Genomic DNA, 69,514 nt, shown 5'->3' on the forward strand with positions numbered 1-69,514 from the left:
TGGTTGAACCCCCCCCCCCCCCGAAAAAATTTCTGGCTACGCCCCTGATAGATTAATGTCAAATGTGTTATTTTGCTCCCTCACTCTCTCTGCTTCACAAAATAAATTAAGTCCTTCAGTTACCCTTCATCTCATTCAGTGCACTGATATTCTTTCTGAAAAACTTCTGAAGCATAAGTTTTTTACCGAGCTTACGAATGTGCTATCAACGGCAAAAACGACTGGGTGATAAATGTGACATGAGATGAACATGGGTTTTAACAAAAATGGGTCATACAAATGAAGAAACAAAGTATACGGCTTAACAGCGGAGGTCATCAAAAGGTATTAAAAAAAGCTTTTAAAAGGTTAAAACTTAAAAAGTAAGAACAATAAAAGTCAACAGGTTTTGCAAATACACAAAATCTTTCTTCGAGAGCACACGTTTTCCAGAGTTTTCTGTGACCTTGCGGAGACCTTGTTGCACAGACTCAAGAAAACCAGTGATGTGCCTCCAAAAAACAGAGATGGGACAAAAACTGCTGTTATCCCATACGTGCACCAAGTGTCACATAGGATTAAGAAGGCTGCAGGGTGCGCAGGAGTCAGTGTAGTGTTTACCGCCCACAACAAACTTTGGAGGCCTGTGCAAGCGTGTAAACGTGAACAGTGAAAGGCCTGACATGCTGCAAGAAGCACACCACGCGGTTTTTGTCTTGCGAATGCGGCATCGTGTATAAGATTCCGCTCTCTTGTGGATGTGTTTACATCGGCCAAACTGGCCAATGTATTAACGATCGCTTGCGTGAACACGCCCACAATTTAAAAGTCTGACGGCAACATGGCCTTACACTGTGCAGCTTGCGGTTGTACCCCCTTTCTTGACCAGGCTGTCATAGCTCGAGAAATATATGATGCATCATGTGCAGAACAGCTCGGACCCAGCTGTGTCAGCATGCCCTCTGTGTCACTCACGAAGAAAGAGTTTGCGTTTTTGCAAAACTTTTATTGTTGTTCTCACTTTTTAAGTGTTAACCTTTTCAAGGCCATTTTTAATACCTTTTTACAGCCTCCTTTGTTCAGCCGCATCATTGTTTCTTCATTTGGATGACCCGCTTTTTGTTAAAACCCATGTTCATCTCATGTCGCATTTATCACACAGCCGTTTTTGCCATTGATAACGCATTCATGAGCTCGGTCAAGAACTTCTGTATGGTATCAAGGGTTTTTTCGCTTTGTCGCCCTGTTTCCATGGGCACGTTACCGCCTGTAATCTTTAGCGAAAAAAAAAAGCGTAAGGAAGAAAAAAAATTATTTTTTTTTTTTGATAGTCTTGTTCTGAAGCACTCGATGTTACTACGTGATGAGTGTAGTGCATTAAATGTTAGTTGGAAGTAGCGCTTTATGTGTCGTTTTCACTGTCCCTGTCTTGTGCGCTCACCTGTTTCAACACATCATGTATCCACCGGACATATTTGCTCTGCTTTGTTTTTAGAGGGAAAACAAAAAAGCGACGCAAGCGGCAGTACTTCCAGTGTGATCGAGCAAATTGTGAAAATTAGTGCCTCTGTGCATACTTGTTTTCTTTTTTTTTTTCTACGCGACAAGCACATGCGAATTATAACTAGCTGGCACAGTGAATGCACGTGGAAGCGGTCATGTGCTGTACAACTTCACCACAAAAGATGATAAAAATGCATTGACACTGTCTTTTCCAACAACTATAAACTGAAAACAGGATGGGTACTCACCTTTATCTTTGTGGAACGCCTGCTGCACGTAGTCGGCGGCGAATTTGTGCGCTGCGATGTGGTGCTCCACATATTTTTCCAGTGAAGACAGGCCAACGCCACAAACGTCGCATTTCATGGGAGTATTGACTTTTGCGGCTACTTGACTACACCGACGGCACTTCGTGACACGTGCGCGGAGACAGCGCCGGCGGAGGTGAAGATGACACTAGGACATTAGGGACGAAATTCATGAAGCACGTGACATACTAGGCACTCCGTGGCGACACGGGGAATAGTCAAAACCAACTTAGGGAAAAAAAGTATTCAAGTGACGTCACACGTGAGTGACGTAGCAGTGACGTCATCTATTGTTCGCGAGAGAGCCCTTACTCCGGCGAAACGCATGTAACTGAACTACCGGGCCCGCTGTTTGCATTGTTATCTGCACAACTTCGCAGTAAAGCCAAGGTATATGTAAACTGGTAGCGTAACTTCCGTAGAAGCCCACGTGTCAAGCCGGTGGCTAGTTGTTGCAACAGTCGCCGTCTATGTGAGGAGGGGACAAACAGAATTTAAAAAAAAGAAAAAAGATGACGTCACAACCGGAAGCGGAAATGACGTCACGTTTTAAAGCGATGGGCGCGAAATTATGAAATGTTTTGTCAGGGCGCCGCTTCTTACTTTTTTTTTTTTATAGCTGCACGTTCTTTTTCTTATCACTATGACGGCTCCATAATGGAAGCCTGCAAGATAAAGGGAAGACGAAGAAGACAGATTTGATAAATAAGGTGTATTTTATTGGCGAAATATTGTAGTTGAACAGGATATTACCCAAAGTATATAACACAGAAATCAGAAGTAGCATAACAATTCAACGTGCACACAAACCTTGCACACGTGTTGCTCTTGCATCCGTAGACAGCGCAGCGTTTCTTCGCGTAGCGTGGCGGACTCATCGTCCCGAAGGGCGACAGCACGCCGGCCGTGCGCTGCCAAAACACAGTCACTGAAACGGCTCCCGATGGCTGCGATGGGCTACATTACCTTCTGCCAAGTACCACGACTAGAAAACAGCGCTTGTGCGAGGAAATCACCTACGGACGACAGGCACAAACCTACTGCGCAAAAACGAGCGACGCCATTTGCATCTGAAAATGCGCAAAACCGTTGGCCCATGTTACCAGACTGCCTGCATGTGCCCGCTGTTTCTGAAAATAAACGAAAAAAATTGGCCACTCAACCACATACCCAAGACTAAAGATTGATTAAATTAATCTACTAATTTAATTCGTGACAAATAAAATTAAAACTAATGAAAAATAAACGTTTAATTTATTTTTTGTTTTCATTATTTTCCCCCCCTCACCTAGTAGCGCTTTAATCGTCACGCGGGTGTTGATGTTTGCCGCAATAGGTTTCTGACCACTTTTCGTTCCGACTTTCGCGACCTATTTAGATTGACCTTGGTAAAGCAACAAACGGTGCCTGAACACCATCGGTGCAAATAAATGCGTCATCTAGTGCACAAGAAGTACGAATCTTTACTTTAAGGGAAGGGGTAGAAAAAGGGAGCCCCCAAGTCAATTAAGTGCCCCACTGGCTTCCTCCGCTCGCCTAACGTGACTCAGAAGTGCTGGCCCGAGCTGGCGAGTTGTGCCTCCCACTGCTGCAAACTGCTTACAAGGTTGTTACCCAATTTTTTTTTTAATTCTCTGGCTTAATTTCGTTCAAACTCCCATGGGATGTAGTATAAAGTTGGCAAACCGCCGCACCATGGACAGGCGTCATGGTACAATGCGGTTTATATTTTACTTAGCTCATAACGAAGCTAACACATCATTTCAATCTCTACCGCGCGCGGGGCCCCGATTTGAAAACTGCGCTTTCAACGTCACCAGAGCTTCAGTGCACGTGATCTCTGGCGCTCCCCCGCATGTGCAGCTATTTTTAGGCGGCCGTTTCAAAATGTCGCTAAAATGGTTACAATTAACGACGCTAGCATTAATTATATGATACGTTAGAGCATTTACGATTCAAACCAAACATAAAGCTACAAATTACAGTAAAAAATTCACACACAAAAATGTTGTTCTCAGGGGTCCTTTGACTCTGATTGCCATATTATTTATTAGTGATCCTAATTAGACTAAGTATTTTTTTTTTCATTAGTGGTATCAACATAGCGCCATCTAAAACATCTTCCCTTGTCATAATTTGAACCCATCGACGAGACAACTTTCAAGGTGCGCTCCCAATGGTTGATTCATGCAGTTGAATGCCGGCATATTGTTCGGACAGCAGGCCCTTTTCGGAGGAGTCTAAGTACTTGAAGGGTCACATATGCCGAAAAGCCGTCATGTGGACAAAGAAAGAAAAAAATACAGGAGCCTTTCTCCGACCGCGAAAACGGGGGCAAGCGAAGCTTGCTCAGTGGATGTCTCTAAATAATAAAAGAAAGTGACGCCGCAAACGTACGAAGCATTCCTGCATGTAATAAAGTAACAACAAATAAAGAACATTTCGATCGTTATTTGCACCTCATCTTCGACGAAACTCAGCGTGTAAAGGTCTAACAATGAGACGCGCTTTTTAGGCGTGCTGCGACGCAAAAGGGCGATCAGCAAAATATTGTGCTAGAAAGTGACAGCACGTTTAAATTTGCACCTGAGCAAAGTTGGCCCAAACGCCTCGAAAAGAGCAACGAAACCGAAAGCAAACCGAGAGCATCGATTCACGCGACGCCATACGGTCAATCAGCGAGAGACTGGTCACGTGATTTCGTATTGCACAAAAACGCCCGTGGACGAAGCCGCCGTTTACGAAAAATGTTGACGTGTGTATGCTCGTAAACAAGCGACAACAGTGCGCGATGTTGGCGAGTTCCACTTCCACGCTGTCCGTCGTCGGCATTCGGTGCGAGGATTAGCCTTGAGCAGCCATGAGTCCTCCGAGGCCGGGGGGAGGCGGCGAAGGCTACGTCTTGCTGCGCAGCGACATCGTGTTCAAAACGCTGCAACGGAAAGACTCGGTGCTGTTCGACAAGCTGGTGCGACATGGGTCGCTCACGGACTTCGTGCTGCCCGACTCCGACGACGGCATGACCCTGTTGCATCTCGTCGTCAGCGTGGACGAGTTCTCGGCCGAGTTCCTCGACAAGCTTCTCGACAGCGGGGCAGACCCGAACGCGGCGAGCGCGGACGGTGTAACAGCCCTGCACATCGCCGCTGCCTCGGGAAACGAAGAAGCGCTACGACGACTCCTCGGGCGAGGCGGTGACCCCTGGCGTCGCGACCCCACGGGCAACGACGTGTTTGACATCCTCGTCGCGAACGAACACTGGGACTGTCTCAGGCAAGTGAGGCAGGTGCTCGGGCTACCCGTCGAAGACCGTCGCGACACCGAGGAGGCGGCTAGGCGGGTAAACGGCGAGTCGCCGCATCCCGCTGTAGACTTGAACGACGCTTCCGTTGTTTCGGACGTCGTCGCGGACGTTTCGCCGTGTGTCTCAACCGCGTCAGACGTAAGCACCGAAACAGAGTCTCTTCTGAACACGGCCTTCGTGTTCCCGCACCCTTACCTATCGCCCGTCTACGTGGACGACGAGAGACCTCGGCTTAGAAGGCGTGAGCGAGGAACCGCAGCGGACGATTGTGACGCCGCCCACAGGGACAAGTCTGCGTGGCCGGCAACGTCTGAGTCTTCATTCGAAGACGGCAGCAGGAGCTACAACGGCGACGGCGAAGTCGCCAACCCGACCGACGATTCCTCGTGGGCGTCGTCCAACTTGTCGCAGGAGCTGTTGCGACTGAGCGACGAGGAACTTCGAGAGCAGCTCGCCGCCTGCTGCGGTCACGACGTCGGACCGGTTCTCGACTCGAACCGCAACGTCCACCGGCACGCGCTCGCCCACTACAGGCTGGGACCCCGAGCGCGAGTCCGGCTCGCCTCGCCCGACGCGTCCTACGGACCAGCTTCCAACGGCAACGACAGGGCAGGTCTAGCGCGAACGTGCGACTTCTGCGAGGTCGTCCACAGGGACCCGGACACCGGGTTCGTTCTCAAGGAAGAGCACTACCACTCGTCCTCGGATGCCGACTCGAGCGGCACCACGGGAGCGAGCAGCAGCGGCCCTGAGAACGACACCGTAGTCGTGCCTCCAGAAGTGGCGTGCCTCACGAACGAACAGGTCTTCGCAAAGCTCAGAAGTCTTGGCGACGCGCCGGGACCCGTGACGGACGGTACGCGAGCGGTGTACTTGAATCGGCTCACCAGACTGACGTCGGGCCTCGCGACGCTCCACAAGTCCCGCGACGTCGTGCCCCCGGACATCCACACGCTGGTGCTGAACGCGGCAAACCTGGACGCCTACGCGGAGCTGGAGATCGCCATGATGAGCGACTTCGACGCACCCCGACCCAACAGCTACTGGAGGGAGGGCAACGCGAAGGGCTCCTTCACGTACCTCCTCCTGGACACCAGGGTCACCCGAAACCTGCCCCTGAGGGCCCACGGCTTGACCCTGGCGGAGCGCATGGCAGACTTCCTCAAGGCGGTCTTCTACGTTGGCAAGGGCAAGCGGTCCAGGCCGTTCAGCCACCTCTATGAGGCCCTGCTTGTCCGGAAGGGCATGGACAAGTCATCGCAGAAGAAAGAGGTTGAGAAGACCCGAAAGATCCTGCAGATCTGGGACTCGAGGAACGGCGTAGTCTCCCTGCACGTCTTCCAGAACACTCTGGCCGTCGAGGCGTACACGAGGGAGGCGTGCATGATCGACGCGATCGGCCTGCGCCGGCTGACGAACCAGAAGAAAGGAGACGTGTACGGCGTCATCCGGTCATGGCCAGAGAAGAAGCGACGGAAGCTAGGGGCATACCTCGTGTACAAGGCGCTGAACATATTTCTCAGCGAAGGTGAAAGACACCTGGGACCGCTGGACTTGTGACGTGTGTACTTCGGCAGTATGCCGGATAGTTCAGGCACAGGCTTCAGTGCCACTGCGAGAACACCAGTGCTTTTTGTTAAATTCTCATGCAACTTGAAAACCCGGGCTCAGTTTCAACTTTGGAATGTGTGCAGAACAGTTTCGACCAAGCTTTTGTCATGACGTTGTTTTAGTTGTTTTTTTTTCTTATTGCTTTTATACCATATCCATGCATAGCTGCAGAGAAAGTTTTATTCTTACAAGCTTTTAAAAAATTTTATAGACTCTGTACATTTCGGCTCCCCCTTCCACGCAACTTCGAGAGAGCTTCATCATACCGTCCATTGTGTACTTCTTGTGTCACTTTTGTTGGATTTTTGAAACCGACAATACACACACTGTGATGTAATCTTTTCATTGCTCTTCCTGCATTCACTGGTCGTGTCTTTTTTTTTTCTTTTAGTCTTTTACCGTGGACACCATGCACAACTAACAGCAAAACTTTTATGTGCAATTTCTTTTAACCTCTAACTCGGCAGATAAACATCCCGATCAAATTGGCTGCTAGTCGCATGTATCGTCTTTAGAGAGCTGCTATGAGTGTTATGCGTTGTATTATTTCACTTTTATTTAACGACTTGGACACAAAGTTTGTGCTTTGTATGGTGATTATATTAAAGCATTCCGTTTTACATGTTATGAGTTTGTTGTATTCTTAATGTGAGCTGCTGCTGTGCCCTTAACATGCAGTAAATTTAGAAATAATTCGGAATACACATATAATTACATCTTCCACTGGTCACTCGAGTTGAACCGTAAAAACTGAACAAGAACGCTTAAAGCCACTAACATGAGAAATGGACAAATCTGTCTTAAATGTGGATTGCTCACCAACTACAAAACAATAGACTCAAAAAAGCACAGTACTACAAAATAATAAAAAGACTGGACAGAGCACAGTGTCCTGTGCTTTGTCCAGTGTTCATTAGTGGTATCGACTCGCACTATTTCCTAACCATTAGGCCACCCCGTCAAGTGCCGGTGCAATTTGTTCAAAAACCTTGACAAAACTTAAAAATATATAAAAGGTATAGAACATATAACAGAGTGTATATTAAGGTACGTCATAAATTAAAATTAGACTTGCGTAATTAGTACAAATTTGTATAAACAGCAATTAGTATAAACGCTTCGTGATTGATGTTTGCGGTTCAAGTGAAGAGTTATATTTTAAGGCAAAAAACCTCGCATGCCTCACCAACAACACTGACGATGCAAAGTCATTTGATCAGAGATTACAGCTTGATGGTGTCATCGTGACGTCAAAGATAGCCAAAATTTGTGACATTGCGACCACTGTGACGTCATCGCATGGTCAAAGGTGTACGCTGATACCGGAGGCAGTGCAATACCAGGCAAGGTGAAGAAAGCTTGCAATTTCTTCCGATCTTGGAAGCAGTGCAAAACCACGTTAGGTGCAGAAAGCTTTCGGGGGGAGTTAAGGATCAGTTATTTCAATCAATCAATTAATCAATCAACTGAGAAGAAAAGAATGTAGCGAAGAGTAATGCCACAGTGGGCATTACTCTCAAGCACCATCTAGTGTGCGTGTCCCTACCGTGCACTGCTTGTGGACGCCACTCGTGCTCAGAGTCCATCATTTGAGCCGTTCTTTGAGCTACTGGTCGACTCTTACGCCAGCGTTCAATAAACGCCTTCACAAGAAGATGGCTCACTGTTAATCACTTTTACCAGCACAGTCAGTGCGAGTGCCACTCTCACGTATTGCACGTATTAGACGTGAGAGTGCCACTCTCACGTCTTGCACGTATTAAGGTCGCTTTGCTTTTTTACAGCAGTGTTGTAATGCTCGAGGTTTGCCGTGTGTCGCAGATACAAAATTATCATCATGAACCGGCACGCACTCTCTTCTTCTTCGTCGTCTTCATCCTCTTCTGCTTTGCTCCCAGAACACGTGTGCCGATTTGTCCGGCGTGGGATGCATTAACTCTGAAGGGCAAGAGAACAACTACAGAGAGAGATAATTTTCTATCTACGACACACGGCAAACCTGGAGCGTAACAGCTCAGCTGTAAAATGAATACTAAGTTCATTTGTGTTATTAAAGAGTGCTGACGCAGCAGCTGGCTTGCTAAAGCAGAAAAGTGTTGCAAATGAGTCAATGTCAATATGGGATTTCGCTCTTGAAAGTTAAACACCTCATAACTTTTGTTCAGATTGATTTAGAAGATCCAGTCTTCTCGTTTTACAGACAGTTCTCATCCCCAATTTTAACTCCCTCAGTTTAGGCAAAATAATGCTCCCAAGGAGGCTCATGAAATGTTTTTATATTTTAAGAAGTACACATTGCATGTTTCTCTTCCCAGCTGTTACATCCGAAAACTGTGACGGAAGCTGCATTGATTGATGAAATGTCACCTCTGACAACCGTTGCACCACGTGCCACACTGTGCCATCTTTGGTCACAAGTAACAGCAAAATTATGTGCAGTGTCAACCAGCATTTAGCCAAATGGCTAGCCAAGTGCAAGTGAAAAACCTACATGTAAGCACACGTAGACTTCATAAAGTGCAATGCCCTTGCCCTATTGGGAAAATGGGGGTGAGAAAAGCTTGGCATGTGCGTGCCTGACGTGCTACTTTCCTTTATTTCTTTCTATCGCAATGCGCAATTCTCCCTCCTAACTGTTTCCTTCCTCGATGCCGCGAATGGGACCTTTATCCACGTGCCTAGCAGCGAAACACTTCAGTTGTTACAGGTGCAATAACAACAGTCATGAGTTCTTATGCAGGCAACAATGAAATGTGGGAACGTGAAATGACAAGTGACCTCGATAAAAGATCAGATTGCCCTATCAGAAAGAGCTGATCGCTCACAAGGCCACGGTCAAGAGAACATCAATTATTGGAAAACGATGCATACAAATGAGTATGTGACCAGCGCACCTTGGAGGGCCGCATTTCTGTGCGTTCGCTGGCACCAGGCTTTTCTATTATAAAACCACCACTGAAATCTGCGAGTTTTAAAAGCGTTGCTTAAAAAGTCTGCACACTACCTACACTTTGGCTTTGCCATGGTACCTGTGTTCCTGCCATGTAACCATTAAAGGGACCGACAACTGGCCAGAACGGGTGATTAGATCCTGGTGGAAATGAAAAGGCCGTGAATTATAGTGACAGATTCCAGAATACTTTTCGCGATCTGAGTAGGATTTATATTTTTAAATCGTGTTTAAAAGTAACGAAAACCGGTATGTCGCGCAGCCTAGCGCGAGCGCCATGAACCAGACATATGCAGTCTTAAGCACTTTGTTGTACGTAGTCTAATGCTTTTTACACGCACCAGAACGAGGGCTGAAAATTTGAATATGTATGTTATTCTCAATTCCCGTTTGTTTCTAAGGTAAAAGAAGTAACGCATGAGATGCGGCGCTGCTTTCGTGGCTTCCAGCGAAACGGAGGCTGCGGCGCATGCGCGCGGCGTCCGGCGGCGTTTCCTGCGTAGCTCGACTCTCGTCTGCTCTCGTCGTATCGGACTTTTGAAGAGTAGCACGCGAGTTTGCGCTGCTGCTCGTAAAATGCCATCGACTTACTGTTCTGTGGAGGATTGCTACGACTTCATGAACAGCAATGCTGGTGTATCCTACCACTTGTTTCGTTTTCGAAGGCTTAGCTTGGCTTGGCTTGACTAAAATGTGATAAAGCGACCTGTGTACGGCCATAGTACTTCTATAAGAAGCCCCAGAAAAACGCTATAACTATTGTAAAATAATTTAATAGGCTAGATAGCAGTAGTCGCGGCACCGCAGGCTTTGCAAACGTAACATTGCCTTTTCATACTTAGGGCATAACTTGTCACCACTGCTGGCGTATAATCGCTATCGCGCTCACCTCTCACTGTTTGCAGCATGCGATATTAAGACTGCATAATCGCTGCAGATCGAAAAACTCTGATTACAAATGTTTTACGGCGTTCTCCGCGTTACCACTCCGTGATTAGAAGCTCTGACCGGTAAGCTTCCCATTGCACTCAAGAAAACGGGTACCACAAAAGTTGGTTGTCGGTCCCTTTAAACCAAATGGCAGTTACACAGCGGGTGCTCTGTCATGCCACGTTCTTTTCCTTATACAGTATCACATGCCACACGTTTCCCTGTTTGAAAGGTTATCAGATGATACAATTTCCCGAATTATGTGTTCTTTTTCCACACTCTCCTAGAAAACATAACAGTGTTGTACAGTGCCTTTGACGTAAACCTACTTGTCTAATTGAAGTTTTCACGCGATAGCATTAAAGAGCTCGTTCGCAGAAATTCCGGCGTCGGCGTCATTGGTTGTGAGCGAAAAATCATCATCTTGTCCATGAGCGAAAAATCGAGAAAGCTGCAAATAAATAATAAAAATGTTGGGTCCGAGTGAGAATCGAATCTAGGCCGCCTGCGTGGCAAGCACGTGTTCTACCACACAGCCACGCCTCTGCTTGGGACTGCACTGAAAGTAACTTTCATGCTTCACAAACATACGCGTCCTGTATACCGGTGTCACAGTGCGAGATGTAATATCGCAGTGGTACAAGCGTACATTGCTATCGGGCGTCACACCATGTGAATATCACGACGACTTGGTGGTACAAAGCTAGCAACCCATTACAAAAGGCACACAGATTACTGCTTGTATTCCCTTAAGACCACGCAGTGGGTGCATCGCAACTTCGAAAACGTTTCTCGCGCATAATTGCTCATGGTTTAAAGCATGCTACCCATTACATAAGGCACAAACCTTAGTGCGCGCATTCTGTTACACATACGTAGTGGGTGCACTGATACTTCGAAAAAAATGTCACACGCACAGACGTTCTCTCACACCACCAGGCTCTTGACGCGCTTGTGATGGATTCTGTGTCTACAAGTGACAACCACACCGCGGTGTCTTCCTCATCGGCAAGTTCTGGTGGAGCATCAGTGTCAAGTGGCATACGACTACGAGGGCGGCCACACAAGACGAAGGCAGAGAAGGCAGACACCAAAGCTCGGCGTGCTGTGGCTATGCGACTACCTTGTACTTTGTCAATTACGTTGCAGTAATGGACAATCTGAACTTCTCGAGTAACAACCTACAATAAGAAGTATGCACTAAGTGGTTGAAATACGCACTAGGGGCAGGATATTGCTATTGCATTCAACTCTTAAAGGCGAAGCTTAAGTGTCCCTAATTTTTTTTTCAACGATAGATGGATCAGTAGATTCACCTTTTCGCCTTGATGTACCGCTCTCCCAACAAAGGACTCTCATCCGTATGCGTGTGACATTTTTATTCAGGCAGGAATGCGAACACTGCTATCCCAACGTCCACACGCACACTTGGGACGCATGTGGCGAACACTGCATGTAATAACACAGCAGCTTGCTTGTGAGTGAACGAATACTGACAGTTTCTTCTGTTCAATTTGCACTTGCAGAACTATACAAGAGCAGAACTTCACACTTGCAGAACTATAAAATGGGAAGAGCAGAGATTCAGTTCAGTGGAGAGAATGTGTCTTTTTGCAGCAATGAATTACAGTATTACTAGCAGCAGGCACCATTCAATGTGTTATAATACCAAATTATCTACTCGACCACTAAAAGTAACGATCCAACCACTTAATTAATTACTTTAGGGCAATTAAGGATCCCAAAACCAGCACGAGTTTCAACACATCCCTCCCCAAACTTTCAGATACGTACAACGGCATTATAGTCTACATTTACTCCACAATTATCACCTGTGCAGCAATTAGAAAAACCTACAGGATGTCGACATGTAGCATAAGACGACTACATTAGAACTGGCGCAAGTCACGCGGTTCCACCAAAGTGTGCATGCTTTATGCACCGATTGGCTTCAATAAGGCAATTGCAACATGGACTCTTCTTCTATTACTTTCCTAGTTGCTGCACTTTGTTGATTACATACATGAGTACCCCAGTTTCCCTACCCTAATGCACGCTTTATACTCCGTGGATCTGAAAACTGTCTTTGCATTGCAACCAGACGAGACAAAACCAGAATAGCGTTTGCAGTGCTGGCAGCACCCTGCTATTAGAGTCACCATTATCAACGTTGTCATCTAAAGGTGGCAATCCAAAAGAGGTTTTTTTTTTCATAAATTGCTGGCAACAGTAAGTTTTCATTATGAAAGTACGTTCAAAGTTTGCCGCAACATAGCAGTGTCCTCTCTTTTGCATATGGGGGTCTTGCATGTATTGCCACACAAATTGGCTAGTATAGACTACCCTCCTACCCCTCATAATGTTTGTTGTACATTCATTCATAAAAACCAGTTGTCTCAGACACAACATACAATGTAGGAGTCTATACGCAGTGACAGTGAGAAGATAGTACTAAAGAAATGTCCAAGAACGAATGGAGAGAATAAATTTTCAGTTTGTAAAGATAAATTCTGAATCTTTCTTTATGTTTTTCAGCTCGTGAAAACTTGTGGTATCAATCCTTTTTTACTCTATCTCTATTACTGGGTGGACATAACATTGTCAATGAAGTCGTGCAATCTAAATATTTAATCAATTAAGCGGCATATCAGAACGTGGTAATTGTGGCAGTTCGGGACACTCGCTGCTTCTGTGACGGGCATTACTGCCAGTAGTACTGAGTCGTTGCTACGAAGGAAGACATTTAAACACTTCCACTGCACCTTCTTCACAAACACACACTGTACACGTTGCACACATCGTTGCGGCTGGACTTGGAAGCAACCGATAAAAGCTGGAACACTTGCAGCGCATCATACGTAGCTCAAACAGTCAGCCCTATGTTGTGAAGACACAATGTTCATTGATCATCCTCGTTGCATGGAACGCTGATCCCCATGGCCGAGAGAAGGTTCCCGGCGGGACCTGGAAGCCCCTCCTGGGAGCTGTATGACTCGAGAATGTTCTTGAGTGCCGTCAGATTGACGTCGACAGGCCGGTATCCGTCGCCACCAGCGGCCTCATCGTCATCGTCGGAGTCTAGTTCGTCGAGGCTCTCCGCCATGGCTCGCGGTGCTTCCTTGGCCTGCTTCAGAAATAAATGAGGACATCATTATTCATTAACGTAACAGAACACTAAGTGAATTGGTATTTTATAATTTCATAATACTGAAACAATAGCATGACACACAAGAAACCAGGGAAGACACACAATACAAACACAAAGAAATGGAATGCTGGGTGAGTTGGTATTCTATAAGGCAAAGCATGTTATTACAGATAGTGGAACCCCGCTGTTACGTTCCTCACTGCTGCGTTTTCCCGGCTGTTACGTCGTTTTCCGCCGGTCCCGGCATAGCTCCCATAGGATACAATGTATTGGGAACCCCGCTGTTACGTCGTAACTGTCGGACCGTTCCTGTATGATACGTCGCGAAGTGCGCTCGGAGCCGACCGAGTGACTACCAAAGAGAGCGGCCATGGTGCATTTTCACGCAGCTTGGCCTCGTTTGACCGTAATATTAGCCGCATGAGAGGCGCAAGCAACAGAATCTTTCAATTGATGCAAACAAAAGCATGGCCTTCGAGATTAAAATTGCAAAGATGGCGTCTATGACGTAACTGCTCGCGAAAGCAAGGCCTTCGAGATTGGCATTTACTATTGACAAAACCATAGCCTTTGAGATTTGTATTGCACAAACATGGCGTGTACTATGACGTAATTGCTTGTGAAAGCAAGGCCTTCGAGATTGGCATTCACTTCTGCCATCGCGTTGGCGTAGACTCATCATCATCGTTATTTGTCGGAGAACGGGAGGAGTTCGAGCTGGTTGGAGCTCGCATGGTCGTGCGTGCGGTTCGCGGTCGGTCTCACCGCGTCGGTCGTGACTGCGTGTGCTTAGTTCTTTCATGTCTACAGCTGTTGGTGTTAAAAAAATCACATACGTTGATTACATTTCTGTGGATGAGGCCGTCCTAAGCTCCGCGTTTCTATCCATCGACTAGATCGCGGCTGAGCGCGCCAATTTTCGTGCTGCTCGTAAGAATTGAAATAAAATTCTGTACCACTAAATATTTTGCCGTTTTTCCTGTTTTTCGGCTCTTATGTTTCCCGTCTCTTACGTTTATTTCCTACGGTCCCTTCAAAAACGTATCAGCGGGGTTCTACTATTTCTGCTCATCTATCATGCTGTGTCTGTTTTGTTATCTTTTTGCATGTACCCTTGTTTTTCATAGACACTATTACTACCATTAGTTAGCACATGGCAGTTTTTTAATTAAATATGAGTCACAGCATTAGCACATTAGCATGACAGCACGGGTTTCAAGAGTATTCACAAATTTAGAAGATGTTATTACTGTTCAGAAAGAGGTTCCCAAATGCTACGTGACTGGTTTTATCATTGATAAAACCTTAAAGGACCTCTGACACAAAAATTTCAAACTCTAATGGTGCATTCAGACGATTGACCGTATGTGATTTTTTTATTGTGGATGTGGATGGCTAATCCGCGGATCATCCACCAACAGGCCCATCCACACAATGGACCATGTTCTAGCATTAATGAGCCGGATTACTCTCGACCGCAGCCTCTGCGCACAATAGCGCCCGCTGCCAGCAGACCGGTTTGAGAGTACTATTCAAAAACATGGAGGCCAACAGACGGCGAAGCCCGCCACGCTTTGTCGAGCGTCGAGCGCTGTCGAGGACTGTAATTTGTTTAAAGGGATACTGAACAAAAATTTGAAAAAGCTACGAAAACACTTACATTCGACTCGGACGACACGAGTGTTCCTGTACGCAGCGTTTATTTCACGTAATTTCGAGCAGCTGGCCGTATTTTTAGTGGATTGTGAGAGCGCGGCGGCTGCATGCCACTGCGCTTGTCGGCGGACGTGACGTCGAGTGCTCCAGCAAGAGGGGGGCAACCGGCACGCTCTCTCCTGCCCTGCCACTTCCCTTTCTCCACCTCTCCTCTCAAGAACCGAGGGTGGCTGGTGTGGCGCTGAGCCTTGTCCTCTTTTCCCCACATAGGAAACAAAATAGCGCTTATTCCTCAAAAACCGCTACAACTACCGAGCGTGTCGCGAGAGCGCAAAGATGCAAGGTGCGAGTGACAGTGGTTCCACGAGCGGTCATTGCGACTCCGAGTTCGACAGGCCTCCAAAACGGATGCGCCAAATACAACCATATGCATGTGACCGTTCTACTGTGTCAAGCGACAGCAAGGACGACGAGCCAGACGAGCCGCCGTAGCCCAACGTGGGTCGGCAGCCGGGACCAGCAATTTACACAGTAACTCGTAGTCACTATCCTCGAAGTGTTCGGAGCACAAAAAGTCACGCTTTGAAGGCACCCACGTTGGCTGCGATGGGCGCGCAGCGCAAATCCATATCCTTCGAAGCTTCGGCTCTGTTGGAAATGTATGACAGGGCACACCCTAGCGCCGAACAGCGTTGAGGCATTCTGCGTTGTGTCAGGTGCTTCACCGTTCACATTACGTAGCAGCACACAACACAGACGGCAAATTCGTAGACGTGGGCGCAAGCTCCGCTTGAGAAAACAGTCTATTCTAGGGACCGTAATACGGCCGAGAGCGCGGCAATGGCGTCGTTGGCTGCCGGTTGAGAACACGCACGGAGAACACCTTCCCGACCGTGAAAACACGTTTTGGGAGAGACGCGCGGCAGCGGGTGGCGGCTTGCGATGTCGATTGGTAAGCGATTTTGCTGCGAGCACGGTTGGCGAGTCGCTATCCGCGGAGTTTCGCGTCACTTCCTCTCTAGTTCGCGGCGCGGCCGCTAGACGCGCCAATTCGCGAAAAATGCATTAAATTCATTATTTTCTGCTAGTCTCTGGCTGAAATGAAGGTTGTTTCAACAGATTTCAGCACCCAATCTTGCAATTGAGTGATTTATCTCGGCGGCGAAAATTTTGTTCAGTATCCCTTTAAGTGAAAACGGTGTTGTTGGCGGAATGGCTGGATGGGGAAAAAAATCTGCTTTACAGAGAGCTGCTAGAGACTGACCTCACTGCTGTTGTGCGTGGGGGCCCCACGAGCGACAGCATACAAAAGGAGGATACAGTGATGCACCGATATCGGCAGTTTTTTTTTCTTTTGCTGATAACAGGTACCAACAGTGCACATTGCACTGCTGCACATTATGTTTCCTTCTCTTGGTCCGCATCTTGACCTTAAAATCAGTGTTCAAACATGGGCCATGTTCTGAGACAACCGCGTTCGGCAACAACGCCACTTTGCCGGCCGCAGAATCCTGCGTGTGCAATTATTAAAGTGACAACTTACTCGCTATTCTCCAACCTGCCAATCAGCGCGCATTAACAATGATACTAGATATCTCAAGGAAAAGAATGATCTTTGCCTTTAAAGTGATGACATTTTTACAGAAACGTCATAAAAAATATGTGACTGGCCTTATCCTGCACTACAAAACATCTAGAATGCATCTAATGATAAAAAATTAGTACATTTTCATTATTTTTGAAATGATAGTTTTCCCAAGTTGGCATACATGATTGAACATTACAACAGCTACAAGTTTTTTTTCGTATTCCTGCTACGGTACTGAAATTTGGAAAATGTTCTAATACCAAGATAAGCCATCCCTGAAATTTTCATCAAAATTGGTGCAGCAGTTCAAAAGTCTACTCTTCAGCCCTGCATCCCCCCTTAAATCATGAGAAAATAATCAATTCTTTTCTCTAGAAGGAAGCATCAGGAAGGAGAAAAGTTTGTTACAGTGAGAACTTTGCTATATCAAAGTTCAACTGTAGTGCATTCTACAGGTTCATAATTTATACCCTAGAACGCAATGAGCAAAATTTCCCTCACCTTGGAAGGTGACGATGCGGAATCTGGATTGGCCTCCTTCTTAGCTGCTGCCGGCTTGGCAGCCGGCTGCCGTTCGAAGCTCAGCCCAACATTTGTTCCTGCCAGTTCATGGTCCATCAGCTCCATGTAGCTCTTCATGTCCAACGCAAGGCGTGACAGGTCCACTCCAGGTCCGTTCAGGTCGTTGTCCTCGTCGTCACTGACATAGCTGTCTTCATCACCGTTAATTACGTCGGCCAAGCGATCTGAAAGACACACATTAAAGAACAAATGACAAATTGACTGGCGGCGCTGACTGACGCTCCCACGTTTAAAAATGTACATATATACCCTATAAAGTGGACGGAGGGATGGCCGCCGCGGTAGCTCAGTTGGTAGAGCATCGGACGTGTTATTCGAAGGTCGCAGGTTCGGTCCCTGCCCGCGGCAAGCTATCTTTTCGTCCACTTTTCTTTCTTCACATTTACCTTACATTTACTACTAAAAACATCCCCTATACTTTCCTTGGCATTATTGTCTGTTAGTGCTCATTAATATTGTGTATAACAAAGAAAACGAGCCCTTAGAAATTAACACTTCTTTCCTTCATTCATAGCAAGGGTCTCGTTCTGGCAGACTTGATGCTTTCAGGTGGTATGCGAGGGATTATTGGTCAGCTGCCAGCTCGTAATAAGTTCACGTGCTACGTGACGCCAACAGGCAAAAAAGAGTGTTCCACACTCCCCGTCATGGCTACTGGCGGCGCTGACTGACGCTCCCACGTTTAAAAATGTACATACAGTCGATCCCGGATATATCGAACTCGAAGGGGACCGCGAAATAGTTCGATATATCGATCATTCGAAATATGAAATATGCGTAGGTAAGGCTTTAATTAAAGCACTGCAGGCCTCGACACAGTTTTCTGAAATCGTAAAAAGCGCGAACATGACGATTCGCTCACATATGCTAAAGAACAAGGTGAGAACTTCTTTTGCAAGTTAGCGACTTTATTTCGCATGAAAAAAGTCCGTCAACTTGTCTTGCTTCTTGCGCGCCGTGAATTCATCAAGTCATCGTCAATATTATTGAAGCTTTCCAAATAAGCAAATTCAGCATCTTCCGCCACAACAGCGGTGATCGACGCTGAACGCTGATGCGAGCTCTGTAGCGCGGTAAAGGGTTTAGCGGTGGCAGTGGCGGCTGGCATCCTCAAACCGCACGGGTCCATTTCCGCAGCACCGGCAACGTCAGCTATGATCTCGGCATCGATGCAGTAAGAAACAGCTACGTCGTTATCTGCACCAATGAAGTTACTCGCTGTGCTCCCGTCCGATACGGCGCCCGGAAACGCTAAGTTGCAAAATTCACTGACGCACCGTACGCCGTAGTCGGCGGTCATGACGCGCCCGAAGTCATAGTGCGCGACGGTGCTTTACTTGACGTCGTTCCAAGCACCGGTCATCATTTTTATCGCTACGAGCGGGACAATGCTTAGTTCGACTCCCGAATGACGATTTATCAAGAACAAAGTGTGAAGTACACATACTGCAAGAGACAATGCTGCACGGAGAAACTATGGTGGCTGGTGTCAGCATCGGCCGGGCTGCGCCGTGCAAGCGTGCAAGCCGGTGCGGCACATTTTCATGACGCCGACAGGTGGCGCGCTCGTCGTCTCCGAGATGCCTAGAGCGAGATCTGTCGAAGTGGTCTCGTGGATTCTCTCCGGCAAAGCGCGTGTTATGTGACCTGCTGCTTCGCCTGCTCGGCTTTTGTTTGTGCGTATTGGTGCCTGATGGCAAAAGGCGTTCCCGTAGCCACCGGCGCTTCGCGGGAAACGTGAATTTCCTAGTCAGCAAACGCGTGTATGGTACGCTGTCTACTAAAGCGAGAAATGCATGTTGCGTTTTTCGCGACCGAGAAACGTACGTATGTCGCGGTTTTTGCGAGCGAGGAAATCATGTCACGTTTTTCGCGAATGATAAACGTATGCCGCATTGTTCGCGAGCGAGAAACGCATGTGGCGTTTTCTCGCGAGCGAAAAAGACAATTGTGCGGCGAACACTAGTGCTGCTGCCGATCTCGTCAGCACACAAAACGCTTTCTCTCGTGAAGTTGTGTCGTCCCGTCGATAGATTATCCGTTGCCGTCACCGGACCAGTGGACGCGTGCCTTAGTCACTTTATGTGGTCGACCGAGGCTCGCAAGAAAGCCGAAAAGCGTCCGCTACAACCCGCCGACGGTTCTCCAGCGAGGTTGTTTGCATGTGCTGACGCTACGTGATGGCAAAGCAACAGAGACAGCATAGATATTGTTTCGCCTATGGATCCACTACGGGATACGTCTCAGACAGGAAAGAAGATAGAAATTAAGATCTCTCTCATCGCAGTTATCCCGCCGATGATGAACGTCGCCAGGGATGGGAACGTTCCATTCCACGAGCTGATAAGCCGCTGGACAAGAACAGCGTTGTCTTGAACTTCACTTCCACAAGAGGTTTATATTTCGCAGCCACACACACGTGATCAACGGTGAAACAGTGGAAATTCCCCGTGGTCGCCCTTCCCTAACACCAGATTCGGTTCCAGCTTTGTTCCCCAACGTCGCTGCGTACCTTTCCAAGAAGTTGCCAGCGAAACGGGGGGCAATACACCCGCAAACGACCACCCACTGCATAAGCCGAGGTGCAGTGTTTTCCAATCGTTACACTCCACACAAAGCTTCGGCAGCACGAAGCAATTACCAAAGCTCTTGTTGGGCCAGCTTCATTGATATGTCGAAAATTATTTGGTTGTATGGTTAGTGTGCGCCGTAAGAAGTCGTGGACGGAAAACGCACCTCGCGTCTGTGCCGAACACCTCCGCGAACCTAAGCCAGCGCGCGGATGAAATCTGGGAGCCGATAGACGCGCCCGAGGACGCGCCCATGCGGCGGCGCTGCTGTCGGCACCGAGATGCCTCCGCGCCGTTGCATCGTCATGAAAAAATGCTTCGTCTCCGGCGCGCCGTTGCGGCCGTTGCTGACACCTCCCCCTCCGTCGACACGTTGGCGATACCGATGGCACTTGTGACTTTGCAGATGGCAGCCGCTACTTTGGCGAGAAATGCGAAAAAAAGTGTAGCCTCTGAGATCAGCCTTTTAAAACCGAAAACACTAAAAATACGTCACGAGGTTGCGGATCTCGAAGGCCATGCTTTGCGGGCCCGCATGCCATCGTGCGCGAAGAGGAAGGGAATGCAAACGTTACAACAAGGCTGCCAAGTCACTTCGAATTCACATTTTGGTGCCCTCGGCAATCAGCCTCTTTGAAAAACACTAGCCCATGCGTTAAAACCTGCGGACCGCGCGTCAAATATGCCGGTGAACTGACAAGCACTGCGCAACGAACTAGAGCAACGCAATTTCGTCACCTGCGCGCGACGAGGGATTGGAACTTACAAGAACGCGGCCGAAAAATGATGAATAGTTCTTAGCAAAATGCACTTTCTGGGCTTCGGCGCGGGGCAGTGTTCGATATAGCGGATGTTTCGCTGTGCGGGAGTTCGATATACGTGCACACCAACCCCATACTTTTGCATGGGAAATTCAAGGGGATTTCTCAACTGTTCGATATAGCCAATAATTCGATATATCCGAGTTCGATATATCCGGGATCGACTGTATATACCCTATAAAGTGGACGGAGGGATGGCCGCCGCGGTAGCTCAGTTGGTAGAGCATCGGACGCGTTATTCGAAGGTCGCAGGTTCGGTCCCTGCCCGCGGCAAGCTATCTTTTCGTCCACTTTTCTTTCTTCACATTTACCTTACATTTACTACTAAAAACATCCCCTATACTTTCCTTGGCATTATTGTCTGTTAGTGCTCATTAATATTGTGCATAACAAAGAAAACGAGCCCTTAGAAATTAACACTTCTTTCCTTCATTAAAGAACAAAGTGATATTACACAGACTGTATGCACTGTGCAAATAATTGTAAGTGAAGAAAGCATTGGTTAGCCTAGAAGTGAGGGACCAAGCAATGCTTCACTGCCATATCTATTGCATTACTTATTACCGGTGTCCAAATAAGTGTTTCAATATACTATAAAAGGACTGAGCCCTGGGCAAGTTGGTACAGTTGCTAGTCTGCGCTTGTACGTGTGTCTTCCCTGTTCCTGTTTATTTTGCACAGCTTTTCGTAGTAAAGTGTTCAATCGTGGCAAAGTGTTAGCTGCCAGGATTGAAGAATGCCAAGAATTAGGCGTGCATTAGGAGCCTATATTCATGGTCTGATGGTCTGGAAATTGGCCAACTGAGCATAGGAACCACGGCAAAATCCCGCTATCAAATGTGTTTTTCTTTTGTAATCAAGCAACAGCCTGTGTTAAAGGGCACATCACCAGGCCCTATTGCAAATCACCAATAGTTGTAAGGTGCCATCTGAGAAGCGTTTAAGCAAAAGTATTTTTCAAATAACTTCGTTATTGGACATGCTAGAAGAAAATTGAACTGTCTGGTGACCATGCCTCCAGGAGACTAGTTCCTCTGCCACAGTCGACAATCTCGTCCTTCGCATCGGCTAGCGTCCCCACGCAGCATAACTCTCTCAAGTGCCGTAGGAGAGGGAGCACGTCACATTGACGTGACGAGCACCGCCTCTTTACGTTTTAATGTCTTCCTACTTAGCTTCTAAGTGCACATTCATCAACGGCATTGTGCTCTCCACGCCACATCAGGAACTGAGGTCACATGCCATAACCAATGACATTCCACGGCCGGTCTAAGGAGCACCTTTGATGCAGATGTGTGCACGTGCAACCTTTCACTCTCTCTCGAAGTGCGGTTTCGACGAAAAGATGGTCGTGCGACCTTCTGTTTTATGTTTTGACTGCTTTCACACTATGTGGCCGTTTCACAATAGCAGAACCCGGAAGCCATTAAGCAATCTACGTGACATGCTTCTTCGATTGTGATGTGCAAGCCTGGTGAGAGGCCCTGAACCCCTTCTTGCAATTGAAATTAAACTGACTGTCTTGCTCTCAAATGCTGTCACAGTAAAGTGAACAAACAATATGAGCCTCTCACTTGTGTTCCCATTCCAAGAAAGTTGCCATACTCCGTTTTTATTGGTGTCTTTCAAAGAGGAAGAGAGAATGATGAGCGTAAGGATTCAACATAAAGGAAGGCAAGGCATGCAAACACAAACACAAGAGAAGAGAACGGGACAACACAAGCTCTTCTCTTTTTAGTGGCACGAGCAATGAGGGACACTCTTGGCACTTCCGGTTTTCTGAACATTCATAAAAGGTCTTCTAAGAAATACAGTAGACTCTCAGTAAACGGAAATCTCTTAAATGGAATTGCTGCTTAAATGGAGCCACTGCCTCTAACATGATTGGTTTCGTATTTGAATTCTGCACGCCTGTTCATCTCTCAGTAGACGGAAGTCCTGTTAAACAAAACACATTTTCCTGGTCCCCGCAGGCTTCGTTTAATGAGTGTCTACTGTAGAAATTGATGGTTCTCATTCAAGTTAACAGCTATATTGGATGTGTATTATTATATACAGCAGTAGCTGGTGCCCTCTGTGCGGCACGAAAAGCCATGGATGTGCCCAGTCTGGCCACCCTGGGGAGGGGCGGCATCTTGTCAGAATAAACATGTGTGCCTGACATGCGTACATATTGCGTGTGTGTGCTGTATCCACCACATCGGACACGACCCTGAGCGCGTGTCACGGACTCACCTATAACACATATGATATGGGAGCATAGCTTTACTTAAAACAAGAACCAATTAGCTGTTAGGATAATTAATGAAAATTAGTTTCTTGAGCTTAGTGAAAGATTGCGAGCAGCTGGGATCATAGCGTCACCTGGTGGAGCAGATCTGAACCACGCGCTCCTTTCTACATGGCCTCTGAGATCCACTTCGGAAGCGCAACAAAACAACGTTTACCGTTTTACTCGAATCTAATGCGCACCTTTTTTTCGGCAAAAAGAGTCGGGAAATCGCATGCGCGTTAGAATCGAGTACCGAAAAAAAAAAAGAAGCTCGGTAATCGTACTGCCACCGGCATTTCAATATGGCCGCTTCCTACGCGCCTTGGCCATTTCTGTCATTGTTTCAGTTCGTACGTGTGCTGAGGAGTTTGTCATCCCGTTCTGCATTCGCATCGGCGGCATGGAAGTGCCCACTCCAAATACTCGTCGAGTGCACCACGATGTCGCATTTAAAAGAAAAGTTATTACATGTGCAGAGACGGACGGGAATCGGGCCGCATCGCGGTCGTTTGGAGTTGCTGAAACGTGCGTGCGAGACTGGCGCAAGCAGAAGCAAAAGATTGTTTTACAGCAAAGCTTCACGAAAAAGTTTCTGTGGACAAAAGCAGGGCCGGTTTGCCAAAATCGATGAGCGTTGACAGCGACAAGGAGTTGTCTGACAGCGACGAAGACTGATCCATTACGCGACTCGTATCGCCGCCGTAGTGGTGACAGTTTCAGCGGCAAGGCCTGCCGTTTGACTTTGTGTTTTCTTTTTTTGAAACTTTAGTTCTTTAAAACCCAAATACTTGTTCTTCTGAATGTGCGAAGGTGGACTCCTACGGACTTCTTTTGTTCATTTCTCTCACGAAAAATCGGTGCGCGTTAGAATCAATGTTGTACTTTTTTTTGGTCGCGGTAAACGGGTGCGCTTTACAATCGAGGGCACGGTAGAATCGAGTAAATACGGCAGCCAAGAAATACACCAGGCCGCACGAACACCGATGTGCGAGTTCCCCTATCGGACACCTAAGTCAAGATTAGGGACGCCTCCAGTGTTTTTCTTGTGCCCGTCTTTGCATGCCTTAACTTCTTTCAACCAAGCCTACTGCAGCCAAGGTACTGGTGCCATGGCGAGAGTGTTGCCGTTGGTTTCATTCACCCAACCTATAATTTTCCCAATTTTTGTCTGTCGTGCCATATGCTGCCTGCCTCCTGCTTTCTCGAGGCTAAACTTACCGTGAGAGTCAACTTCATCTCCATAGCTGCTCATGGATGAACTTGACTCATCATCCGACTGCGGAAGCTTGAAGTCTGAAAAAAGCATGTACACTAGTAAACGAATGAACTTGCCACAAAGTGGCATGATGCACACAGCCGTAGTAAAAACAGCATAAAATATGCGGATGATTCAAAGAACAGATGTTACTTTGCGTTTTCAGCACATTTTCGTATGTGAATCACTCGGTGACATCAAACTATAGCCAACTCGTCGTGCTTTAGGTACTATATATCCCAGTGCATAAACACATTTCCTTTCAAGACTCTCGACGGTGCATCTTATATGAGTACCAGGGCTCTCCCCAAAAATTTTTTAGGGGTGGACACTTTAAAAGCAGGGTAGAAGGCAGTGTGCGCAGCCGTACAAGCGCAACCACATGGGGGCAGCACGTGTGCAGTTCAGTGTCACAAAAGATAGAGTGATGATGTAGCAAATAATGCGCTACATATTTAGAGCGTTCTGCAACATCAAAGCAGCAACAATGCTAATGATGTGGCGCCACCTGCTACTAACTTAATTTCAAACCATTTTTACGTCATTCAACCAAGTTCGTTGTACTCAGCCAAGTTCGTCAGGGTCGAATTAACAGAAATCAACCGTAAGGACTTCAATGTAAGGACCTAACGCTTTGGGCTGCTCAGCTCTTCACCATCACCAGAATAGGATAATGCTAAAAGGACGAGCCTCATAGCAGCAGTGACACATCAGGAATCTACGCAATACCCGCCAATGTGCTAATTATTAAAACCTCACTTACGAGTGACTGTAAGAGAATGTTGCCTGTGAAAAATTAAATTTAGCCAGTGTCCAAAATGTAAGCTTTTCCGCTCAAGAAACTGGAAGCTTGTAACCAATTTCGGGAAGTTGTAGTTGGTGCTTTTCAAGACAAGGGACGCTAATCCTAGAGACAACAGTCATGAATATGATAAATCACTGGATGCAAAGTACCAAATCTAAATACTTTCTCACCTAGGTATGCTAACGCTAACGAATACTTGATATAGCAAACACATCTTCATTCAGGATACAACTTTACTGTAATAACATCTAACTGTTATGCTCAATTTTCATACTTCAGCAGTGTACAGTGAAACCACGGTGATACGATCACAGCTCATACGAATTTCGGGGTGATATGAATTTTTTGTTGGTCCCGGCCAAGGCCCATTGGCCTGCGATGTAATGGAGTACGGTTGTTGCGAACCGATTTTCGCCCAGCGACGTTTGATACGAATGTACGCTACCACCCAGGTACGAAGAGGTGCTGTCCGTGCTGTTGCGGAGGACGTGCCAAGCACGTGCGAGCGCGGGAACGCAAGCATGGGCATGCACGCCGCACCACCAAGTCGTCAGAATCATGGTGTAAGAAAAACACTTTTCTTACGGTTACCATAAACCTTCAGAGACGCGTCACGGCCTCTAACAGTGCGTGCGCGAATCTTTGAGGCTCTTATGTGCCTTCGCGTTTATATTACAGAGGACATTAGCGCCATGCTTTCTTTTTTAAACGCGTCGACGCGAGATGCTGTCGCTGTACTGTGTTTACATGTGCCTCCCTCATGCATCAGACATCCTATGAAAGGTGGACGAGGACCGAAAGAAGGCGAGGACGGTCTTGGCGAAGGAGTCAGGCCTCACAACGTCAACATGCGCGACCGTTGAGGTCGCACTTGTGCGGGAACAGCTGTAAATCTCCCAAAAAACATCCCCAACACCTCCGCAATAACAAAATCATAACACAGGACCATAGTTCTGTAATTTTGTGGCCTTGATCTATCGCGTCAAAACGTTTCTTTTGTTACTTTTGCAGCAGTACTCCGGTGTCGTGCAAAAAAGCATACTAAAATTTGGAAGGGGCTACAGCTGTCGTGTGTCACAACGCGCCTGGCTCATTAATTAAATACACACGTACGGGCCGTATATTTACGAGTGCTGGTATGATTGCCGACATCTAAAAACTTAACTGACAATCATTCAGGGTTCATCCTAACGTTGCTGCGGCCCTGAAAAAGAATACAGTCAACTGCCGATTTTTCGGACACCCTAGGGACTGCGAAATCGTCCGAAAAATCAGGCAGTCCAAAAAACAAATTCATGCTTTTTTATTCTGCTCAAGTGGTCAAATCGTCACAGCCACGTCCGAAATAGCTTTAATGCCTCCTAGTACAATTATCAGGCATTTTGATGCGCGCCCAGGCTCTCGCAAATACATTCGGTACCTGCCGCGAACCCCGCTTAACTACGTACGTGCCAACCGCCACTTTTGCATCTCGTGATGAGCGCCACTGATAACAGCAAAGCGCGGAATAGATTACGGCTATCTCGCATGAAGCGTTTGTAAACGATGACGTGGAACACAAAGACTGTGGCGGAAGTGCGGACGACTCGTCCGGCTTTCCCCGATGCATGTACGCATGTAAACATGCGCACATTCATCGCCGAATCGCCACCGATACGCAGCATTTGCTGCCGTGTCAAGCCTATCGTTTCTAGTTATGCATTCCTACCGAGCAGTTAACTGAAGATGTTTATTGTAAGGGTTGTCAGCGATTAAGCCGTACTGGCGCGTTTGCCAGCTGCCGCCATCACGCCTCCGTGCATTTCCGCTGCTTATCCGTAACATCGCCGCACGGCGCCGCAATAGCGGCCCCTTTGAATTTCTGGTCTGCTTCACCCCATAACGCATAGGCATTGCGGCAAAGCTGACTTTCCGACTCTGCTACTGTCTCAAACAGATCGACTTGCGATAGCGCTGGTTCGAACCTACGAGATGATAGACGCGGCAGAGGTGGGGGCTTCAAATAATGCCTTTCGGACCTGCAATTTGGGCAGAAAGTCCGAAAAATCGGACGCAGAATAGCTTCAGCGTCCGAAATTTTGGACGTTGTAATACATTGAAGTCTATGGGGCTGGTGGCAGTGCCGCGAAAGTGTCCGAATTTTCGAGCATGTCCGGAAAATCGAGCGTCCGAAAAATCGGCAGTTGACTGTAAATGAAAATGTACGCCAGCTTTCTTTTGTCGCAAGCTAATTTTCCATGCTTTCTGGTGATATGAATTTCGGGTGATACGAATATTTTTGGTGGTCCCGTGAGATTCGTATCACCGAGGTTTCACTGTATAATTTTTGTTTGCACGAAGTAGCGCCGCAAGAGGGGTCAAGCAGGCTTCGCAAATACGGCGGCGCCCTGTGATGTTACGGGATAGTAAAGTATGGCATTTAAAACAGCAAACATTTGAGCAGAGCATAACTCACTTCACTCCCACTTTGAAATTTCCCTGACTGATAACTCGGATTTGCATGCATGTTAGTTTTCTTAATTCCATTTCTTCGATGTTCTATGATATGCTAATAGGTCTAAAGTGAACATGGTTAAAAAAAAGCACTGCTGGGCCTTTGCACCAAATGCACCACAAGCGAGAGGATTCGCATTGTGCTTCTACTGACGCGAGGCCAGAGAGGCCTGGTATTTTACAAACTCAACGATCGTGTGTTCAGCAGAAGCGCACCGCAGACCCAGAATCACCGTGACGGGCAACCCACTCACCGAGAATAGCACCGAGCGCCTCGACGAAACGGTCAGGATCAAAGTCAATGCCGTCGCCTTTGGCTTGATTGTTGGCTTCGCTTGGCTGTGACTTCCCTTTGGCCGCTGCATTCGATGGCACTTCCGCTCCTTCGTAGTCGGAGACGTGACGCACGAAGCGATCTAGGCTCTCTGCAATTGTCTTCCCAAGGGTTTCTTCGTTCTTGTGCGTGGCTCTAGCAAGAAATGTGTCAAAACAGAGAAAAATGTTATAAATAGTAGCTTCTTTAGAATACTGAAGAACACAGCGTGAAATATCTTTCGTCTTGTGCTCTTTGGCGCATTAAAAAATGTTACTACGGATTACGAATATGCCCGAGTGTATGCTCTTTCATGTCATAGAACACCAAATTTCAGACTAAATAAAAATTTTTTGTGTGTCGCACAGACACCCAAGGGAAGAGACGATGAGGCTTGACTAAAGGTCAGTGACTCCAAGAAAATTTTTAAACTTTCAGCGTGATGCATTATTTTTTGGTTGTGAATGCGAGATGTGAGAAAGACCTTTGTAGGCAGCACTGGCCGTTACATAAAAATGGAATATTGTAAAAAGAAAATCTATGGGGTGTGTCATCTACTGATGTCTTAACTAGCACTAAGATGACTTAGAGCAAAAGCTTAGTCCAACTTAATCCACACCCTAAGCCACTGCAATTCTCTTCATTTGACTGTTGATCAGTCACAGTGATCAGGCACACATTGATCCACCTTAAAGGGACTGACAACTGAAATGAGATGACTCCAGTGATGGAAAGATTGTCCGTCGCATTGACTCAAACCAACCCTGTTTTTTTTTTGTGAGAGGTGGATTTATATTTTTATTTCTTAACTGAAAGTCGCGAAAAATTACCTGTGGCACCTCTGGCGGCAAAAACATGAACGATCTGATAAACCCGGCCACGTGACCGTTGATTGCTGTACGTGATCGATGTTTTTTTTGTTAGTATTGAAATATTGTTCGTTTCTTTATATTAAAAGGTAGTGCTCCATAAAAATGTACATATAGGCCTGCGTTAGTAGTATGCATTAAAGTGGCGCTGCTTTCATGTAACGTAATGATCGCATGCTCGTCAGCGCATCTTGAGCAACTTTTCAGCGTGCTCATGCAACCGTGCACGCAGTTTCCAGGTCGCTAAAATTTTGGAGGGACATAGTTTTGCTACCTACACCTGGTCTCAGAAATGACGCGCGCTGCTACTCGGTGTGGCCTCGCATACGCGTAGTGACGTTTTGATGACTTGGCTTGGCTCGTGCATCAAGAGAGTAACGATGCCGGGACAAGCCACCCATGACGAAGGCGCAGGCTACCGTGGACGCATGCGCACACAACGCGGTACAAATACAGGGAAGGTGTATAATGGCACATCATCTCATTGTAACAGCTTGTTATTTTCAAAAATAGTTAAAAAGCTATAAATAAAGGTGGTCAAGCATAGTTACAGGAACAACGATAGCTTTCACAAATCGTGAGAAGGGCTGGCGGCATCGCTATCAATTCTCAGCGTTGCTGGAAGAAGGGTGCGTCCATGTTTAGAGCCTTTCAGATCGAAAAATACTGCTTGTAAAATAACTACGTGCTTTTGAGATTAACTACTGCAGCTACAAACACTGCAAAGGGTGAGCTTTCTGTCGTGCCGTAAAAAAAAGGGGTCGAGAAAAATCAGTTGTCGGTCCCCTTAATCCATTGTAATTCCCTTCATTAACATTGATGTACTTCGATACACTCTGAACTCACTTTAGCTTTGATACAACATAACTGACTTCATTCGTTCACTTGAGCACGATGAGACTTTTCGCACCACTTGTCATGACACCATCACTGTCGGATTTTTCGGCTCATGAGACATACAAGGCGTTTGCCTTAACTTTTGCATGATGTTTTAATCTTAATCCCGACTCCTTAGGATAGCGTTTGAGCACTCACTCTGTGCCCTTGAGTTTCTCTCCTCCAGAACTCCGGGAAGAGTAGTCCTCGAGCAGGCGATCCAAATCCTGAGGTGTCACCTCCATCCATTTTTCGTCTGCCAATCAGAAATCGATCGTTCGAGAAATTACCACTTAGATTGTAAAAAAATCTCAGTTTTGCTGCAAGGACAAAGCAATTAATGTGATAGCAACATATTGGAATGTTATAAGAAGTAAGGCTAGCCGCTAATTCTCTTGGAACAGATCTCGAGTAGCTCTACAAAACGCTGGTTTAAGCAAATATACAGCCGCTCCAGGAAGTGAAACAGTTTACGGGCTGTCTGTTCTCTCAACGCGAAGCATGACGCGAGAAATATTTAGGAGGTGAAACTCCCATTAGAGCAGGCGTCTGCGAGTGGCCAGATAATGTCACAAAAATAGCATGCGCCGACAGAGGCACTTCAACTGGCAGTGCCTTGCAGCATGGAGCCGCAAACACAGAGCAGCAAAACAAAACACGAAAAAAAGAAATCGTGAGCACACCCAAGTGCCCTTTGGCAGCGTTCGTGAACAGACGGCAGCGGCGTTCCCATTAGCAGGCACGCAACTTTTCTTTTTCTTTTTTGTTTTAAGCATCAGTTTCTGCCAGCTTACTCAAGGAGTCCGTGGCAACGGAGCAAGAAACGAACGCGGTCGAACGCGCTTTGTGGCTGCGGTGGTATGGGAAAAACATGCGCAACCGGTTCCCTTGGCAACCACAACAGTGGCAATTTCCTTGTCTGCTGCCAGATGGCGCCAGCATGCTGTGGCTCTCTGGGAGTGTGACATTATCCAGTCACTTGATATAGTGGAGTTACACCTCCTAGATGTTTCTTGCTCCGTGACGCGAAGTAAGCGGTGAGTGCACAGCATGTATATGAGCCGTCTACTGATGTCGGTCGAGATAGCGCACACGGCAGGCTCGCAACCGTGACCGGCACCTTTTTGATAGAAGTTCGCGGTTGTTGCCCAAGCGACGCAGCCTCCTGCCCAACGAAAGACGGGCGGGGCGTTTCCTGTCTCCTTGAGGAGCCATCAATGGCTGCCCTTGCATGCGAGGCGATGTTATCGCACGCGCGCAATGCGCAGTGGAGATGGTCGGCTCGTCTCACCTATGCTTCCGCCACGTTTGTCCCCAGCGCTCGTGTGCTAATACTCGCGCGTGGAACATAAGGTGCGCGGGGCCATGCTCTCGATTTGGACTTTACATAGAACATGCAATGATGGCAGAAACCTTCCAAGAGTGTTCATACAATAGAACTATCGCAAAATTTAGTTCTGGGGTTTCTGCGACCAACATGCTTCATCCCTATTGAGAATATTATAACCTTAAAAAGACCTGAAAGGCGAAAACCTTGCTACGTAAGTCCATAAGGGCCACTACTGCCAGGAAACGAACCTGTGGCCTCGCACTTCACAGCAGAACGCCACATTATCCCACTGAACCACTGCAGCTGTTTCGTGTTCATATGGTGTGGAGGCAGTCACCCACTCGACTACATTCGGGGCGTGCAAGGTTCGGACACTCACCATCTGGCTCTCCCAGATTCTCGCCCTCTTCGCGAAGTTTCTCGACGTTGACGTCAAGCTGCCGCAATAGGCGCGAGACCCGCGCGCGAGCCGAGCACCTTCCGCGGCGCTCGCTCTCCCCATCCTCCGCTGCAGCGACCGTCTGCACAAAGTACTCGCGGGCGCGCTGAAGCAGGCTGTGGTACAACTTAGACCCTTCCAGTTCGCCCTGCAATCAAGAGATGTAACAAGCAAGAATGTATAAATTAAAATCAGAATCAGAACGCATGCATTAAAACAAGAATGGATGTTCCAAACCCATTTGAACAGAAGTTATGCTATGTTGAACATTCGTGAGGAAAATCCCAGCTTGATATAGACTCGCTTGCTAATGATCAACATATAACTTTTGTTCAAAAGGGTTCGGAACATCCATTCTTGTTCTGTGTACCATTCAGATTCCAGATTCCAGAGATACGCTGATTTACTTTGTAGCTCTCTCAGTTTAGGAAAAAAACCTTGCTCCCCAAAAGGCATGTGAAATATTTTATATTATAACATCTGTAGATTATACTAAAAAAATAACTGCCCATTCGAAATCAGCACACACGTATATATAAACTCACCAAGCTTCACCAAAATCGATCTAAAATTTAAAAAAAAAAAAGTTTAACAGTGCTGTCCCCTAAAATGACAGCCAGAGTAACGGCTAAAAGAGAGTCAAATGCAAGAACTTTTGGCACCCAAACAACCTGGCACTGGATATATCCGCTCCCTAACGAGGCAAAGAAGACAGTGACCGTAATAAAGATGCTAACGATATAAATTATGATGACAGGGATAATGATGCACTACCTGAAAGTAACCCTTGGTGCTGAGGCTCTTGAGGAAGCGCTTCCACCGAACGTCATCGCCAAGCTCGACAAGGTCGGGTTCACCGTTGGAGGTCGTCTTGTCCGACCCGGCAGCCAGAATCTCCAGCCCGCAAGCCTAACAAGGTAAAGACGGGCACCCGCCACTTAGTGAGATGGAAACTACTGTAAAATCCAAAGAGATAACCTAAAATCATGAAAATTCAAGTGAGAATATGAGGCAGGCTAACTTTTGGTGTTCAGTAAAAAAAAAAGTTGAATGTGTGCACATGCGTTTATTAGCACAGAATTCAATAGTCGTCAGAACCGTCGAACAAACAGTCTCAGGTCGACAACCTCCTCATGCGTGGCGTGGTTGGCCGGACTTTACTTTTTTAAAACCAAACTATAATTTAACCTATCCTTTCTTCAAAAAATCCACACTAGTAGAGCATCACTAAAATTTTTAGCTCCAGGGGAACATGAGAGATGTGCTGCGGCACCTTGAAGACGACAAGCTATTCAATTCGTCTATCAGTCAAAGCTGGAACAAGGAATGTTGTAAATTGGGGTAATCTCGCCTAGCTCACCAATTTGAGGCCTAGGTCGTGGGCAATGAACTCGGGAGCGTGAGGGGGTGGCATGTTCCAGCCAACTCGCCGGTCGGGGGTGAAGCGCTGCTGCCGCAGCTGAGCGTAGAGGCAACGGGTGAAGCACACCTCCGCCATCACGCGTGTCTCGGGTGGGAAGTGCCTGCAGCGTCGATTAGTAAAAACGAAAAATGTGAAGACAGAAAACGCAGGCAAATAACACATTTATAGTTCTACAGTTGCTGACCGGTTTTCGGGACACTCTAGTTTTCAGACCTGCCTCAATATTTGGACTCTGCCATGACACCGTCACGCACTCAACAGAGTCAATGTGTAACGCCAACCAGAATTCCAGACATTTGAAACCCATCTCATTCGATTTTACGGGTTTTTTTCTTCCAATCGCGAGTCAAAAGCTACCGAAAACCACAGAAAACACACGCAACATCGCTGCCATCTTGTTTCTCTGCAGCCTCGAATCCGCATTGCATGCGTATTGTCAGCTGATCTCATCAATAATACTCATCAGTCACCTACAGTGCCACATGCAGCCAGTTGTGCGGTTTGCGTTACCGCCTCAATAACCAATCCTGGTTTCATCGCCAGTCGTTACCAATGGTGCCGACACCACCTTCCTGGTCCGCCTTTCTGACAAAAACTTAGAAGCGAGGAAATTACAACCGACTGACGATGAAGAGTTGGTGCGGCAACGTAGCGCCCCGCAGAAACAGACTGACCAGTTTTTCAAGCCACTTGGTAAAGTGACTTTTTTGTGCTAATTCATTTTTGCAGACTGCCCGATTTTCCAGACGCTCTCTCGGCCCCTTGAGAGTCCGGAAAATCGGTTAGTGACTGTAGTTCATTTTGACAAACTTATATTGCTGCTATTACTTACTAAAGAAAACATAGGCTCAAAAAACAATGGAGGCTTGATCTAAAGAAAAGTCATGGAACAGGAAATGTCACGACAGCCAACATTTCAGCAATGCAACTATGTTTTTCATGCTCCTAACAATACAATAACAAGTAATGGCCACGAGAAATCTTTGGTCAAGGAGCCAACCTTTCAACAAGGTATGAACCAGCTTGAGGAATGCTGCAAAATTTAATAACTAATAACAATTTCATGATTCAGATGGGCAGGTACACACTATTTAATAAGACAAGGCCAAAATTTGGCAGCGCTAAATGAGGTTCTGCTTTTAATCCTTCTTCAAGACGGAATGGACACCAAGGGATGGGAAATGCAGTAAAGGCTGGCACAGAGTTAGGTTGGGTGATGGGATAAGGAAAATTGCAGGAACGCAACTGCATCAGCTTGTGCAGGACAGGATTACTAGTATTATGGATATTTTACATGGTAAGTGGATATTTGCTGCAATTTATACCAGCTTACTTCTCTAGTAAGTTGCTATCCGTGGCAGTGCTTCGTCTTTTCGATGAAACTGCTACATTTTATGAATAGAATAAGCCTCCCTGCCACGATCTTTTCACTTCGTCTTACTCTTTATGTGACCAACACAGTAACTTGCATGCAACTTAAGCTCAGTCTTTTTTTTTTTGCAGATTCTCATCCTTGAAGAGCTTAAAGGGATACTGAAAAAATTTTGAAAAAGCTACACAAACACATTCGACTCGGACGATACGACTGTTCCTATTTCGAGCAGTTTGCCATATTTTTAGTGGATTGTGAGAGCGTGGCGGCTGCACGCCAGTGCGCTTGTCGACGGCCATGACGTCGAATGCTCCAGCAAGAGGGGGGCAACCGGCGCACTCTCTCCAGCCCTGCCACTTCCCTTTCTCCACCTCTCCTCTCAAGAACCGAGGGTGGCTTGGGGTGGCTGGTGCGGCGCTGAGCAACACCCTCGCGCTGAGCCTTGTACCCTTTTCCCCACATGGGAGACAAAATGACGCTCCTTCCTCAAAAACCACTACAACTACCGAGCGTGTCGCGAGCGCACGAGGATGCAAGGTGCGAGTAACAGTGGTTCCACGAGCGGTGATTGCGACTCCGAGTTCGACAGGCCTCCAAAACAGATGCGCCAAATACAACCATATGACCCTTCTTCTTCGTGAAGTGACAGTGAGGACGACGAGCCAGACGAGCCGCCATCGCCCAACGTAGGTCAGCAGCCGGGACCAGCAATTTATACAGTGACTCATAATCACTATCCTCGAAGTGTTCGAAGCACAAAAAGTCACGCTTTGAAGGCACCCACGTTGGCTGCGATGGGCGTGCAGCGCGAATCCATATCCTTCGAAGCTTCGGCTCTGTCGGAAAGGTATGACAGGGCTTGTCTCTTCCGTCGCTGCTTTTCGCACACCCTAGCGCAGAACTGCGTTGAGGCATTCTGTGTTGTGCCAGGTGGTTCACCGTTCACATTACGTAGCAGCACACAACACAAACGGCAAATTCGTAGACATGGGCGCAAGCTCCGCTTGAGAAAACAAATTTACAGCCGAGAGCGCGGCAATGGCGTTGTTGGCTGCCAGTTGAGAACGCACGGAGAACACCTTCCCGACCTTCCTCCGTGAGAACACGTTTTGAGAGAGGCGCGCGGCAGCGGGTGGAGGCTTGCGATGTCGATCGGTAAGCGATTTTGCAGTGAGCACGGCGGGGGGTCAGTATCCGGCGGGTTTTGCGTCACTTCCTCTCTAGTTCGCGCCGCGGCCGCCAGAAGCGCCAATTTGCGAAAAACGCATTAAATTCATTATTTTCTGCTAGTCTCTGGCTGAAATGAAGGTTGTTTCAACAAATTTCAGCACCCAATCTTTCAATAGGGCCATTTATCTTGGCGGCGAAAATTTTGTTCAGTATCCCTTTAAGGAACTTTTTTTCGATTAACCAATGGTAGTACAACGCAAGAACCGAAGTGTTATATGAGATAAGCATTGCATTACACTCGCAGTCCAAACTAAAAGGGCGTACTCGGAGAGTCTTCCACAACACAACAATAATCATCATCTTTCTTGCTTACAATCCTTTTCTCAAAAACTGCACATACCACTTTACTATCATGAACACTATGTCACTCATTGTTACTTATTGCGCACCACTTTCAGGACGAAGACTGAACCACATGAACACAAGCGCAATGTTGCGCTTGTGTTCGTGTGGTTCAGTCTTCGTCCTGAAAGTGGTGCGCAATAAGTAACAATGAATATATACCAACTGGCCCAAGCAACTACCACTATGTCACACCAAGAGCTCATGCCATTAGTGAACTGGCAGTGTCACATATCAGAGTTTAAAGGGGAAAACAATATAAAAGAAGGTGATGGAGCAGCATCGTGATGTTTCCCAGAAGATGACAAGCAGGATGTGGTGCACAGTGATGAGACCAGAAGAGGAAAACGATGTGAGAGATATGAAAGAAGATGTCGTGGGCATTAAGGGTCCCTGGGTGTTTGATCCTGAGTGCGTGAGCTGGGTAGGAGCGTTGCCGGCTTCTGTTCCGGCTGCTCCTGCTCCTTTGTTCTACAGAACCGCACCATAGTACCCAGCGGTTTGAGGACACGGGTCAAGGAATCAGATAGCAGACGCAACTACCTGCAACACCGAGGGAGCGCTGTCAGTTTGTGTTCCGAACACACCATCTTACGGCCCCACCGTAGTCCTCGCCTGAGCCAGATCCTGGTTCCTGGGAAACGCTGGCTGCCTCAAGTATCTGCGACGCACAGCTCGCTGAACCCAGGAACCTCATAGCGTCAAGCACAACGCCGTTCCTCAACAGAGCGAGCCTGCATCACCTACTCGGACGCCAATGTCAACGCCCGTGACCTACGCAACACTTCGGCTCGTCTTGCATCGGCGCAGAACGGCGTGAGTTTGGTGACAAACACTTCATAATGGCTAGTTACTTGTTTCTCATATTATTATTTTGTGTTAGTCGATCCCGGATATATAAAACTCGGATATATTGAATTATTGGCGATATTGAACGGTTGAGAAATCCCCTTGAATTTCCCATGCAAAAGTATGGGGTTGGTACACATGTATATCGAACTCCCGCACAGCGAAACATCCGATATATCGAACGCTGCGCCGCGCCGAAGCCCAGAAAGTGCATTTTTCCTAACAAATGTTCGTCATTTTCGGCCGTGTTCTGTAAAGTTCCGATACTCTTCGAGCGCAGGTGACGAAAAGGCGGTGTCGTTGCATTACGTTGATCTGGTTGGTTGTGCAGCGCTTGCGAGTGCACCAGTTTCTTTGATGCGCAATCTGTAGGTTGTAACGCGCGTGCATAGTGTTTTTCAAAGGGGCCGATTGCCGAAGGCACCAAAATGAGATGAATGCGGAGATACTCGGCAGCCTCGTCGCAATGTTTGCATTTCCTTCCCTGTTTGTTGGCGCACGATGGCATGCGGGCCTGAAAAGCATGACCTTCGAGATCCGCAACGTCATGACGTATTTTTGGCGTTTTCGGTTATAAAACACACATCTCGGAGGCTACGCTTTTTCTTCCTTTTCGCGCCAAAGCAGCGGCTGCTTGCTGCAAAGGTGCAAGTGCCATCACCATCGCCAAGATGTCAACGGTTGGGACTTGCTCCTTCGTTGCTTGTGGGCTGCGTTGTATCTTGCGGCTTGAGGACTTGTGTACTTCTGGCTTCGTTCCTGACGAATCCTCATTCGAGAGTCGAACTGTGACCGGCTCGTAGCGATAAAATGATGACTGGTGCATGGAACAACGTCAAGCAAAGCACCGTCATGAACTGTTTCTTTGCGGGCTTTGGTGCCAGGTGTGTGTCATGAACGCTGACAACGGCGTACGGTGCCGCAATGAATTTTGCGACTTGGCATTTCCGGGCGCACTCTCGGTTGGGAGTGCAGCAAGCAACTTCATCAGTGCAAATGACGACGTCGCTGTTTCTGACTGCATCGATGCCCCCGATCAAGGCTGACGTTGCCGGTGCCGCAGAAGTGGACCAGTGCGGTTATGAAGATGTCAATGCCGCAGCTAAGTCAACACTGCCGCTAAACAACCTCTTATCACGCTCCAGAGCTTGCATCATCATTCAGTGTCAGTCACCGCTGCTGTGGCGGAAGGTGCTGAATTTGCTTATTTGGAAAGCTTCAATGATATTCAGGATGACTTGATGAACTTGACGGCGAGCAAGAAGCAAGACAAGTTTACGGACTATTTTCGTGCGAAATAAAGTGCGGTAACTTGCAAAAGAAGTTGTCACCTTGTTATTTAGCATATTAGCTGTGAGCGAATCCTCATGTTAGCGCTTGTTACGAATTCCGGAAACTGTTTCAAGACCTGCAGTGCATTAATATAAGCCTTAAATACGCATATTTCACATTTAGAATTATCGATATATCGAACTATTTCGCGATCCCCTTCGAGTTCGATATACCTGGGATCAACTGTATAGCCTTGTTTAGTGCTGTATTTTCAGAGTGTTCATTTTGTTGTGCTTGCAGTTATTTTGTAGAAAAATGTACTTTTTCTATTAGTGTGCATTGAAAGTGTGGTTGTGTAACGCGCTCATCTCGTCCCTTCCTTCTGGCTGACTGTTCTCCGGAGATCCGCGACAGGCAGTATGGGGCTTGCGGCCGTGTGTGAGGAGATGGGGCTAGTCAAACTGCTGTTAATGCAACTCTTACCCCGTCTTCTTCACCGCACCTTGTCTGTGCCCTGTACTTGTTGTCGGAAATAAACTCTAACAATGCAAAGGAAGGCACACAGGACAGATGACGATTACTGTTGTGTCAGAAAGACACCCCAAATATGCCATTCCTTCTTGGAGTGCCCTGTGCAAGGGGTGTCTTACATCTCTTGCAGGTACACTCTTTTATTACGCAAGAGATGGTCCTATTAAAACCCTTCGTGAGTACACCCTTTGTATGCAAGAGGCGCATATACTTGTTCAACACCAGCAAGCTCTCCGCAAAACCGGGGTACTTCCACACACCTCATGGCCCTGAGCGCCTTCAGGTCAATAGGGTCACGTGACACGAAGGCTCCCACTGCGGGTCCCAGCAAGGCAGGGTCCCTTTGTAGCAAGGCCACAGCTGCTGCCGGAAGATAGCAGTGGGCCCGGTGACGGCTGGCACGATGCCTCGCTGGTGCATCGTGAAAGCGTGCTGCCAGAGACTTCTGCACTGCCGGGGTTGCCCTGTGAGCGAGGGCAGTGAAGACAGCCTCGTTTCATTCAAAAACGAATCGAACTTATTCTGCAACAGCAATGTCATGTGGTTCACCAGACAAAACAAATGTAAGTAGCAGTTCAGGGGTACGTGGCCATTTCATACACAAGGCAGCTGCATAGCAGTTAAAACAAAAGGCAATGTAATACACTTAAACCTCATTATAACAAAGTCTCACATTTGACACGAAAATAACTTTGCTATATCCAAAAATTCGTTATAAGAATATATTCGAACAACTGTATCTATTACCAAGGCTAATCTTCATTTACTTCGTTATAACCAATAATTCGTTATATCCATATTCGTTATATTGAGGTGTGAGGGTAATAATTACAGGGGTTTAACGTGCCAAAACCACAATATGATTATGAGGCACACTGGAGTCGTCGGCTCTGGAAATCTCGTCCACGTGATCTTCTTTAACGTGCACTGACATGGCACAGTACACGGGCCTCAAGAATTTTGCCTCCATCAAAATGCGACTGCTGTGGCTGGGATCGAGCCTGCGTCTTTTAGGTCAAAAGGCAATGTGCAAATCGTACTGTGTATATAGTGCAAGGCACACTATAATGCTCTGTCGTGTACTACAACACACAGCAACCACAGTCAAAATAAAGAACGTGGCAATTTCACACAGCTTTAAAAAGAAATGAATAAATCCTTGAAAACAAGGAAAATCAGACCTTTCTGTAAAACTTCTCTGTGAACACGTCTTTTGCAAAATAGATAACACTAAAAACACACGTCACATTTCTTCAACCATAACATTTTAGACTGCCCAACTCGTACTGGCGTCCTGATAAGCTGCCACAGAGTAAAAACGGATTTGAACATTTCATGGCCTACTGTGTTGTCCCACAAAGATTATGCAATTATCATCTAATTTGTACGGGCTTCCTTTCATTATTCGTGCAGTCCTTAAGATGTCACTTCATGAACGCAAGAAAAGCTTAGGGGGGCTTAAAATTTTTTTGCAGTGTCAACGAAAACTACTGACAGGGAACATGTCTTCAAGGGGTACTGGCAGCATTTTTCGAAGGTGACTTTACTCTGCCATACAAATCTCCTGTATGCAGAGACGGCTATGTGCAAGTGTGAAGCTCAGCAAATCATGATAATATATTTTATTTTGATACTAAAGTCATTTTCCCATGGTGCACCGACCGACATCGACACTAGCTTGACGTCAGGCTACAGTACTAATTCTGGTGACTTCACGCAGCAGTCTGGCTAGTTGTGATGACGTCAGGTACCAAAACTTTCAAAATGGCCACTTATGCGTCACCAACGGAGCCACGGTTCGAAGGAGCCGTGGAAAGCTCGGTGTCGTGCGCGAGCACGTGGCGAGAAGCTCATGCAGTGCTGTGACGTCAGGGTACAGTAGGAACCGAAACTAGCTTTTGAAAACATACCGTAATTACTTTTTCAGGGTGCACTCATGCTAGCAACACGTTTTCTAGGATCCTGTGGGTTTGGTCTTTCATTTGACGCAACAAAAGAACTGAAAATTTTCGTCTCGGTACCCCTTTTCAGCTCAGGAAATGTAAATACGAAGTCTATGAGTGATGCACCCACAAGTACAGGTTGTTTTTACAATGACTGAAGCACTAGTATGCGAAGTCATTTTTGTGGGTTCCACATGTGTATACATCATTCTTCATTTCAAATGACTGTGTAACTGGGCATGCGAGCCACACGAGGAAAAATGCAGCTATGCAATTTAATGAGTGCAAGCATTACTGCATGACTTATGACAGCATCCTCTTTTATAAAATGCTAGGATTTCTAGCGGTCCTCGTGAAAATTTCGGATGCGCACTAAAAGAAAACGCCACACTAACTTTGTCTTCGCAATCGGAGACCTGATCTGCGTGATGGCCTCATCAATTCTAGGCACTGGGGCATTTTCCGAGGCCTTGCCATTCTCCAGGGGCACCACATGCAGACTGTTGCGATAGATGTACACCTGCGAAAAGATGACATGCAAAAAAAGTTTACCAACATGTCAATCAATAGAATTTTCTTTTCTTAAGGCATGCAAATCTTTTCTGCACTGCCGGAATTCATGTATGTAGTTTCGATGAGCCGGTAAGACAAAACAGGGCATCAAGATAAAAAATGTGAGATATTTTGGCTATGACAAACGGTCACAGTTGCTTACTTTGCAAAGCAAAGGCAAGTCTTATTCGGCAGTAATATTGTCCAACGATCTCTTTCAGTGAGATGCCATCGCCCAAGTGAAGATCCAAGCTTCTTTCAAGACCTCGAGGTGCCGACTGATGGTGATGATTGCATGGATGTTAACTATTTATAATGATAGGTTCGTTCGCATTGCAGAGAGCATTGTAATGATCTTAGCTAAAACTGCTGCTTGGGCAAGGCCTTACGTTCAAAGTAATCAATCAGTTGTGAGTTCAGTGCAGTGTGCGCGCATTTCGATACCTGGGTGTTCAGTCTTTCTGCGCTGGCAAAATTTGTCATTGTAATGACACAGTAAGAATTGCAGAAGAATTTTATGAATCTGTCATGCAGGCACTGCAAAAATAAACTTCAAAACGGAGGTTAGGATATATCCCCTGGGTCTGCGCATGCCATCAGCTACACGACATACTGCGTGACTCAGCCGACACTTGTCCAAGTGGATGGCACCTACTAGTGTCAAACATTTTTAGGAACCGAAAAAGGGGGCTGGCCCAGAAATAAGACGCACTCACTCGGTTTTCGCTCGTCTCCGGGTTCAACCACTTTGGAAGGTGGTCAGCAGCCTCTATAAGCAGGAACTCTCCATCCGTATCCTCGACCCTGGGTGGTCAGTGAAAGAGGAAACGCTTACACAGTCTAACCCGCATGTAACCAATTAGTACTGTGTATATAGAACAGTTGTAAAATCCCCTTGAATATATTTTCGGTACGTACATAAAACATCTTGCATTTCGAATTACAGTAAAACCTCGGTGATACGAATCTCGCGGGGTTATTCAAAATATTCGTATCATCCGAAATTCGTATCACCAGAAAAGATGGAAAATTAGTATGCGGCAAAAGAAAGTTGGCATACGTTTTGATTTAGTGTTTCTCGGGGCCGCAGCGACGTCATGAACAGCTCTGAAAGATTGCCAGTAAAGTTTTTAGACGTCAACGATCATACTTGTACTCGTAAATATATGGTGCATGCGCGCGTGTGTAATTAAAGAACCATATGTGTTGTGCCCCGTGACCGCCAGCTGCCCTCTCCTAATCTTACTACGCTTTTCTGCATGACACCAAAGTACTGCGGCGAAAGTGATTTAAGAAGCGCTTTGCACACGATAGATAAGAGGCCAAGCTCCTTCGCGAAGACCGTCCGCTTCGTCCCTTGGGGTCTTCGTACCTGTGCGCTATAGCGTACATTCGTATCAAACGTCGCGGGGTGCAAATCGGTTCGCAACAACCATGCTCCAATACATTGCAGGCTAATGGGCCTTGGCCGGGACCACAGAAAAATTCGTATCACCAAGAAATTCGTAGGAGCCGTGATCGTATCACCGAGGTTTTACTGTACCTACATTATATAGAACTCTTTTGCAATCTCCTTCACGTTCAGTATATCAGGGTTCAACTGTACTCACTGTCATTTTCATTGCAGTGTTCCTTAATGAAGGAAAGCTGTGCAACCTGAATGTGTATGTGACTCAATAGGTTGGTAAACCAAGTTACCATAGGTAACAGGGTCTCATACTGAGATGACTACAGGCAAATCTGGCACTACTATCTAAGCTTGCCACTGGCACAGCATTTCCTTACCATCGTTCTTGGAATAATGTTACACACAAGCCCTCTTTTTTTTTTCATAAATTCAGCTATAAACCTCATCTACAGGATCAAGTAGTGCTTTCACCCCGTTATAGATCATACGAACCACACAGGCAAGATTGGCAGTCTAGTTTGTAAAATTAGTCTTATGTGCATATCCCTGTCTAAGAAATTGGAATTGCCTGTCTACATCAGCTTCAACAATGATACCGCCACAAATTAGTAATTGCTTTAGTTCATTATTTTGCAACATGTTGAGTTGTATACACAAATGTTTCGTTTTAACTGCAGAATCTACTCACAGTTAATGCTGTACGATTTGAAAACAGTCGTGTGCCCTCTTTTGCAGAATTTCTGGTAATCTGTAATAAACCCTTTTGTAAACTGTAAAGCTAGCTTTCCTGCCAGCATGACTTGAGGCTGCACAATCCTTTTTTCAAACAGCTTGTACAAGCGCAGTTTGCTTATATTTCAATACGAAAAATGATACAGCCACCATGATAAAACGTTGGGCAAGCAGAGAGAACAACTCATCTTTGTCTGAACTAAAAATCAAATTTTGTAATTGTACATGCCAAAACTAAAATGTCCTCATGAGGCATGCCGAAGTGGGGGACCTCAGACTAATTTTGACCACCTGGTGTTCTATAGCATACACCTGAATTAAAGTACAGTGGCATTTTTGCCGTTCATGGCCATCAAAATGTGGCCGAGACTCGAACACACGCAATCTTGCTTAACAGTGCGATACAACAGTTGCTAAGCGATCACAACACATCATTGTTTGAACCACGACCAGTGTTGCCATGAGTTGGGAAAATGTTCCCTGCAAAGAAGTGCACTTGAAGATCATGAAAATTGTCACAATTTCCCTCTTTAGTTTTGACACCCATTGGCCCGGCGCATATTTTTCTCTTTGACTCATGTGTGAAGGGTGTGAAGTGCATCGAGTGGTTCCTGTTCGAAGCTTAAGATGTTGGTATTTCATAGTAATAAATGTTCTGTATTTGAGCACACACAAGTGATCCTACATCATTTTCCACAACTTTTCAAGCACTGTGTTCTTGACACTAACGAAACTGCAATCCGATTTCATTTACATGACAGTAAAGCAGTGGCTGTTGTTGAAAATGAAAATGCAAACCCGGCAATTTATTGATTTCAGGCATTAATGTAAGAATGCCACTGCTGATCTGAGTGAACATCGAAAAATCAGTTCATATCATTGAGTTTAAAGCTACACTGCACCAATATTATCTCGGTACGCTCGGTTATCCGCTCTCTTTGGGTGGAGAACGCGCATGCGCAGATTTCGACAAGACGGAGCGGCCCAAATTAAACGTACTGGCATAAGCATGCGGCTATAACCATTAGGATGTTTGCTCATACAGTGTCAACAGACGGTAGCTTCATTTCGCGGAGTTATGTACTCGGAGGTTACTGACACTACAGTTGCCGTTAGATCGCGTCTCGTTAGATGACGAGGAGAGGAGCTGTGCGGGAAAACCCGCTCGTTCAAATGCTCTTGATCATCTGTTGCTATGGCAACGACGTCATTCCAACACCAGGTGAGTCAAGCCGCGCCAAATCGATGACAGTGCGTCACAGGTCGTCTACTCGCTGCGTAGCCTACAGACGAACACATTCGTGGATGGGTACACGGTTTCACAAGATCGAATGAGCGCTCTATTGGCGCACTTAATCGGGAATAATTAAGAGGGAGTCCCTGAGCTTACTTGACGACCAAGTCCTTGTCATCCTTGGTGAGCTCGTAGAGCAGGTACACGACGAACCATTCGTCCTCGACGTTGTCACCGAAGTACGTGCTACCTTCCAGGTGGGGCGGAACACCGTCTACATATAAAAGTGCGGTAAAATAAATATGAAAAGAAAGATACGCCCTTCAATCGAAACCGACGCTCCCCGCGCGAATGCTCTCCTCTCACCTCTTTGTGCGTCGACGACGCACAGGTTGAACTGCTCGTCTTGCCAGATGTAGCTGGTGATGAGGGGTAGGAGCTTGGCCGTGTACAGCTCGGCCCTCTTTTCGAGCTCTAGTCTCGCCTTCACCGGGTTTTCGAGCTTTGGAAACAAATAGTAACGGACAGTATCGTCCGCAATTCGCCTGGCCGCTGCCATGTTTGAATGTGAAACTGCGGCTCGGCTGCTTTCGTTTGTTGGCTTGTTCAGCGCCTCCTCTGGCTTGTTTTGCGACACATTCTCTGCCCTGTAGAGTAGGTCGTGTTTTAAAACAACCGTAGGTCCATTTCTTTGCTGTCAAACATTTTACGGTACATTTGTTTGTTATTAATTTTTTTAAAAAAGGTTTTCACGAGCTGTGCTTGCTAGAACTCTATGCTTGCGAGCTGCTGTGGATAAGAGGCCGAATCATTCATTTCGAGCGTTTGTCTTGTTTTTGTTTTGTCACTACTTTCATCACATGATCGTGTGTTGATGCGGTTGCCGCCTTGCTCTGACGGCATTTGACATCGCATTCGGGCTGGCGACTACATCAACGATCCTCCAACAGTCGTGAGTACAGCGCGAAGAAAATGCTGAAGCCACGGGCGTTGACTCAAGTCCTGTCGCAGGCCAACACGAGCGGCGTGTTGTGCACTCTGTGAGTTCGTGTGTGTGGGTGTGCTCGCGTTTTCCCCTGGTGAACCGCAAGTTTGTCTTGCGCGCGTCATTTGTGATTGATGTGCGGGAAGGTTCTGATGTGGGGGCTTCGTTGTACCAGCGAAACGAGTCTTCGAATTCGTTTCGTTCAATTTTCACGTGTATCGCGTTGTTGCCAGTCGGCAACACCTGTTTTTGCCTGCCCGAAGTGTAGCGCGCTCGCGTCATTTTATTCAAACCTGATGCGCGCGCAGTCACAGATTTAATATTGCTGGACACATAGTCGCGACAGGTAGGCCTCTACTGTGAGCGAACAGCCTGGTTCGGATTAGCGGCCTATCGCTTGTCAACGGTACCGTCACGCGCAACTATCCGATGATCTTATATCATAATAAGATAATCGGATAGTGGACAATTATATCTGTTGGTTTTCATTAAGGTTGTATGTAACAAAGAAAAGCGAGCCCTTAAAATTCCCCTTCATTCGTTCATTCGATGATCTCGTCATACGCGTCGTTATGGCCAAATCTGAACCCGCGGTCCGGCTAGGTGCGGACTTTGCATACACACAGTCATTTTCAGGAAAGGTTGTGAACTTTGCGGTTGTTGCGCCGGTGCCGACACCTACTGCATTCGAAGAACTGGCACTTGCAGATGTAGCCCGCCTTTTGCGGCAGCTTTGCGCTGCGTAGCGGTGATCATGGATGCAAGATAAGCTTGAGGACACTGATTCGATTCCCGGCGGCCGCGCTTCGATGGGGGTGAAATGCAAGAACACCCATTTACTTGACTTACGTGCAATTTAAGGAAACCCGAGGGTCAAATATAATCCGGCGGACCCCCACTGTACTGTCGTGATGGAAGGAAACGCGAACAACGGAAAGCATGGCTTTCTGCCCAGTCGAACTCCAACATGCCTTGACTGTCACTAGGCGAATCTGTGCTTTCAGCCGGCGTCACCGTGCCGCTATAATCTCGCTCTGGCTGGTGCTATCGCACTGCGTGTGTGTTCCGAGTGCCAAGCATGACTGGGAGATGATAAGCACATACGGCACAATAGCGCCAGCCAGAGCACAATACTAGCGCTACGATGATGACGGCTGAAAGCACAGATTTGCCTAGCGACAGTCAAGGCATGTTGGAGTTTGAGTGGGCCGAAAGCCACGGTTTGCATTTCTTTCCATCGCAATAGTGCATGTCTTGCACCCACGTCAGGGCCAGGAATTCTGGGTTACCAGCCGACCATCATCAGGGAACACCTGGGGCAGTAAATGTGCAGAAGCCTTTCTGCAATCACTGTAGACATGGTGCTGTGCATGGTATTTAGGTGCTCGAACCACAGCAGAAGACGTAGTAGTCTAGTCCTTGAAAGGTTGCACACAATCATTGTGACCACATGAAGTCGCTAAGCACAAAGCAGCGCAGTTTGTGGATGGCATGTATCAGGCATGGTGATCTCAATGCTGACCGTGCCAGTGTCCGAGCGTGTGGCGTCCAGTTCGTATCGCATGAGTTTGAAAACCGTTTTCAGTGATTGAAATGCTGGGACACGAGGAAAGGACAGCACAAATTTCATTCCTGGGCAGGCCATCTAAGCTGTGGGAGGAGACGAATCCCGATTGTGCACCAACGTTTATGCTCTGATACAGCGTGCATTGTGACACTGCATGCTATGACCATTTGAAAAGACTCTCCAGCTGAAAGGTGAGGCTCACACGGCAGTAGTCGCGGAGTTGATCAACTGCCGTATGAGCCGGGTTTGTAGCTTTCTGAAGGGACTCAAACTCTTTTGTCACCTGCAAAGTCATGACACTTGTGGAGTAGACTAGGTAATTGATGATGTCCCCATGCATCACTTCAGGCAGATCGTTGACGTCCGCCAGTGTGTTGGCGCCTGGTTGCAGCACATATGGGCTGACATTTGCGCTTTTCGCAGCATATACGGGTCAGTGCACATTTACACTTCTCCCCCATATCAAGTGCGTGCTGAGCCGATTAACTTAGCGTACTTTGCCGCACTAAGCGGCTCTCCACTGGAAGCGGATGGCATTGCGCTGAGAAAGTCACAAAAAACTCCAAAAACACTTCCAGTCGCCAAATGTGTGTATAGTGCTGCACAAAATGAAGCAAACCGAGGCAACAGTTGATCCCCCATTATCACTGCTGCTTCGACAAAGGGACAGTCGTGACGTCATGTGCAAGCCACATATAATGTGCCTCGTAATCACATCTTAGTTATGCTGGCATATAAAACCCCAGATGTCCTTTTATTATTCTGGCTTGGTGTTGAATAAGCACTTAGTTGGCCACTGCGAAATTCACATGTCTTAATGATTTCAAAGAATTTATGGTGGCACTCACAAAAGGTAAAGAAATCTATACACCCCTCTAGAGTCCTCAAAGTATTCCACGTTTAAAAATTTTCAAACTTCATTGCATTCGTCTTATTTGCAGGCTGCTGAACCGTGAGGGCACCTTGCTTGCTTACTCGGGTTATGCAGACAAGGATGCCAAGATGACTGCAGCCATTGCCAGCAGCATTTGGCTGGCCAACGAGAAGAATGCGCATGCTGCCATCAGCGAGGGGCAACTCCGGCTTGTTATCGTTGAGTGTGAGGTAAGGATCCTGCCTCTGGTAGCAACATGGAAAAGCACATCACTTACAACATTGCATTCACTGCGAGCACTAAGGTCCATGTTCTAACTGCAATTGTAGAAGACTACAGCACAGATAGGATGAAGCACAAAGCTGACATTCACCGTACTGCCTAACAACTGACAGTTAGTCAGGCGGGAAGGCATTAAGCACTAACGTATTTGAAGAGAACTGCTCACATGCCTAGATGAACTCGAGGTGCCTTGGCACCCAGAAACAAGGTGATTTTAGGAGAGGATGCAGTGCTTGTACGGCTTAACTTATTTGTGCATACTGTGGGTCCTTCCAGGCCCAAGCAATAGCGCAGACGTGCAATTAAGATAGCAGGTATAGAAATGAGAACAAAGAATGGGGGAAAAGAGCAACAGCTAGGAATGTTGACGCAGTTAAGTGGTCACATATAATCAAGAATGAGGTTTAGTTGAGGTTTGCTTGTTTCTGTTGCAGGAGCAAAAGGCTACTAAGGCCCGACAAAGAGCTCCCGCTCCTGTTTACGTTCAGCACTACGGCACAGATTAAAGCATGTCAGGCACGTAGCCAGGATTTTTTTCAAGGGGGGGGGGGGCAAGGCCTATATGTTCGAAAGAAAGTCTTTTCATGACAAAAAGAAAAAAAAAGTTGCCCGGGAGTACTATGGAAGGCTGGACAAATTGGGGGGGGGGGGGGCTGGGCCCCCCCTTGCCTACGTGCCTGAAGCATGTGAAATACACTAGTCGCATCATATCCAATCAGTGCTACATGTGCAGTATAGACGTAAACATGCTACAACAAAAGCACATTGCCTAAATCAATTAGAGTACTAGTAACATGAAATATAAAAAAATATGTGCATTATACAGAAGTACAGATTAAGCACGAATCTGTAGGTACCATTTCCGAAATTGGAGAAATAAAATAACAGCGATAGATATAAATGAAAGTGTACATTATACAATTCCAAAGAACCAGTAAAATAAGATCCAACATAAAAGGCTGAAATGTGCCCATCATCAAGGCAAGGTATGCCTAGCATACCTTGCACAGGGGTGTTGTTCCCCATGCACGAAATAGTCCATTGTGATAAAGATTGTTCTTGTTTTAAGGTTATCAACTTCAACGTTTATGACACATACGTGACCCTCTGATTAATGCAAAATAGTGAAGTATGGGCTCTACCTGTTGTGAAATGGACATTTTAGCCACTTTCCACCTGTCTCAAATTTGTACTTTTGCCTTCTCCCAGGACTGCTCCAAAGGCAAATTGTATTGATCCCACCCTTGAGATAACGAAGCTAAAGGAATTAATAAAAGAATCACTTTTTCTTTCACTACATCCAGGATGGCCAGGTGGCCATCACCCAGGTTGCCAACCTGCTTCTGTGCCTGCACGCCAAAACCAGCGTGGGACAGGGTCTTCTCCGGGCCAAGGCACGTGCCCTCGTCGAGTACCTTGAGGGTCCCCTGCTCCAGGTTGCAGTGTCATAGCCGAGAAGAGCCGTCAGTAGCCATTGCCCATCAGCAGCGAAATGGGCCCCCTCGTGTAGAGAACTTTTCACGTTGTGTGACTCTTGGTTGGTTGTCATGGTGACGAAGGGGAGTGAGTTGTTGTATTACAGAATGCAAATGAAAGATGAGAACTTTTTCTGGAGGTGAAGTGATACCTGCGAAAAAAAAACAGGTATATCAATAGCACTGGGCCATTAGCCGAGCTGGTACAGTCGGCATGAGGCATTTTTGCTCAGTGAAAGAAACACACCCTGTCTGCCGTCAGTCTTTTTAATTTCCCTATTTGTTTTGTCTCTTTAATTGCGCTAGAATGCCCTGTGATGGCAGGTGTTGTTTTCAAAGATATATCGGAATTCGTAGTTCAGCAGTGCTAAAATTGGATAGAGGGCAGGAAAGAAGCTTCAGATGGAACAACTTCACGGCTCATGTACGTTGTCTTCTGCATCTCATCTATTCCGAGGGCTATTAAATCTTAATTTCCACGCCTACAAGACTGTTACTTACACGACAGATCAGATTCTTCGATTCAGACTACAGACAAATGTTGCCACTAGTAACAGCTCTCATGCAAGCTGAATCAACAATTCCGTTCATCACGCGCGTCCATGTTTACCATCTCCTAGCCAAGCCCTTCTGTTTGATTTCAGTGCTGAAATGATACTTTCCTGATGCTTTTGCATAACTTTTCTGTTTTGCCTAAAATTGTTTCCTTTATTTTGTGTGTGTGTGCTTGAGCATGTGCATTCCTAAAATGAGCCACAACTATATTTTTAACCATATCTCACTGAACTTGGAATAGCTTATTCTCTCGATAATTGGAATTAAAGTGCGTGGTTCCAAAAATTTTGACTTGACCTTTGGTTTACCTTAGATGATCTGCATGATATTATGCAGGTCTAGCGACTTTTGCAACTCGCACTGTAGGCTCTAAGTGTATTGTTGCAAGTGTGGACACATTGGGAGAGAGATAAGCAAGAAACGGGATCAGTACGTTAATGTTAAGCCATATTACTGGCAGGTTGCTTCTACAGGGTGATTCTTTTAGAACAGACCTATTTCAGTGGGCTGCAGTTTTGCTACAAAGTATCAGATTTTAATACAGTTTGCGGCAAAACATTCAGGAAGGACAAAAATTTGATGGCTTGTCCCATTTTTTGATGTGCAATGCCAAGAAACGAGAATAACTTAGAGATAATCAAAACCGTGCAAAATGCTTATACTGGGAGGGGTGGCTTGCGCCTATGAAACTTTAAAAAGTCTGATTGCAGTGCGGCATGCCAAACATGACTAGTAAACGTTTGTAAAGGTTATACAGGTTTATAATCACTTATCCTACAGCAGACGTTCAAATCACCACCCGAAAAGTCAGACTGCTCTCACTTCAGCAGTATGCAGTACCTCATTGTATGGAATTCCACGGAATGTCACGCTTTTCATTATTTCTTATTCTTTTTTTGCTGCATTGCACATCAAAGAACGGTGCGGGCCATTAAATTTTTATCCTTCATTAATATTTTGCCGCAAGCCGTAATAAAGTCGAGTAATTTATAACAAAAGTACGGCCCAATAAAATAGGTCAGTTCTAATTGTAGTAAAAGCATGACCTGAAGTTTAAGCTGGACGTGACAGAAGTATAGAAGGCGGGTGGAAACACTGGCTTTGCAATGATTTACCTTATTAAGAGCCTATCAAGGCATTACTACATTAGGGTGGCAGTAAAAATGCAGTGCATTAATCAATACTATGTTTCATTAAACAACATTTAAATATATATATGACATTAGCAAAAACCAGTATTAGCATTTCCAAATGTATTAGTTAAAACAATAATACAGTTGGGAGATATTTTAATGGTAAGAGAGCATTGAGATTTAACTGCAAAGTCACGTGAATTCTGAGGCACATCTGCATCAAAACATTCTAACCTGCCCGATCACTGTGACGTGCCACTTTCAAGCAATCTTGTTTTGACACTGCTACTCTTGCATGGTTTGCGCTTCATTTGCGCTCGATAAGTTCAATGCCGATCAACCTCACTAACAATCAGAACTTACGGGGATGGGCACTTCATTTTTAATGGGATGATGTGCAGAACAGAGTACGTGTACTACACTCTAGATTCTTTTTTTTTTTTTGCATGTGCTGCTGTGTCCACACTTCAGGAAAGTTGTAGCTTATAGTTTTCCTTTTTTTTCTGAATAGATGGGGCTTCTTTAGTGAGGTCCCTGCCTAAACCAAAGAATCCTCCGTTAATTTCGACGGCTGGCTCGAGTGTCTCAATGCGATATTCTAGCGACACAGGAGGTTCGAAGGCCCAGTACCTGACAGATCGAGAGTGCATACTTGCCAGTGTTTTTGTCCGAACATAAGACTGCTGCTGGAACGACTGACGTTCCTCGGACCTTGATACTCAAAAAGAGCAGCCTTAGAAACTACTACTGCCACGGAGAAGCACACTTGGCAGGTTGCGTGCGGTTGCCACTGAGTTTGTACGTACAGGAGTGTTTGTTGTGGACGGCTGTTGCTTTGCACGTTGGGAATAAAGTTTATGTTGTCCCGAGTTGCAATGTTTTCACTGCCTTAGTTTTGGCGCAGAGCCTCACTATGCGAGACGTTCTTGCTTAATGCTGAACGAATAAAGCAGTCAAGAAGACGACGGACAAGGGAAATAAGTGGCACACTCAACAACTTCCAGTCATGAATGCCACTCCTCTCCCTTGTCTGTCGTCGTTTTGACTTGTTTATTCGTTCAGCATTATGTACCAACTGACTCAGACTTCAACCTAACTTCTTGCTTAAGCTGTGCTAGTTTGGTTTCGCCTTACAGCAAATATTGTGCCTAAGCTTTGCAGGCAACATTTACACAGGTTCACACGTCCTTTGACGCAACCAGCATTCGTAAAGTTTTCCCTAGAAGCGATTGGTGCGTACGGAACGTACACAGGATGAGCGCGAACTGTCACAGTTGTAACTTATTTTTGTGTGAGCAGCGCGCTCCTTTCGCAAAAACGGCCGCTGCAGTGAGCGAAGTGACCTCCGTGCTCTCAACGCAAACTTGCGGTAAGAGCACAAGACGTACAAACCACAGCCATCAAGAGATAAGCGCGCGCACGAGCGACCACGCCCTGTAGAGGCGCGCACTCATCGCGACGCGTGGGGCGTCGATCTTTAAAGCGCGCTCTTCTAGGGGCTTTACGCTCTTCGAGCCCTTTGCGCCATCTCGCTATGATAACGAACACACGCTGATGTACCTCCGATATCTGAGTACCGCCACCGGCAAATGGTGTATATAAATAGCTCGCCGTTAGCATGGCGAAGAACGTGCCGTCTGTGGCAATCCAGGTTTCTAGAGTGGAGTCGTTGTTACACATGCCAAATTTTTAACATGCAGTCAGCTCAGGCCCGTAGCCAGGGGGGGGGGGGGGGGGGGGGCGCCCCCTCCCGAAATTTTTATGATACATGGTGTTTTACCAAAATAATAATGAAAATAGGTGTTTTTCTCAAATAGTCAAGGTTTTCAGCAAGTGCCCCCCCCCCCCCCCCGCCCGAAAAAAATTCCTGGCTACGGGCCTGAGTCAGCCTGGTTTACGATTATTGTGTGAAAATACTTGTGTGAGGCAATAAAGAAAACAAAAGTGCCGTGTGGCCTAATCGTATCGCGCACTGCGGATCGAGGGGTCGTAAGTTCGACTCCCGGTGACGGTACTTCTTCTTCTAGCTTTTTTCTTTGCCATATGTTAGTCTTTATATTTTACAACGTGATATCCGTGACGGAAAATACATCAGTGGAGCCGTGGTTGGACACCGGCATAAAACACTTTCGTGTTAAAATATTTTGAGCAACAGCGGTCCCGTTGGAGCTACATATACTGACGAATTTCAAACGGATTGCTTTGGTAAGCTTCACTGCAGCATCGTTATGCCATGCTGCAATGCTCACTAATAGTGAAAACTGTCTTGCGCTAAAGCATGCTACTTGGTACCTGGGATCCTTATATCGAATTATCGATATATAGCATTATGACAACAATAGGAATTATGGGGTCTCTGGGTCCATAGGTAGCCCAACATCGGCATCACTGCGCTTGTGAAAAATGTCGCATGTGCAGAGGATATAGATCCGTACTTATGCCAGGGGCGTAGCCAGAAATTTTTTTCGGGGGGAGGGGGGGGTTCAACCATACTTTGTGTATGTTCATGCGTGCGTTTGTATGTGTGCGTGTATATATACTAAAGCAAAACTGAAAAATTTCGGGGGGGGGGGGGTTGAACCCTCCCCCCCCTTGGCTACGCCCCTGACTTATGCAATTATGTGAGTCCTTATGAGCGGGTTCCGCATATCCGGGAATGTATACGGAGTCCGCATGATACGCATTCATTACCGACGAAACACACAGCCTCTAAAGAACGTCCCTACAAATGTCTTGATGCGTGAAGATCTAAAATGGACATTTTTAGAAATGTGTCTTTTGCACCTCAAGTGTGTTTGCATGCTGCTTATTAGCATTTTGAAGCAACTACTTACGGTGTCGCCATAGTCCATTCTGCCAAGAAAGTTCATAACGTCTACTTCAAGACCTCCTTTAGACATTTTGTCTGAAAGCGCATGCCATGCCTCAAGGATTTTTTTTTAATGTTTTCTTTAGAAGCTCAAAAAATGCTAGAATGATGTCGAAAGAGCCATGACTCGGTTTTATCTTTAAAAACAGTGCGGACAAAAACCTCACTAATTAGTTTCACCACTAAAAAGGAGTATAACCACTGATATACTATCAACAGTTGGGTGAGTATATTCCTTTCAACCCATGGTGCTCACAACGCAATGGCTAACGGCGCCTTTCACGTCGTACGTTCGGACGACACTTTTTGTCTGTTAGTGAAATTCATGCGCCTGTCTTTTGGTCAGTACTACCGAAACTATTTTAGTTGTCTTGTAATTAAAATGTTAAATATTACAGTTATTTGCTGGTGGTTGAATTTTCGTCGTTGTACAATGAAACTATGGAGGACGCCCCAGTGCGAATCGTAAATCGGACTTACTCGTCCTATTTTGGGCCCTTGTGTGTGCGTGCGAGCGAGCACTTGTTTGTTCGCTACACACCCTGTCGGCCAGTCGCTGGCATAAATAATGTACAGCGCCCTTCTACCATAGGTGCCTCGCCTGTGATTGCAATTATGACTGTCATTTATAAATGCAAGCCAGCATTTTATCCCGCATGTAATTGCAAATCTGACTTCCGAATGACTAGATGCTCTATACTCTAAATGTGGTAACCGATTAATAAATGTGATTTTGTGCACCGATAGTAAGGGTTACCAAGTTTAGAATTTATGCACTCAAAGCTAATGTAACCCTAATTTTATAGGTGCACAAAATCACATTTATCGGTTACCACGTCGTGTATTACGTATTGTAAATCATATCTACCTTTCTTGCTGTTTGTTGTATGCAGTTTTTCTTTGCTGCATTTTTTACAAGAAATTGGGCTCGAGACAGTGCCATCTGTGGGAGCCACTGCAATTTCGCTCTGAGGCCTGGAGTGCTTGCGGAACTTGAATTTATGTTGCTGCCGCAGCAATCAGCTTCATATTCTGCGGTCACGTGCTGTTGTACATTGTGCAACATTCGTTTGTGCTTTATACATTAATCAAGCCGCTTTCACAAGATCACAGCGTAATTTATTGCTGCATATAAGCATGCATGGTTACTTATGTGTCATACACTAAAAGTAATTTGTGAAGTACATGTTAATTCTACGCATGTTCAGATTTATTATTTGTTCAATAGCAAGCCGATGTAGTCTGTGTGAAACTTGGATATATTTGGTATGATGAAGTTGCCATTAATTTTGCTTGTACGGGACACTGTGTTATGAAAATTTATAAGACAAGGGTGGATGAACGGGCATGTCGGTAATGTTGCTCGATTCTTTGCACGACGGCTGACATAAGAAATGAGAGAAAGGACACGAAAGAACTTTGTTGGTGCTCTTTCCTCTCCCTCCATTCCCTAACTTCGTATGTTAGTCGTTAGGCTGCTAAGCAAACATGCGCTCTAAAGACAGTTATATTATCTAACAAAACTCTGAAGACGTCTAAAAATTCTTAGATTGATCTTGTCAAGACGTTTTTTTAGACAAGTTTTAGCGTGGCATTAGCAGGTCTTGCTGATCGTCCGATATACTACAGCTACAGAGTGTCTTGACCAGGACAACTATTAGACTTTTCAAATATCCGTGCAAGACGTCTTTAGACGTAAAATAGCTTATCTTGTGTTTCACGGGTACGTGCGGCTTCCGTACCAAAAAAATGCTCCATGTATATTGCATGTGTTCATTGTATTGTATGTGTTCCATAGAGACGGATTATGGTATTACGGAGCCCGTATGTTACGTTCCGTATGTGCGGCTTCTGTGCCAAATAACTTAATTTCCATCTATATAGAATTATTGTCACACATCGTCCGCATATGGGTTCCATATGACAAATAATAATGGCATTACGGAGTCCGCATGTTACCGGTTCCACATGTGCGGCTTCTGTGCCAAATAATTTCCATTTCTATAGAATTATGGTCACTCGGAGTCCACATGGTACGAGTTCCAACTTCCACATGTGCGGCTTCCGTACCAAATATTGCTCCATATATGTATAGGGGGTTCCACATAGACGGATTATGGTATTACGGAGTCCACATGGTACTGGTTGCATATGTGCGGCTTCCGTGCCAAATAATTTCATCTATATGGGACTGTGATCACACGTCGGAGTCCGCGTGATACGGGTTCCACATTTCAGGCTTCCGTACCAAACATGTATATGAAATGGACCTTTCCCGATGCTCTCTCGGCGAGGTCCCAGGTGAAAATGATTCCCATTCCCAGCTGGGTTATGAAACCTGGAAATCTTTCCAGGCTGGAAATTTTCCCAGCTGGAAACGGAAAAATTTCCAGCCTGGACAAATTTCCAGGTTCCATAACCCAGCTGGGAATGGAAATATTTCCTGCTGGGAATGGAAATATTCCCAGCAAATATTTCCAGCAGGAAATGGCAAAATTTCCAGTTGGAATCCTTCATTACCAGCTGGAAATGAAAGAATTTCCAGATTTGACCTCGCGGCTATCGCATGCGCTTTAGCATGGTTCCTACAGGACCTGTTCGTCCAGTGAACTGCACACAGTCAAAGAACATGGTGGTGAAATTTAACGGCATTTATTTTAACAGCATTTATCTGAACGCTTGTAGCAAGTGTTGGAACATATCTCGAGATGAAGAATGAGTTTGCTCATATCCTCGTACACCACCTGAAAAAAAATATTTATACATAGTGAGCGAACATCAAATCCACAATGATCCATAAAACGCAATTCTACCAAAAGTATAGTTTTACCAAATCACATGAACAGCATCAATACAGCTTTCAAAAGCAGTACCACAATACAAAGTCAATGCAGTGCAAAGCAAAGGTGAGCAAGATCTGATGAGCACTGCGGTGCTAAGTAACGATTATTATATCGACCTTAAACTACTCCGAATAGCCGTCTAATGAGTTCACTCGAACACATGTAATTACTCGCGTTTGTTGCATAGACGCATGCGCACCAGTAGGCGCAAGCATTTCACGGCACAGGGCTATTGGAGACAAAAGCTGCTTACACAAAGCGGCCTGTAGCGTACTTCGCGCATATATAAACATTACACACAGCCAGGTAACGCGACACCATGATAACGAAGCCCACAAACATTCGGGACAAACGTTCACTTATACTTGAAATATATAAGTGCAACTTACCTCAAAATGGAACACTCAGAGCTGAGAAAATCGCTGTCCCTTGATCGGCGCTGGTGTATCCAAGACATCGCACGCAGTACAGCAATAAAAACCGCTTGAACATGCTGGTCATCACTCGTAACACTTTCCAGAGATAAACCTGACCAAAAATAACTATTCCATGCAACTGTCACACAGATATTCATCAAGGAAACACCCTAGACTATCGAACACCGAGCACACACACTGTACAGATGTCACCACGACTGGTCGCCATGTGCTGTTCGAAACTGTGGCTGACTGCGGCGACATAATAATTTATGCGGTGTATTGGACCGCTGTCTTTGATGGTATTAACCTTAAAAAAAGGAATACATTTTTTGTATGCCGTATTTACAATACAGAGTAGGTTATTATTTAGCATTAACGTCATAGAAATGATACGAGAATAGAGCTACTGAGATGCCAACAAACATCGCGGCAGTGCGGCCAGGTGCGGCCGGTGCGGCGTTTTTCATGGCCGCGGCGTCGGAGAGAGCAAGTTGTGGGATTCAAAGAACTTTTTTCTTTTTTTTTTTTTGCAAGCTTGGCTTTTGCAGACCCCGAAAAATGATCTCGCGGACCCTCATTTGAGAACCACTGTTCTAAGTCCTGTCTAAATGCACGGTCTGCATTATACACTTAATCTGCTATCGCTTGTATGCAGATCAATCTTTGGGCAGCTGGAATCACTTCCTCGCTCAAACAGGAAAATTTCATGCTGAGCAAAATATTTCCCAACTGAAGATGGAAAAATTTCCAGCTGGAAATATAACTTCCCAACTGGAACTGGAAACTTCAAGCTGGAAATGGCTTTCCAGTCGGAAATTATTTCCATATCCATGCTGGAAATACGATTTCCAGCCTGGAATGGTCTTCATTACCAGCTGGAAATACAATTTCCAGCTGGGAATGGAAAATTTCCAGCCTGAAGAGCCGTTTCCAGCTGAAAACCAGGCTGGAAACCCGATTTCCAGCTGGGAATTCACATGCCATTTTCATGTGGGGTGGGAAGCCGCTTTGCGCAGCTTCAAGCTCGCCGACCAACTCTGGGCAATCCAGTAGGCCCGCGAAGCGGCCGCGAGGCAACCCATGAAACACAAAAGACGTCTAAAAAACGTCTTGAACGGCTAGCTGAAAGGGCTAATAGAACACAGTTATAATAGCTTGTTTTTTTTATTTCTAAAGTCACTATAGCAAAATTACTAAAACGTCTAAAGAACGTCTTAGCTTATCTTGTCAAGACGTTTGTCAAGGCGTATTAGCATATCCGACGGCCGGATAGCCATCTACGGCTAGAGGATGTCTTGAGTCACGCACACACCCACACACGAGCTATAACCCGCAGGAGAACAAGATTACCGGAAATAGGGCGAGTCCGTCTGGCTTACGATTCGCACCGGCTCGTCCTCCATACGTATACATAGCTGGCATTGACGTCATCGTGGCCGCCATCTTTGCGAACCAACTAGTTGAGAGGCAGGGAGAACTCTTGCTCGAACGCGCGGAGCAAGAAACGGTGACATCAGATTAGTTCCGGTGCCCCCTCCAATCCTTTGTGTTCCCCGTTGGCGCAGCTGGCGAACAGAAGAAAGCGGGGAAAGCACAAAAGAACGCGCGCGGAGGGACTGGGTGTACTCCACTGAAACGATCACTCTAATGAGATAAAAAAGTCACGGTGGCCGCCATGTTTGTGAACCAGCGCAGAGAACCTGTCTGTGACGTCACGTGCAAGCTATATAGTTTCGCGTTCGACCAATTAAGACTCAACCACTAGCAAAGAACTGCCACATTTAACGTCTTAATTACAAGGCAGCTAAAAAGTTCCAGCAGTAATGACGAAAAGTGAGGCGCACTTAATTTCAGTTACCGAAAGAAGTATCGTACGTTATCCGAATAGCTGTTCCTAGCTACAACGAAGGTGGCGGCAAGCAGATCCGGCCATTGTTGTAACGAACCCATGATTCGAATTTGTAGGCGCAAAGAAGACACGGACGAGAAGGGAGACACACACACAGGGCGCCTTCTCCCTTCTCTCCCTTATCGTCCGTGTCTTCTTTGCGCCTACAAATTCGAATCATGCATTACCAACACGCCCAGTTGCTCACCCTCACATTGTAACGAACTGTCGGCGAAAAATTTGAACGCAATAGCGAAATCCGGCCCCTGGTGCGCACTTCAACCACTAAGTGCATACTTATTAATGTGTATTGTTACACACACACGCACACAGACACACACACGCGCGCGCGCGAGAATGGTACATTACGTACATACAGGTTTTTGATCTAAAGCAAGAGTCGCATGGCCTCCAAGATGTACGCCGCGCGCTTGCCATCTCGGAGGCCATGAAGAGTCTCACAATGCCTCACAGATGGCAGCACATTATCTAGCGTTTTGCTTGATCAACGCCTCCTCTGGAAAAGGCGGCATTGGCTTGATATGTTTTCCGCTAGATGGACATAGTTGTCCATTTCCTTTCTCGATTTTTCGCTCACAACCAACGGTCCCCGCGGTCCCGACACCGCCGACGGAATTTCTGCGACACGAGCTCTCTATTGTTTCACGAAACAGCAGTGGCGTAGGCAGAAATTTATAGTGGCGGGGGGGGGGGGGGGGGGGGGGGGGGGGGGGGGGGGGGGGGGGGGGGGGGGCTCTATCTCCTGGCTACGCCATTGCGAAACACTGATGGAAAATATGCGGCAAACGGCATGAGCGCAGTTACTTGATGCCAGATACAGCCTGCAGTGAAACCATACATAAAAGCTGGAAACGCTACAACAAAGCGCAATACGATGACCGCCGAGCTGTTGCCAGCGCAAAAACGACGCCTCCGCAATCGCCGTGCACGATAGTGAAGAACACGTTTCAACATGAGTGCCGCCGAAGCTGATTGCACGGTGCGCTGCGTGCGTGCCTGCGTTTTGCTCCTGTTGTCTTTCGCTGCTTTGGTCGCGTTATCTGTTGATAGTAATATAACCTACAGGTATACATCGCGTTGCGGTGTGAAACCAATTATTTTGGGGGCTTTCTGCGTCATTTGTTTGAGTAAAATCGACGGTCACCGCTCTTTTGACATGCCGTTTTGGCATATTGGCCCTTCTCGACAAAACATTCGAAGAATCATTGACGTAGGCGTCGTGCACTCGCACTTTCAGAAATGTCTAAAAAATCTCCCGAAGTAGTAAACTTGTTTGGCAAAATAGATTCTGACTATGTAGCTGTAGCAAATGCTAGTAAACAGTATGCAAGCACATCTGAGGCGCAAGTGTTACAGTAAAAAAACAAAATGTCTACTTTAGGTCTTCTCGTAGACCAAGACATCTGTAGACGTTTGTAGCCGTTTCGAGACGTTTTGTGTTTCGTGGGATTTTATCTGCAAATTATAAGAAAAATGGATGCGCCAGAAAAATAGCCAGAAAGTAACCATGAAGCCAACCTGAAATTTCTGTCGCCAGACAGAGCCATAAAGTAGCCAATTTGGCACAAAAGTAGCCACCAACGGCAACACTGCTACTGCTAGCAGTCGTTCTGTTACAGTGTAGTTCTGTCGGCCGCTTCACGGGCTCGCAGACCGCAGGTAGAACTCTCGGAAAACACCGCTCGAGTCTCCCTTTACGGCAATGCAAAATACGCCGCTGTAGTCGGTGTTCCGAGAAATTACAGGATGTTCACACAACCGCAACAACCTTGCAGGTCAGCTGGTACAATGGCGCGCTTACTCCTGAAAGTTCTGAACGAGCGCGACCATATTCTAGAAGACAACTGAATTTTACTGTTGTGCACGCGTAAGGGCCACGTGGTATCCATACGACAACGATCAAAAGAAGGCACGCGAAAAAAAAGCCACAATTGGAATGTGGCGTAAGAGATACAGCCGCTCCAGCGAGCGAAGTGGTGAGAAGAACACAGCACGTACAAAGGTATGAGCGCGCACGGCCACGGGCGCCCACGCCTTGTAAGTCAAAGTACGCATTTCCTTACTGAGGCACGCGGGACGATGTTATCGCATGTGTAGTTCGCGCAACGTGGATGGCGGGCTCGTTTCATCCCTGCTTCAGCCGAGTTAGTCCGCAGCGCTCGCGCGATTTTACTCGCACGCAGAACATACGACACGGGGCCCGCGTTATCATAGGCGTGCGCACAGGGGGGGGGGGGGGGGGGCTATCACATAAGGGGGAAGCGCAAAATCTGATCCGTACATTGACCCCCTATTCACCTAAGAGGAGGAGGGGGCGCAAAAATCTGCCTCATATATTGACTTAGTAGGGGGGGGGGTCGCTGCGACGAACCTTCCCCCCCCTGATGGGGAACCCTGCGCACGCCTATGCGTGTTATCATTTTGGAATTATGCGGAACATGACGGCGACGGCACCAACCAGCCGAGTGTCCATGTAATTGCTACAGCAATAAAGAATCAAAATACGGCATGCGTATAGCTCGGAGCATGTACTGTCGGCGAAGCTTCCTTGAATATGCACACACGTGTTTACACGGGTTTCTTTTAGTGTTTCACGTCTTCAAGGTTGATTGTTGTGGCATTGCGGGATAAAAAAATTGCTGCTATCTGCACAACTGGAAAAGGGGTGAAGAGTGTAGGGAAGGGTGTTCCAGCTGCCCAGGGGCGTAGCCAGAAATTTTTTAAGTGCGAATGCACTTTATAAGCGACCCTGAATCCGCCGTCCCATAGCAACGGCGCGAGGAAAGGAGAGGAGCGTCTGTAGCAACGGCGCAGCGACGTCCACAACCCCACGTGACTGCGCGCGCTCCGCCTCCTCACCGCGGTTTGCGCGGGCGCGCGCCGGCTGCAGTTGCTTCGCCGCTCCTTCTCTCGCCGTTCGCTCTCTCTCGTCCTCCCTGCGGCCCACTCTCTCGTCCGCTGGCTGGGCGCCTCTCGAAATGTGTGCTCGAGACGCCGCTGTGAAACGCCAACGGCGACCACAAGGCTGAGATTATGGCCGTCAGGTACAATGACAACACAAACAGGGTGCTGATGAATGTGTAAATAATGGTTACGGTACAAATCCTCGTCTCGTCGTTAATTTACCGCCATTAAAATTACTGCGCCGTGTACTCTCGGCGCAGAAATGCATTCGCATTTCCCTCACGATTCCCTTCGGGGAGGTGGGGGCATTTTTTTCGGGGGGGGGGGGGGGGGGGGGGGGGAGGGGGGGGGGGGGGGGGTTTCAACTATACTTTATGTATGTTCGGCATACGTTTGTATGTGTGCGTGCCTATATACGCAAGCAAAACTGAAAAATTTTGGGGGGGGGTGTTTGAACCCCCCCCTTGGCTACGCCCCTGCAGCTGCCCTAACGTGAAACCTCGGGAGGGGCGAAGCATGCAGTGTGCGCCGGTGTTGCTCACAGCAAAGCCTGCTACGAGAAACAGAACAAGGGCCGACGGAGGGTATTCGCCACATTGTGTTGAGAGATTTCTTTGATGAGACATAGGTGCCAAGCCTGAAACGGGGCATGTAGGGAAGGGTTTCAGCTCCACTAACGTCGTCGGCTATTTGTTGGGCTAACTGTTCCTTCTTCATTTTTAGTGACCGATGCACCATCACTTTGCAATGCTTAAAGTGGTGTTTCAAATAGATGCCTTTACCGTATATCCCACGTTTGTGCCTCTGGTTTTAGATAAGAAACTTGAGCACCTTGGTAAATTTCGTCGGCGATTCTGACACTGCTGCGAAGCCAAACAATGTTTTAGGCCGTAACTACGAACCTTCAACTCATATGCATAGTATGGACCGGTGGCGAGTAGTGGGATTTACCGATTTTTGCGGCGCATACCCGTTTATGATGGACCGTGACGACGACATGACACGCCGAGACCCTAAGGTACTTCGCCCCTAAAAAATGCCGTGCACCAAACTGGCGGGTCACGAGGCAACCCTTGACATGGCAGCCACGCCATCATGACGCTGCGCCGAAGACAAGCGTGGAGCAGCGCGCGGTCGCTCCGATGACCTTTGACGTTTTGAGTTGGCACACTAGGGGATCATATGGCGCTGGCGTCGTGCACGGAAACTTTGGGTTGCCTCGTCTAAGCGCGGCGCTGTGCATCACTATGCGGAGAGAAGTGCTGTATGGGCCACCGGTGACATAGTGAAGCAAGGTGGAAAGCTGGGCAAGTTGATACTGGTTCATGATGTTGAACAGCACAAAGGACAAGGGACGGTAGAAGTCTACCCTCCTCTCTTTATCCCTCCTTATCCTTCGAGCTGTTCAACATCATGAAGTGAAGCAAGGCTTGCGTGACTGTGTTGGCTCCAGTGAAGGTGTGAGCGGACAGGTATAAGGATGAGTACAGCAATGCCCAATCACGTCATGGGGAAGTGCTCAATCTGTAATGCTTTTGTAGTGAGCGCGGGGCCTTTGTGATAGGAAACAATGAGTCCAATGCTAATTGTCACTCAAGAGTATCACAAGGATTGGTTATCGTCTCTGAAATGAAATAATGGCTCCATTGCTAAATTTCAATAGCATACGAACTGTAAGAAAGTCAGTCTTTTGTATGGAAGAAATGTCCAGCTCCCTCAAATGTAGCCGGCGAACTTGCAAATATCCCCAACAAGAAAAAATGCAGGCACACATTGGTCCAGCACACTGACGCGCAGCATCCTTTGTTGGACAGCAAACCAGTAGTACGTGCTTCACATTTTCCGCGTTCAAATTATATGCAGTTTAGCTATGCTTACGAGGTGTATACAAAATCAGGGGCGTCGAGTTTCTTGCATTCAATACCAAGCTCAACAAAGGAAGAATGAAGATGCATAATGAACACTTCCTTTCTGCTTTTAATTTATTGTAAAAAGTGAGCAAAAAAAAAAAAGTAATCACTCCAACATGATGAACGCAATCAATACACTGGTGTAAATACAAGGGGGAAGAGGTGTCAAAAGAACAGTTCGGAAGTGTGTAAAAAATGGTAGCTAGAGAATAACGTCTTGGGAAGACGAAAAAGAAAAAAAAAATGCGGACCAATTCGTTTCCTGCCAGTTTGCAAAAAGCGTCCATTTCAACAACACTAAGGCCCTAAGGCAAGATCACACGCTCCCACAAATTCATTGCAATAGGGAAACACTGGGTACTAATGTGTGTGTGGTGGGGGGGGGGGATACCACAGAGGTAACAGGAAACCAGTGTGCCAGAAACACTCCTCCTGTGCAGGCACAAGAGAGATGTGGCAGTCCAGATTACGAGAGAAAGACACAAGACGTCATGTGACCAGGCTTCCATGCATCACGCTGCATCTTCGACAGCCGAAGACGTCAACGGCCAGGGACCTTACAAACGAAGCTTAGCCTGTGGCATTTCACTGAAAGCCGATGCATTAAGTACGATACCACTGTGCACATTTTTTTCAGGTGGCAAGTTGGTACAGATACCTCGAGGCCAGCTATCACAATGCCCAGCCGAGAAACTAGTGCCAAGGTAGCCTGCCATTTCTGAAGGGAAAAAACTAACTATAGTGGTGCATCACTTGCAGTGCTTTAAAGCCAGCAATGTGAACCTAGTTTAACCGTATGGCAAAGCCAAAATGCAAATGACTTCTCAGCATTCTGTCATTATAGCGCTATGCAACACAAACCCAATGTGCTGCCAATTTGCCTAGAAATTTGTATGCACAACTTTAATTGACAATGGGAGTTAAACAGAAAAGCACTAAGGCTGTTCTCGTGCACCAAAACTTTGAACAACAGCTTAGTAATCCGGTCGTCACTTATGGTGACATTGCATTACAACAAAAAGTACATTCTTAGGTCACGTCATCTTATGAGTAGCTAGCATGGCTCATCGGGTATTGGCCATCCTCTGCAAGAAATTAAGGAATGTATCAAAAATATATTGCCATAAGATTCTGGGCTTGCTTCTAAAGCACTGCAACCAAATTTCAACTACTTGCCTTGCCAGTCAAATGCGGCACTCGCGTCACCGTGAAAAAAAAATAAAATAAAATGGTGGGTCGAGCAAGACTTTCTAGGGAAGGAGTAGAGGTCCACCTAGTACTGGACGGTGTATTACAGTACTCTTGCAGCGATGTGGCATGTGTGTTTGGGTGCATGAGATTGAAGGCAGGAAAATGTGGAGTTTACATAAAAATCTTCCAAGGACAGTCAATAAGCATTCAAATGCGTTTGGCAGCCCCGATATGCTGCAAAGCTAACAGTGGTCAACAAGAGAAGCCCCGCGTGAACAAAACATTTCAAAAAGGGGAAGTACTTGATGAAATGGCTTCAGGCTGAGGGTTCTCTTTTCACGCGTGCCAGTTCTCAATATGAAGATCGGACCACCTTCCCGTAAAGCACTAGGCAGTACAGTGATAATGTAAGCAGTACCACAGATGACAAACCTGAAGAAAAGTACGATGTTAGGGAACGGTGTGTGCCAATTCCAAAATTTTTATTTTCCTTATTTACTCGTATCACAGGAGAGCAAGCATACATGTAGTACGCAGAATTACAGCTTAGGAAAGCTCATTTCTGACAAAGCACTTCTTTTTCTAACCACACAACACTCCAAAAGTATATACTAACTAAGCCTCCCACACCCCATCATTTTCCTACTGCAACGGTGCCTTAAATAAAGGAAGCTCCACAACAGCAGCGCCAGATTTTCCTTACAAGCATCGCAAGACATTCTAAACACGGGACAAATCTTGTACACATTTCGTTTGCGTTCAAGTGATTGGCCGGACGGCAGCGGTCTGACAAATGGCTTCTGACAAAGCGCGCGAGCCAAAACAGAACGTTCAAGAACTGAATGAAGACTAAACGTGTACCAAGATTCTTCCCCATGTCCCTAATGTCTACAGATATCCCAGCGTTCACACGCTGCAATGGCGCTCTTAAAAATAAGCTGTTAGCGTTTCCATCTCTCTTACTGGGCATTGTAAGAAAGTGCGCATGTTCCGCAGACGTATCCCAAAGATTGCAGCCGTTGTCACCAGAGGTAGTAATAAGAGAGCCAAGGGTGGTTGCTGGGTCCAATTTCATTTCTTTATATGACCAACTCTTAGAGATGGTAGTGACAACAACAAGGAAAAAAAAAAAAAAAAAAGCCACCTGCACAGTGCTCGACAGTTCTGAACAAGGAAGAGCCTGGCCGGAGGACTAAAGGTCCCTAGGGTGTTGACATCCTGGCGAGAAAAACGGACGCAGCGGCCGCGGCATCCCGATGCTGTTGTGGCAAACATTTCACACGCCGAGGTCAGGATGACAAGATCTAAAAGCGGTGATGGAAAGAAAAAAAAAGGGAAGGGTGGGGAGCAGGTACATGAAGGGCGAAGGAAAGAAGGTTAAATGAAAAGTGAGCTTCTTCCTAAATGAAGGAGGAGGGAGAAAAGAAAAGATTGAAGTAGTGACGAGAAAATGGATGGGAAACAACGGAAGAAGAAGCCAGTAGAAAAGAAACCGTAACACAATCACATTACAGATAAGTTTAACGGAAAGATACTACAAAGGTGAAGAAGGTCAGAATAGAAGAGGTAGAACAAAATGAGAAAAAAGTCAGTGATATGGGGACAAGGGAACGTGGGAGGGAGAAATAAACAAGTCCTTCTCTCTCTTCATCCAAAGGTGGTGTCAGCGGTGAGGAGGGTGGGTGGGAAGGGGGGGCACGATGGCAAAGTCTCACGCCCCGCGCCTTTTTCTTGTCGCTCTCGGCAGACCCTCTTCTTCGAGTCCCGCTTGGCTCCTTTCCCCGCTGTCACATCTGGCACGACCGCGTCGTCCGCGGCAATGATGGCCGACGAGGAACTGTCGTCTTCGGCGACTCGCCAGCTCCCACGTCGGGCACCTCTCCATGTTTTCCGCCGGTCCGTCCTGGCTGGAGCTCTCGTCGTTCGTCACCTGGGCAAGGTCTGCGCTGGACCGCGAGTCCGAGGGCGACGACAGGGGCGTCCTCGGCCGCGCCATGGGAGGCAACGTTTGTGGTGGTCGTCCGCGTGTCGCTTGATGTGTGGTGGCGGAGGGTCCGTTGCCATGGCGGATGGCACGGAGTCTTGTACTTGGAAGGCGTCTAGGAGTGACGGCTTCAACTCCCGTGCCACGTAGTGTGCCCAGAGAACCAGCTCTACCTTGTGCGGTGTCCACGTGCTGTGGGGTCTGTGGTAGAAGAGAACAAGGCAATAGAAGATATTGAGTCAGGCGCAAACCTGACACAAGAATGGCTTTTCTTAAGATCATAGAAGGGCACGCGAACAAATTTACAGGCAAAACAATCAAGGATAATTCATACAGAAAGTGACGCATAACCTGTATCAGCGGCGCGAGCAGTAAACGGGTACTGACAATATTTGGTGGCCCAGATAGCCTGCGGGACGATTCTGGTGAACGTGCGTATATTATCTGCAAAATACCAACAGCGAATATAGCTTGGAAGTTATACGAATTTTGAAGTTTGTGTGAGCGATCGACATCCTCGTGTACTGGACACCTATCCCCTTGGGGACCCCCTACTTCTCTCACGTGACAACGCTGCACAAGTTATGATGATGTCATAGCCGCCATGTCTTTTGCCACGTCTGCTGCCAGCAGCCTACTCTACGGCGGCTGCTCGCGAACCCGCGGAAGTGTGTCACAGTTCTGTGTGCTGACGTGATCGAGCGCTGCACCCCACTAGGTGGTGACAGTTGCACCGGAGGCTTGTTGTTTTTTGAAACCAAAATGACACCGATCGGTAATGAGGAGCCTGTAATTTTTTTAAACGTCGTGCGCTGCAGCAAACAATGTGCCGTGTTATGAATAACAAGCCCCCAGCAACACATCGGAGCAAAAAAAAAACGTGAGGCCAAAATTTTTGTCAGTACCCCTTTTAAAAGAAGTATTACCACAAGGGATAAATCCTGTCCCCAGCACAAGTACAGTGGAACCAAGATTATATGACTTTGAGGGCACACGCAATAGCACAAGTACAGTGGGAACCAAGATTATATGACTTTGAGGGCACCACGCAATATGTCGTATAACCGAAAAAACAGTGCATGTAGGCAATGACACTCAGTCTTGCCCCAAAAAACGCGTACAGCAAACTTGCTACAACGAAATTGACGGGACGCGTGAAAAAGTTCGTTGTCGCAGAATTCGTTGCAGCGAAATTTCATCTACTATAGACCACAAAAGTTAGGAAGATCTCATGATTATGACTTGTCCTTTGCTCCCAGCCAGCGATGCAAGGTCTTTTGCATTGAATTCTCGCTAACTCCGACGTACTTGGCCGCACGCTGTGGAATGTTATTTTCTCGCGTAAACACGCACAAAATATACAGAAAATTAGCGCTAACTCGGGGTGCGGGTTATACGCGAATCACGGTGCGCAAGTTGGCTTCACGGCAATGCCAGGAAGGCGGCTTTGCGTCAATACGCGTTATACATGTGGGTACACAAGCAAATACAATATGCAGTCTCCCTCAAAGCGTACCGTGCACGCGCCCCGAAGGAGCATGCCAAAGTTCACTAGGGCTAACTGAAAATGAAGTGCCGAAGCTCTACACTGCCAGTCATAAGCGAGCGAAAGGAAAGCCAAACGCTTCATGCCGTTTTTATGACTCATTGCCTTTAATATTGCTTCCGATGTGTGTTAGCTGCGTACTTGAGCGCATTCGTATCGATGATCGCGACAAAATAACGGCCGCGGTTTTCTGCGCAGCGGTTGCGGCAAATGGTAGTCCCGTTTTCAATCTGTGCGCGCTGGCCGTGCTGTTCCTTCAGAACTGCGTTGTTGCTATCTGTGATCGCGTCTACCACGGTTTTGACCGCAGCACTGCTTTGAGTAGGTGTGCGTACATGGAAGCGCGCATACTTTCGTGGGGTCGCCCATGACCGGTTGACAGACCGCATTTGTGTCGCAGCGGTTGCAGCAGAACGTAGTTATGCTTGGACTAGGTGTGCGCTGGCCGCGCTTGCGCCTTCAAAACGCCGTGGATGTCATGTCACGATTGCAGGCTGTGTCGACGAGCAGTAGTTCTGTTTTGAGTGCTACGTCAAATACAAGGCAGGAGTTTTTGATGAAAGATTCTTCCGCGGCCC

At 46.8% G+C, this 69,514-nt stretch overlaps 3 protein-coding genes and 1 non-coding gene across 6 annotated transcripts; 3 read left to right on the forward strand and 1 right to left on the reverse strand.

Annotated features, from left to right (window-relative positions):
* The first annotated feature begins 4,635 nt into the window (after positions 1-4,635).
* LOC119399795 (ankyrin repeat and LEM domain-containing protein 1) lies at positions 4,636-7,388 on the forward strand. The gene has a single exon (XM_037666637.2). The coding sequence runs from the start codon at positions 4,651-4,653 to the stop codon at positions 6,652-6,654; it is 2,004 nt and encodes a 667-aa protein (XP_037522565.1). The 5' UTR covers positions 4,636-4,650; the 3' UTR covers positions 6,655-7,388.
* A 4,563-nt stretch (positions 7,389-11,951) lies between these two features.
* Positions 11,952-45,059, reverse strand: LOC119399796 (protein ecdysoneless homolog). 2 transcript variants are annotated; one of them, XM_037666639.2, is made up of 13 exons: positions 44,857-45,059; positions 44,647-44,764; positions 41,833-41,920; positions 40,960-41,084; positions 38,882-39,085; positions 32,963-33,125; positions 32,377-32,511; positions 31,543-31,750; positions 29,993-30,089; positions 28,030-28,244; positions 24,441-24,515; positions 17,479-17,723; positions 11,952-13,709 (listed from the first exon to the last, which is right to left on the reverse strand). In XM_037666639.2, exons 1-13 carry the CDS (start codon positions 45,047-45,049, stop codon positions 13,485-13,487), a joined length of 2,091 nt encoding a protein of 696 aa, XP_037522567.1. In that variant the 5' UTR covers positions 45,050-45,059; the 3' UTR covers positions 11,952-13,484. The 2 variants fall into 2 exon arrangements, with proteins under 2 accessions (XP_037522567.1, XP_037522566.1); XM_037666638.2 differs by having other exon boundaries at positions 11,952-13,712.
* Positions 17,835-17,907, forward strand: Trnat-ugu (transfer RNA threonine (anticodon UGU)). Its single transcript has one exon. It is a non-coding gene; the product is annotated as a tRNA-Thr (tRNA).
* A 250-nt stretch (positions 45,060-45,309) lies between the features above and the next one.
* LOC119399797 (ragulator complex protein LAMTOR2) lies at positions 45,310-52,230 on the forward strand. 2 transcript variants are annotated; one of them, XR_005184963.1, is made up of 4 exons: positions 45,310-45,530; positions 47,984-48,146; positions 49,503-50,661; positions 50,792-52,230. XR_005184963.1 is itself a non-coding variant. In XM_037666640.1 (3 exons), the coding sequence occupies exons 1-3, from the start codon at positions 45,463-45,465 to the stop codon at positions 49,647-49,649; spliced, it is 378 nt and encodes a 125-aa protein (XP_037522568.1). In that variant the 5' UTR covers positions 45,310-45,462; the 3' UTR covers positions 49,650-52,230. The 2 variants fall into 2 exon arrangements, 1 of the variants encoding a protein (XP_037522568.1); XM_037666640.1 differs by having other exon boundaries at positions 49,503-52,230.
* Positions 52,231-69,514: the final 17,284 nt, after the last annotated feature.

The sequence above is a fragment of the Rhipicephalus sanguineus genome, chromosome 7 (genome assembly GCF_013339695.2).
Source record: "Rhipicephalus sanguineus isolate Rsan-2018 chromosome 7, BIME_Rsan_1.4, whole genome shotgun sequence".
Classification (NCBI taxonomy): Eukaryota; Metazoa; Arthropoda; class Arachnida; order Ixodida; family Ixodidae; genus Rhipicephalus; species Rhipicephalus sanguineus.

What these genes read in the sequence shown, in the direction of transcription:
- LOC119399795 (XM_037666637.2), top strand. Translation starts at nt 4,651, where the DNA reads ATGAGTCCTCCGAGGCCGGGGGGAGGCGGCGAAGGCTACGTCTTGCTG.
- LOC119399796 (XM_037666638.2), bottom strand. Translation starts at nt 45,049, where the DNA reads ATGGCAGCGGCCAGGCGAATTGCGGACGATACTGTCCGTTACTATTTG. An exon ending in CGTCGTCGACGCACAAAGAG is followed by an intron (nt 44,765 to 44,856) that starts GTGAGAGGAGAG and finishes TTTTATATGTAG; the next exon opens with ACGGTGTTCCGCCCCACCTG. An exon ending in ACGACCTAGGCCTCAAATTG is followed by an intron (nt 32,512 to 32,962) that starts GTGAGCTAGGCG and finishes TTACCTTGTTAG; the next exon opens with GCTTGCGGGCTGGAGATTCT.
- LOC119399797 (XM_037666640.1), top strand. Translation starts at nt 45,463, where the DNA reads ATGCTGAAGCCACGGGCGTTGACTCAAGTCCTGTCGCAGGCCAACACG. An exon ending in AGCGGCGTGTTGTGCACTCT is followed by an intron (nt 45,531 to 47,983) that starts GTGAGTTCGTGT and finishes TCTTATTTGCAG; the next exon opens with GCTGCTGAACCGTGAGGGCA. An exon ending in TTGTTATCGTTGAGTGTGAG is followed by an intron (nt 48,147 to 49,502) that starts GTAAGGATCCTG and finishes CACTACATCCAG; the next exon opens with GATGGCCAGGTGGCCATCAC.